The sequence below is a fragment of the Myotis nattereri genome (genome assembly GCF_964212035.1).
Source record: "Myotis nattereri genome assembly, chromosome: 1".
Taxonomy (NCBI): Eukaryota; Metazoa; Chordata; class Mammalia; order Chiroptera; family Vespertilionidae; genus Myotis; species Myotis nattereri.
Window position 1 is genome coordinate 1,610,132 of NC_138075.1, and position 64,317 is coordinate 1,674,448.

General features: G+C 64.4%; 2 protein-coding genes across 3 annotated transcripts; one reads left to right on the forward strand and one right to left on the reverse strand.

Annotated features, from left to right (window-relative positions):
* Nucleotides 1-6,262: 6,262 nt before the first annotated feature.
* AHNAK2 (AHNAK nucleoprotein 2) lies at nt 6,263-48,657 on the forward strand (the record flags this gene model as incomplete). The annotated part of the gene is made up of 19 exons (XM_081106976.1): nt 6,263-6,317; nt 22,781-22,839; nt 22,948-23,046; nt 23,485-23,595; nt 24,691-24,832; nt 25,851-26,035; nt 26,148-29,213; nt 29,397-30,377; nt 30,561-31,541; nt 31,725-32,705; nt 32,889-33,869; nt 34,053-35,033; nt 35,217-36,197; nt 36,381-37,361; nt 37,545-38,525; nt 38,709-39,638; nt 39,822-40,874; nt 41,058-42,038; nt 42,222-48,657. 19 exons carry the CDS (start codon nt 6,263-6,265, stop codon nt 48,078-48,080), a joined length of 20,388 nt encoding a protein of 6,795 aa, XP_080963102.1. The 3' UTR covers nt 48,081-48,657.
* A 2,342-nt stretch (nt 48,658-50,999) lies between these two features.
* PLD4 (phospholipase D family member 4) lies at nt 51,000-59,420 on the reverse strand. Of its 2 annotated transcripts, none has more exons than XM_081097613.1 (10): nt 59,306-59,420; nt 56,611-56,801; nt 54,882-55,065; nt 54,612-54,732; nt 53,993-54,120; nt 52,979-53,179; nt 52,247-52,386; nt 51,980-52,145; nt 51,724-51,820; nt 51,000-51,485 (listed from the first exon to the last, which is right to left on the reverse strand). In XM_081097613.1, the coding sequence occupies exons 1-10, from the start codon at nt 59,330-59,332 to the stop codon at nt 51,283-51,285; spliced, it is 1,458 nt and encodes a 485-aa protein (XP_080953739.1). In that variant the 5' UTR covers nt 59,333-59,420; the 3' UTR covers nt 51,000-51,282. The 2 variants fall into 2 exon arrangements, with proteins under 2 accessions (XP_080953739.1, XP_080953738.1); XM_081097612.1 differs by having other exon boundaries at nt 52,327-52,386; nt 59,306-59,358.
* Nucleotides 59,421-64,317: the final 4,897 nt, after the last annotated feature.

Below are 64,317 nucleotides of genomic sequence, written 5' to 3' on the forward strand. Positions count from 1 at the left end.
CGGGTGGTCCCCGGCGGGGCGGGGCGGACGGGAGGGCAGCCGGAGTTCGGGGTTGGCCACTAACCGCCCTCGGGGACCGGGTCTGCGGCTCCCGAGGGGCGAGCGGGACGCGCTCAGGCCGGGAGTCCGGCTCCGGCCCGCACCCACCTGGGCCGCGTCGCCCCTGGGACCTCGATCGCTGCCTGCGGCTCCAAGTCCCCGCGTCCCGCTCCCGCCGGTTGCCCGGCAACGATGCGCACCAGCCCCACTTCCGGCATCGCCACCGTGACGTCACGCTCTGGCGCAGAGAGGGGCGTGGCCGAGACCGGCCACGCCCCTGCGGAGCTCCGCCCCGCGGCGCCGCCCAGACGCGGTGGGAAGAGGGGCGCGGATCTCCCTGCGCGAGGCCTGCTGCACGCGCCCCACGCGGACTGTCCGGCGGCTGCGTGACGCCTTCCCCGCGGGCTCCCGGCCTCGTCCTTCCTAACGCGAGGCGGGAGGAGCGCCCGCTGCCTCTGAGCCGCCGGCAGTGCGTGATTCCACCGGGTCCCCAGCCCTCCTGCAGCTGCCACCCAGGGCGAGGGGCGCCGATGGGCATCGATGGGCACCGGTGGGCCAGCCGTGCCCTCTGCCGGCGCCCCTCCCAGGCGGTGCAGGCGTTTCCATCAGCCCCACCCCGGGCTCCTGCAGTCAGACTCCCGGCGCAGCCATCAAGCCCCGCGAGGCCCGGATCCTCACCCGCCGGCCAGGCTCACCTCTCCCCACCCTGGACGTCCTTGGGCTCCTCCGGGCCCTGTCCTGTTTGCACGAATCACCCTCCCTCCCCCTGGTCCTTCTCAGCCAAGCTACTGGAAACATCAATTTAAAAAGTCACCAGATGAGATCATTCTCTGAGCCCTGGACCGCAGCCTCCTGCCTCCTGCCTCCTGCCTCCTGCCCGGCTGCCCGCACAACAGCGGGCTCTGCAGTGTGTGAGCAGTCACCCTGTCCCGTCAGACTGCCCAGCCTGGACAGACACGGTGGCCCTGCAGGAGGTGGCCAGGCGCTGGCTCTCTCCAGCAGCCCCTGGCCCACTGTCGCTGCTGTCTTCACAGCCCAGGGCCTGACCTTGTGTGCAGGTGGGGAAGCTCAGGTCCAGGCCCGAGGTCCAGGCCCGAGGTCCAGGCCCGAGGCCCGAGCGGGGTGTTGCCCGGGCTGGAGCCAGCTCTTCTGAAGCTCCCCCTGCCCCGTGTCGACCTGATGGGGAGTGAGGGCAGCACTGTGGTCCTCAGGGTGCAGCAGGGCAGCGCCCAGGCACACAGCAGTACCTGGTGCCCAGACCTGTGAACATGGGAACTTACAGGTAAAAGGAACGTCACGGACATGTTAGACTCCTGAGATGGGCAGGCGGCCCTGGGGGATGGTTATGCTGTGGAGCCCAGTAATCACAGGGTCCTGACAGAGGGAGGCGGGGGGAGGGGGAGGGGGAGTGGGGAGGGGAGAGGGGAGAGGGGCTCAATGTGACGGAAGGAGACCCGACAGGGTGGTGACACACAGTACAACATGCAGATGACGTGTTGTAAGACTGTACACCTGAAGCCCATACAGTTTCATTAACCAATGTCACCCCAATCAATGCAATAAAAATAAGTTGTTTTAAAAGAGGGAGGCAGCCCTGGCTAGAGTGGTTAGAGCATCAGCCCGCAGACCGAAAGGTCGCGGGTTTGATTCCCAGTCAAGGGCTCCTACCTGGGTTCACACACCTGGGTTGCAGGTGCAGGGGCAACCAATCAACATCTCTCTCTCTCTCTCTCTCTCTCTCTCTCTCTCTCTCTCTCTCTCTCTCTCCTCCCTCCCTTCCACTCTCTCTAAAACAGCGTTTCTCAACCTGTGGGTCACGACCCCTTTGGGGGTCGAATGACCCTTTCCCAGGGGTCGCCTAAGACCATCCTGTATATCAGATATTTACATGATGATTCATAACAGTAGCCACATGACAGTTATGAAGTAGCAACGAAAATGATTTTATGGTTGGGTCACAACATGGACTGTATTTAAAGGGCCAGAAGGTTGAGAACCACTGCTCTAAAAGATCAATGGAAAACAATATCCTGGGAGTTAGGAGGCTCAGAGGCTGAGAGAGGATGGAAGATGGGAGCAGGGCTCGGAGTCATGTGGGGCCCGGCCTGAGGGATGCAGGCAGCCGTGAGAGGCTGAAGAGGCAAGGCAATGGTCTTCCCTGAACCCCCAGAGGAACACAACCCCCCCCAACTGTGAAAGAATGAACGGACGATAACTCTGTGCAGTTACTTGTCACAGTGGCCACAGGACACTCATACACCTGGTGACCCCACTCAGGAGGTGCTCCGAGGGTGAGTCAAGACTCAGAGGAGGCGGCAGAGGGGTCCCCGACATTGGGTGCTCGGCCCTGGCGGAAGGAGGGGGTGAGGGCAGCCCAGGTTGCTGATAGGTGACCCCTGCTCCTCAGGTCAGCATCTGGACGGACAGACGGGGCATGACATGGGTACCAGCCAAAGCTCAGGCCTCCACGTGGGTGGGCAGGGCAGGCAGCTGCTCAAGGTGAACACGCTTCACCAGCTGGGAAGACTGGCCAGCGGGGCCGGTCCCCATTAAAGTGGGGGTACAGGGGCCGTGAAGTGGGGTGCAGTGTGGTCAGGAGAAAGAGCCCTCCCAGGCCCCTCAGGAAGGACACCTCGGCCTATCCCTGAGCCCCAGCCCTGCTGCATAGGGTGGGGGTAGCTGTGGAGGTCCAGATCCCCCCCCCCCCACTGTGCCCCTCGGGATGGGCAGGGCCAGGGCAGGGACAACGGCAAGAGCTATTTTTGCTTATGCTGCTGCGGCTGCTGCAAAGAAGCATCAATCATTGATGCTCTCGCGTCCCTGCTGCCTGGAGAGGCGGAGAGCCCGGTCCAGAGTGGGGGCTCTGCCCGGAGCCAGGCCTGCAGAGATGTGGCTGGAGCCCCAGCTCCTCGCCCTGCCTCCAACAGTGCCCTGCACCCCAGCCCCAGCACCCAGGTGCCCAACCTGGGAGGCTGCAGGCAAGCCTGGACCCCGACCCAAGGGCCAAGGCCAGGGCTGGGTGTGGTCCGGGGTCCCGGGCTGGGGGTCTTGGGGGGAGGTGGGCCTGTTTGTCAGTGGGGAGCACTGCAGGACCCACCCGGCCCCCACCCAGGGGGTGGTACCCAGAGGTGGCGTGTATGCCGGGGGGCTGTGAGGTGGGCTCTCATCTCCAGCCTCTGGGGGACAGTGATTCCTGAGCCACGCCCAGATGCTGTGGCCGTCTGAAGTCAGGCATCTGTCCCCAGAGGGGGACACTGGGACAGGCTGCAGCTGAGAATGATGATCCAGCTCCTGGCAGCACAGGGCTCTGCGGCAGGCAGGTGGCCAGGCCTCGGCTGGGGGTCGGGCCCTGGGATCCTGAGGCCAGGCTGGGCTTCCAGGGCCCTGCACGCGGGAGGAGGGGTGCGAGGGGCAGGGAGGGGTCCACAGGAGGAGGCAGGGCCTGTCTGTCTGGCCTGGGGGCAATAGCCAACGTCTGGGCAGTCTCCCTCTGCAAACTGTGGGGTGCACTGCCCGTGGAGCCAGCGGCTCCCAGGGATAAAATGGGGCCCACATGGCCCTAGGGCAGCGGTTCTCAACTTGTGGGTCGCGACCCCTGACCCTTTCCCAGGGGTCGCCTAAGACCCTCCTGCATATCAGATATTTACATGACGATTCATAACAGTAGCAACATGGCAGTGATGAAGTAGCAACGAAAATAATGTTATGGTCGGGTCACAACATGAGGAACTGCATGTAGAGGGCCAGGAGGCTGAGAACCCAGTAGTGGGTACTGGGGGTGAGCACAGCAGGTGATGGATGCCTCTGCTTCAGAGCAGGGAGGAGAGGAGAAGGGGCAGCCCTGGAGTGGGGTCCCTGCCCCCAATCCTGAATCTGGGGCCCCAGGGACCCAGCTGCACAGGGGCCAGCAGTGCGTGGCTCAGCCCCTTCCTCAGTGCTCAGGCCAGGCAGCCCCAGCCTCTCACCAGCCCCCCCCCCCCCCCCCCGGAGCTGCTGGGTGTGCATCCTGCTTGGCAATCAGGATGTGCCACTTGGTCACCTGGAGTGAGGCTGCTTCATTTGGGGGGGAGGCCCAGGGTCCCCACAACTTCACCAAGGTCACATGCCAATGGGGACAGAGCTGTGCCCCAAGGACTCCTAAGACTGCCCGTGTCCCCCGGCACCCACAGCCAGATGGGTGGGCTGAGACCCCCGACAGACCTGCACAGACGCCGGACTTGACTCACTGCGGTCAGAGGAAGGCAGGGCTCCGGGGAGGGGGGGCAGGGTCTCTGGCCCAGGGCTGCTGCCCAGCCTGAGAGAAGACACCAGGGCAGGAGGGGTGAGACCGTGGCCGTGTCCCCTCCTGAAGGACAGGGCTGCTGTGCCCATCACGCCATGGGCTGGAGACGCAGGAGGCTGCCAGGGCCTCTTCCCGGCAGTGAAGCCGTGTCTGTCGGACCCGCTGCTGGAAGGCTGCCCGGCTGCGGCCGGCTGCCGGGAACTGGAGTCTGAGTCATGCAGCAGCGGCTCACCTGGGCCCTGTGCATCCAGGGAGCCAGCACACTGTGCACCTACGTGTGCGTGCGAGCCATGCGTGTGCGTGTGTGTGTGTGTGCACGCGTGTCCCATCCCAGCAGGTGGGCTGGGGTGGGTGCACGTGTGAGTGCGTGTGCCTGTCTCTGAGTGCAGGGGACCTGTCCAAGCAGATCTGTACCTGGGTATGGGGCCGGGTGTGCGTGTGCGTGTGTGTGTGTGCACGCGTGTCCCATCCCAGCAGGTGGGCTGGGGCGGGTGCACGTGTGAGTGCGTGTGCCTGTCTCTGAGTGCAGGGGACCTGTCCAAGCAGATCTGTACCTGGGTATGGGGCCGGGTGTGTGTGTGTGTGTGTGTGTGTGTGTGTGTGTGTGTCTGTGTTTCAAGGCTGTGTGTCTGAGTGGCCCTCGGTTGCAGCCTGGCCTGCAAGTAAAGGGGGCTGTGTGTCCATCTGTCCGTCCCGGCACCAGCCGGCAGCCCCGCCAATGCCCTTCTTGGTGCTGTGCTCTCCTGGGTCTGTTCTGCCCCCGGCCCCCACCCCCAGCAGGACCTGACCTCCAAGGTGCCCCGGCACAGCCTGAGCCTCCTCACCCCCGACTCCCATGGAAACAACTCTCCGGGGCTCCCCACTCGTTGGCCACTTCCCCGGGGGGGCCTCCCTCTGCATAGCACCCCTGGCCCCCAACTGTCCTGCCGCCCTCACCAGCTCCCCTCCCCCCGACACCCCTCCTCCCATCGCCCACCAGCTCCTCCCACCCCCAGGTGGTCCACCCCCACCCCCCGGAGGTCTCCGACTTCCAGCAGTTGCCCCAGGCACCCCCCCACCCACCCAACGGGGTGGTCTTTCCTCAGCCCCCACTGCCCCCGCCCACGGGCCTGCCGGCGGGTGAACCAGCCTCGGGTCACCGTCCTCCGCACACACTGCTCTGCTGCCTCTGTTCCCGCTCTCCTGAGGGCGTGGCCTAGACTGTCCGCCCTGAGACGACGGCCCAGGGCCTTCCAGGACCCTCTCCCCACCCACGGCCCCGAGGGGGGTCAGACCCCGAGTCACAGCCCCCTCCCTGCAGCCCCCCAGGGCGCCCACACCCAGCCGGTGACGACAATGCCCGTCCCTGGACGAGGCGCTAAGACTGCGGCTCACGGTCGACCCCACCCTGGCAGGGTCCAAAGTCACCTCTCCGGACCGGAAAGTGGGGCTGGGGGCGCCAGGGGCGGGCGGGGTCCAGCGGGAGGTCCGACGTGGGCGGGGCGGAGGGCGAGCATGGGGGCGGGGCCTCGAGGCGGGGCCTGCAGGGCCCTCCCCTGCCAGGGGCGGCTCGTGGGCGTGGTCTGCGCAACAGGGGCGGATAATGGGCGTGGTCTGGGCGCAAGGGGCGGGGCCTGTGCCCCCGCAGCCAATGGGCTGAATGAGGCCGGCGGCACGGCCCCCACCCGCTCGCAGTGGCTGGACGCGGGCTGGGCGGGGGCTGGGGGCGGGCTGGGCGCGGGCTGGGCGGGCCGGGCGGGCCGGGCGGGCCGGGGCGGGGTCCGGGTGGTGGCGGGGTCGCGGGCGCCGGCTCGGTCCGCAGTCCGAGGCCGGCCGTCACGGGCAGCGCAGAGCAGCGGAGCCTGAGCGCGCCGCCCGCCCCGCCCCGGGCCGCCGGCGCCCGGATCCGGACCAGCGACTGAACGCGAGGGCCGCCGCCGGCCCGCCCGCCCGGCCGCCGCGATGTGCGACTGCTTCCACATGGTGCTGCCCACCTGGCCCGGAGCCCCCGGCAGCGGTGCGCCTCCTCCCGCCTGCAGCCCGCTCCCCGGGGCGGGTGGGTCCGCGCGGGGTGCGGTGCCGGCCGGGGTGAGGGGCCTCGGGCACCGGCCCGCGGTGCCGCGCGCGTCCGTGCGTCTCGGGAGCCTCTCGGTCTCTGCCTGCCTCCTCCCGGGCCTCTCTCCCCGCCTCCCATCGCGCACCTGCCTCTCCAGGTCGCCACTCCTCTAACCACTGTGGCCCCTGCCCCTGCCCCTGTCTCACTGTCCGCCGCTCTCCCGGCCGCGGTCCCCCTGCTGTGACCCTCTGGGAGGTGGGCCTGTCCCTAGAGATGCCGCACGTGTGAGTGGGGCGTGAGGGCCGCGGGCCACCAGGCCTGCCGTCGAACACGTTTTGGGGGCGAGCAAGATTTGGGGCTGTTGGTCTCGGTCCAGGACTGCCCGGCCGGCGGGGCTGGGTCCGTGGTGTGGCTCCTATGCGGCCGGGCCCCTGGGCGGGTGGTGGCTGTGGCAGGAATGGACCTGAAGTCTGGGGTTGGGTGAGGGACCCGAGGGGTCAGAGGTCAGGCCACAGTGCTAGGCGAGGGGAGGGGGGTATAGTGCCTTCGGCCTGGGGATCACCGCCAGGTGCTCTCCGTCCCCGTCTGCTGGGCACTAGGCCTGGCCCTGGACCTCAGCGTCTTGCAGGGAGGGTGGGGCGGAGGCTGTCCTCCCGGCCGCGGGTCAGGGATGCGGGTCAGAGATGCGGGTCAGGGATGCGGCAGCCTGGCCACGCCCGGACACCTGGCCTGCTGCCGGCGGGGGCTGGGCTCAGTGGCTTCGGTGCAGGCTGGACCCCCCTCCTTGGGGAGAGCAGATCAATGAGGGTGATGGCGCTGCTGGTGCCGGGGACGGGGTGCTCCCGCCTGGGCACACCCTCCAGCCACAGCGGGACCTGCCTGGCCCCCCTGCTCCCCATTTGTCTGATGGCACCGAGGCCCAGCTGACCTCCTGTGTGGGCCTCCCTCACCCAGATGGGAGCGGGCGGGAGATTGATGGCCACTGTGGGCCCCCAGCCCCCAGCCCCCCCCTCCTCCCCCAGGGCTGGCCCTGGCTCACCTCCCTGGGACCCAGCACATCCCAGGGAGAGCAGAGGGGGCCTGGAGGACACGGGGCGTCGCTCTGCCTCCGCCCAGGGGCCGCCCCAGGCTGCAGGCTCGAGGGTCCATCTCGCCAGCCTCCTGCCTCTCAGAGGCCTGGGCCCCTCCCCATTCGAGGCCCTCATTCTCTGCTTGATTTTGGTGGTTCCCTGGCCTCCTGGCGTCCAGCTAGGCGTCCGCTCTCAGGGATGGAGGTCAGTGCCTCCCGTGGGCAGTTGTGGGAGACCTGCTGCATCAGAGCGGGGGTGGGGGTGGGGCCTGCGTCCCTGATAAGGCCCCAGGGGGTTGGTCCAGGCCTTTTCCAGCTGATTCCTCCCTGGCAGGCTCGGAGGGACCACACGCCCTGGTCTCTCCACCCACCCAAGCCTGCCCCCTGCACCAGCCAGGCAGGGCGGGTCTGCACCCCTATCCAATCTAGGGGGAGAGAGCCATGTCCCGTCCAGCCTTCGTGTAAAGGCTGCCCCCTGGTGGCTGTGCAGGGAACACACCCAGCCTCCCCCCACCAGACCAGGTCCAGCTCCCTCTCCACACCCCCAACCGCCCTCCCAGGTGACCCTTCCCTCTTCCAGAATGTCCCGTGCCACCCCCACCCCCACGCAGGACCCCGAGTCCTTCACCTGCGATGGCTCCAGTGGTCACATCCCTTCCTATCCCGGGGCCACGGGTTCCTTCCAGAGGCACAGCAGGGTGTGGGCAGCTGGGCTGACGGGGAGCCCCTGACCTCCGGCCGGGGGACCCGCCTTACACCTGAGAGCCCCTGGCTTGGCTGAGACCCCCCCGGAGAAGCTCCCACCAGGGCCAGGGAGGCCCAGGGCCAGTGCTGACCATGCGGGGGGCTGGGGGGCTCTGGGAATGCCAAGGCCTCCCCAAGGGCAGGGCAGTGCTGGGCCCCCCGTAGCCCCGCCCTCCTGCACAGCCCAGGGCTGGAGGGGCTGGAGGGGCTGGAGGGGCTGGAGGGGCTGGAGGGGCTGGAGGGGCTGGAGGGGCTGGATCTCGCATCTGTGAACAGGAGTGACCACAGCTGCCACGTCCAAGGTCAGGCAGAGCTGGGCAGCCGGGCAGGCAGTCTTTGCGCCGTCCACACTAGCGCGGGGCTGTGTCCCCATTTTGCGGATGGGAACAGAGTCTAGGAGCAGCGTGGAGGCTCTCTGGCCTCTGCAGGGCCCAGAGCGGCCATGTCGCATGCTTTACGCCGTGACGAGTGACCGGTGCCGGCTCGGCCCCACCCCACCGGGCAGGGGTGGGCACGGAGGAGGAGGCAGGCGAGGTCATCTTGGCCCAGGTGCCAACCCTCCCGACCCCTTAATGAGACGGATGCTCAAAGCCTCTGCTGGGGATGGCTGTGCCCCTGACAGCACCCCTGGGTCTGGGACAGCTCGGCGCGCGCCCCAAGTCCTGGGAAAGGGGCTCCACAGGTCCAGTGCCCAGAGGCCCCGCCTCCCCTGGGCACTGAAGCAGTGTGTGCCCACCCGCCTGGGCCCATGGTGTGTGGACCTGCGGCAGGAAGGCCCTTGTGGCCTTGTCTCCCTCGGTCCAAGCTCTTCTGTCCTGGACCAGCCAGGAGCCGCCTCTTCCAGGAAGACCCCCTGACTGCTGGGCCCACCCGCTCTCCTTCAGGCTCTGACCCTCTCTGCCTCCTTCTAGGGTGGCCCTTTGTTGAAGGCTCTTGTGTTTTAGGTTCGGCCTGGGGGTGAGCCCCGGGCAGGTGGGGTGAGGCACTGGCCATCTGGGGGCCCTGCCACCTACTTCAGGGCTGAAAACCCAGACCTTCCCAGCTTGGTCCTCTGCCTGGGAGGAGGCAGACCCTGTGCTCAGAGCTCATGTGAGGGGGTCTGTCTGCCTTCCGAGGGCCGGGGACTTGGAGGTCATGGGCAGAGGTGAGTCAGGCAGCCACAGGGGCAGGAGCAGTCAGGGAGGGCTCCCTGGAGGAAGCTGTCAGACGGGAACAGCGCATGTGCAGGAGGCCTGGAGAGTGGTGGCTGGGGGAGCAGCAAGTGGCCAACAGGGTGGGGGTTCAGGGGAGCGGGCGGGCACCAAGCTGTCAGGAGGGAGGGCTCTTTTGAGGGCACCAGGACACTCCAAAGGGTTTCAGGGCAGGTCCTGAGAGGAGGGGAGAGGCTGGATGAGAAGATGGGGGGCTGAGGGCTGAGAGGGGAGCTGGGGTGAGCCCAGAGCGGTCTGGGTGTCCACCCGGGGAGAACAGCTGCCTCCATGACCCCCACCCCCATCTCCACTCCAAGGCAGCTGCCACCTGTGGGGGGTCAGAGCCTTGGGGGCGTCTCTGCCAGCCCCCCCTCCCCCGCCCCGGCACCTCCAGGCTTCCCGTGTTTTTCTTTTTTTGGAAGCCCAGGGGCCGGGAGCCAAAGGCCCGCCTCGCTGGGATGAATATTTAATGGCAGAAGCACTTTCTAAAACGGAAAAATGGACCTGGGCCCACAGCTGGGAGGTGGGGTGGGGCGGAGGCAGCCCCCCTGTGTCCCCCTCCACGGCTGGTCCCTGCCCCTCAGGAGCCGCGGGAGACCCTGCTGGCCCGGGGCCCACGGGAGGGCGGCCTCGCGGGCTCATGGGCGGGGGGCTGGGGTGGACCCGCGCTCGAGCTGCTGAGTCCTGGGGAGGGTCCTCCAGCCGCATCCGGCCTGGCCCGGGGGTGGGGGGTGGGGGGTGGGGGGGTCCACGGCCAAGAGCACAGCGAGGCTTGGAATCGAGGCTGGCGGGGCCTCGCCTTCCCGCGGGCACAGTGGGTGGAGGGGCGGCTCAGGCCCACTGGCCGCTGGGCAGCTGCACGCAGTGGGTCCACCACGTCCCCTGGACTCTGCCCTCCGGCCGCCCGCGCCCCGCCGGACCCTCCTTGCCCAAGAGCTGCCGGCCTTGCTGGACCCTCGGGGGCGGGACGAGGGCGGCCTCGCGGGCCGGGCTGTAGGACCCTCCAGGGCGGCCCCTTCCCAGCAGGCCTTGCTCCTGGGTGGCGCCCGCACCCGAGGGCGCCTCGTGACACATCCCCGGAGAATGGCACGCTCAGTCCCGGCCGTCATGCCAGCTGATTCACTATCAGCTGCCCTGGCCCTGCCCTCCCGCCTGCAGCGCCTCCCAGGGGACTCTGCAGGGCCGGGCCGACCGCCTGTGCAGGGGCCACCGCGGGCACAGGCTGGGCAGGGGGCTCCGGCCCACGCGCTGCAGCTCCGAGCCTGCCTGCCAGGCGGGCCGCGGGGAGCCAGGGGTCGGGCAGGGCCTGCTCAGCGCCCTTCCCTGCTGGGGGCCAGGCGCGGCCCTGCAGGACTGGAACCAGCTGGGGCAGCTGTGAGGGCCGCCCCCTGGCTTGAGCCTCACGGTGGTCTTGACGCTGAGCCCCGTGCTCCCAGCCCGACCCTCCCTCCCTGCCCAGGGCTCCCGGCCTGTGCGGCCCGCGTCCTGCTACCACCCACCTCCTGTTGGTCCATCTGGGAGCCACAGTGCACAGCCCGGGCCGCCTGGCTGCTGGTGCTGCCCCCGGCGGGTGGGGTCCGGGGTGGGGGTGCGGGGGAGTCCCGTCTGAGCTGGGAGGGCGCTTCAGGCCCAGCCAGCGGCATGAGCACAGTCCTGGGTCAGGAGGGGCCTGTCTGTAGTGGGGGGACCGAGCCTGGGGGGTCAGGGAGGGCCCAGCTCGCAGGCCCCAGAGCAGAAGGACTGGAGGTGCCACCCTCGGCTTCCCAGGTGGGGGCCCGACCCAGGCGACCCCACGGTGCAGGGCCTGAGGTCAAGGAGGCCGTGGGGTTCAGGAGACGGGGCCCCCAGGCTGAGGAGGGGGTGCGGCGACCCTGCCCCCTGCCAGCCCCCTCCTGCTCCTAGCTAGGCTCCGCCTCCGCCGCGGAGACAGCCAGCGCCCCGACGGACCCTGGGAGGCAGTGAGGGTTTGTGGGGCATCGGGCTGTAAACAAGGAGCTCCCAGGTGAGAGCGTGCGGCCGTGGGAGGGGTGATCTCACCCGCCGGCAGGCCTGGCTGCTGTCCTCTCCCCGGCAGTGAAGTTGTTTATGGCTGTTAAGGTTTTAGGGTGGAGGCGGCCAGGAGGGGCCGAGGTGGCACACCCCAGGGCCTCGCACCCGTCTGCCCACCGGGCTCCCTGCGCCGGGGTTGGAGCTTTCTCAGGGAGCCCTCGGAGGAGCCAGGGCCCTTCTCTGCCGTTGCCCCCCCTCCCACTGCTCCGGCTCCTTGCATCCGGGTGTGTGGGGGGGTGTCCTCTCCAGCAGCCGCTTTTGTGCCTGGGTACCCCAGCTGCCCAGGGCCCCGGCCTGCAGCCACCACTGCCCTCCCTGACCACTCGCTGCCCCCAGCCCGCTGCGCGCCTGCTGCGACCTGCGCGGGATGCAGCGCCCCGGCCAGCGGCCCACCTGCAGGCCTGGGGCGAGGGCGGGCGGCCCTGGTGCCGCAGATGCTGGAGAGCACGGCGTGTGCCGTCCTGCCCGGGCCTGCACCTGCCGGCCTGCCAGGGCTCCCGGAGCTGGGAGGAGCCCTCACCCGGTGTGGGCTGGTCCTGGAGGACGGCCGGGGGAGGTGACAGAGGTGGCAGGCCAGGCAGTTGGATCTCTGGGGAGCTGGGGGCCTGGGGTCTTCAGCCGGGGGGGGGGGGCGGGGTGCATGCCCAGCCACCTCTTCTCGGCAGATGGCTGGGTGGGGGTGTGGAGATGCTGGCCCCCTCATGCCTGAGCTCTGAGTGGCAGGGCCTGCTGAGCGTGGGCTGAGAGGGCCGGAGGGTCCGGCTGCCCTCCGGGGCACAGGCAGGCCACGGCCACTCCCCCCAGGTCCCGCGGGTGGGCTGGCCCAGCCCTGTCTGGCCTCGGTGGCCCGGCTGCTGCAGGGCTGGCCGTGCCGGGCAGGGGTCTCCGCCGCCTGAGGCCCCAGATGGAGCAGGATCGCGCCCGTCTCGGTCCCTCCAGGAAGGGCACCAACCGGGAGGCTGAGGCCGGGGGCTGCGTGCGGCCTGTCCGCCTGTCCGAGGGTCCCATCTGACATCCGATCTGTCTGAGGCAGGAGTGGGCCGGCCGGGCCGGGCAGAACTGGCCTGGCTTGGGCGGGGCCGTGGGGGCCGTGACTCAGACATCCCCACGCCCGGCGGTGTTTCCTTCCCCAGTCAGCTGCTCGGGCTGGGGGGCTGGGGGAGGGGCGGCCCCCTCCCTCTGGTGGGGCTCTGGGCCAGCCTGGGCGGAGGCCTGGGGGAGGGGCATCGGAGGGAGGGGCCCAGGAGGGCAGCTGGGCGAGCCACGGGCTGGGGATCTCACTCCTGGGCGAGCTGAGAGGACGGGCTGGGTAAGTGGCTGCAGCTGTGCCCCGTCCCCACCCTGCCCCTGCCCCTTCCAGGTCCTGCATGGCACCTGCAGGTCTGTGGGGCCTGGCGGGGGGCAGAGCTGGGCTGTGCACCTCCCGCGCCCTGCCCTGCCCCCGCTGCTGTTGGAGGGCTTCCCCCAAGTTGGACCATGTGACCTGGGGGGGGTCCTGAACTTGTTTGGCATCTGGGGCCCCTGGAGTTTGTGGAGGGCGTTCAGGCAGCCGCCCGCTTACCTAAAGGTGACAGGTGGGCCTGGGGCCGAGGGGTCAGCCACCGTCAGGGCCACACTGTGCTGGGCACCTGGGGGCTGGCCCCTCAGCCCCGAGAGAGAAGCAGGCTCTGCCCCTGGGCCCATCTGGGGTGGCCACGCCTTTGGCTGTTGGGCCCGTGGAGTTGGGGGCTGCCTGTCTCCCCAGTTACTGCAGGAGGCGCGCGGAGCCCACCTGCTGCCACTCTCAGTCCCCGAAACTTGGCTGCGCCCTTGGGCTGGGCAGGGCCCCGCTCGTTCCAGGAGATCTGCCCGCTCCTCCCCTTCTTCGTGCATCGCTCCCTGCTCCAGCACTTATTATGCACCTACTGTGTGCCTGGCTCTGGTGCTGGGTGAGCAAAGTGGGGGACCAGGGAGCTGGCAGTGGCCGGAAGGGATGGAGGTGGCCGGGTGGGTCTGTGAGTTGGCGGAGGAAGCAGTGTGAGAAGCTCGGGGGTGAGGGGCGAGCCCGGAAGGTTGGGGCGCAGGCACAGCAGGGCGGGCGGCCGTATGGCTTGGGGGGCCCTGAGCCTCGCTGACCGCTGACCGGGAGGTAGCAGGGAGCTTTGAGGGGTGCTGTGGAAAGGGTGCCCTGTGACCCCTGATGGGGTGGCTGACCATAGGGGCTGCTGAGAGGGCTGGTGGGGAGGCGCGAGCCCCCCCAGATCTCGGGGACCCAGGCTGGTCCCGGCCCCCCTGGAGCCCGGGGTACAGCAGGAGCCGGCCTTCTGGCCACAGTTATCTCGAGAGACAGCGGGAGGGGTGGCTGCCTCGGGTCCGGAGGTCTCATGACCAGTCAGCCGAGCCCAGCGCTGTCCTCGTGCAGCTCCAGGGCGAGGGGGGCTGTGTCCCTGGGGTGAGCCTCCGGGGGGGCGTGGGGGTCACTCCCACCTCTGCCCGGCACGGTGCACTGGAGCTTGAAGCGGGGTCCTAGGCCCAAACACACTTGTCCACCCCTCTTCCCCCTGCCCTCCCCCCTTCCCGTGACCTCTCAGGCCACCATCTGGGGGCCCCGCGGCAGCTCTCCCCCCAGCAGGTCCAGGCCCCACCGTTGCCGGGGAACATGCAAACGTGCCCCCCACACCTGGCCCCCGCTGGAGGCCTGTGCCGGGCCAGTGGCTGTTTGGATGCAAACTGGGGTTTTGTTTAAGCACCATTGCCGTCCACGGGCTCCTACTGGGCATGGCCCCTCCAGGTCCCCTCTCCTGTGCTCTGCCCCCTCCAGCCACTTCCTGGCATGCCCCCCCCAGAGATTCCAATTCCTGGGACTGCAGCTTTTGGGATAAAGGGGTGCCCCTCCATGCACCCCAAGTCCAGGGCCTCCTCCCTGGAGTGTTTAAGGCCTGTTTGAGGCCGCAGAGGATTGGGGCGGGGTCCTGAGCCGGGGGATGGGGGGGGCATGTCACCTGCAGGTCCCCCTGTGAAGTGGGGCTGAGGTGCCCTTATAATCGTCATCATTATCCGAGGGGACTGCGGGCCGGGCCTCTCCTGTCTTTGAGCTGCGGGGGCCCTGTGCGGGCGGGGGGCCTGGCCCGGTCAGGCAGCTCATGGGACACCCGCACTGGGGGCAGGGGGTCGGTGCCCTCGGGGCAGGACGGCAGCGAGATGCTCAGGGCCTGGGCGCCCTCCTGGTCCCTCTGTGGGGCCTGGCATGTGGCCTTGCCGGGCAGCCAGCATTTCCTCCTTCTGGTGGTGCCCCTGGGCGGCCAGGCTCTCCCTCGGGGGCGCAGGGGACCCAGAGCTTGAAACTGCAGCCTGGCAACCCCCACCTGCCCCCAGCCTGCTCCTGGCCCCTGGCGAGGGCTCGGGGGAGGGCTCGCTGCCAGCGAGGGGTGGCTGGGCGGGTGGACGGGGCCTGCGTGGGGAGGGGCCTCCACCTCAGCCTCCCAGCCCGGTGTGCCCGCCTCCAGCTGTCAGCACCGTCCTCCCAGCCCTGGCGCCCACGGTGCTCCCTGGAGCCGGTTTGGGGCGCAGCTTCTCAGGGGCCTGGGTCCCTGCCCGGCTCAGGGGCCCTCCCTCCGCGGTGCCCCCTGCACAGGGCACCCCCGCACGGCGTCCAGCCCGAGCCCCGCTCTCCGGGGCACCCCCTGCCTGGGTCCCAGGGCCTTTCCCAGATCCGTGCCAGCGCCGCCCCCTTGGGCACGGACCCGCCTGCCGGCTGCCTGCCCAGGAGGGCGTCACGGCCTTGTTTTGTGTTTTGTTGTGACTCAGAGTCAGGCCGTGGAGGCTGTGCTGGGGAGGGAGGCGGGTTTCTGGGCTGCGAGTGCACCCTGCCCACCCTCCGCTGGGGCCCTGGGCCCTGGCCCCCGGCAGGACCTGCCACTGCCCAGCCCAGCGGCCCCCCTGCTGGCCGGCCCTGGGCAGGCAGCTTCCCCTCTCGGCCTCAGTTTCCCCACCGCCTGCCCACACTCACTCCCTGTGGGGGTGGGTGAGGGTCTGGAAGGGAACCCCCCCCCCAGAGAGTGGGATCAGTGGTGGGGGAGGGCGGGCTCCGCAGGATGGGTCCAGTTCCCACCCCTCCCCCCACAAGGCCAGAATCGGGGTCCAGGACGCCCTCTGCTCCCCGAGCTCCCCCTCCCCATTGCTCCCCCATGACCCCCCATCACCCCCATCACCCCCCCATCCCCTCTCCCCCCCAGTGGTTCTGGGTGGCCGGGGTGGCCCTGGGACATTTCCAGGGAAATCAAGGCTCAGAGAGGGGACGGGCTCCTCAGGGTCACACAGCAAATTGGCCAGAGAGCAGCTGCCAAACTCGCCCTCCCCCAGCTCCGGCTTCCCATCTGCTCTGGAGGGGCCCCCCCCACACCGCTGCCCCCCCCCCCGCCCCCCAGTCTCCAGCGGCGGGTGCTCAGGGCGGTGGGAGCTTCGCTATTTCTATTTCTCCGTACTTAGCGCCTTCAGGGCGGGCTGGGCCCGGGGTGGAGGGATGCGGGTCGGGTTTGGGGCGGAGTCAGCACAGACCATTGTCTTCGGCCGGTGGCCAGCGTCCCCCTAGGGCTGCGTCCAGTTCCTCTGAACGTTCAGTTTTATTGGCATCGCGTCTCCGGTTTCCGCATTTCACTCGCAGGGAGCGGGGAATGTGTTTTTCTGGGAACGGCAGCCCCTTTGGCTGGGCGCCCTGTTGCCAAACCTCATCCACACGCCCGGGCACCATTCGTCTGTGTGCCTTGCCCAGGACATTCCACGGGACAAAACCCACCGCTGTTCTCTTTCTTATTTTTTTTGTGTGGGCAATGTTTAAAATCTTTATTGTTCAGATTATTACAGTTGTTCCTCTTTTTCCCCCCATAGCTCTCCTCCACCCAGTTCCCGCCCCACCCTCCGCCCTTACCCCCACTCTCCTCATCCATAGGTGCATGATTTTTGTCTAGTCTCTTCCCGCACCCCCCACACCCCTTACCCCCCCAAGAATAGTCAGTCCATTCCCTTTCTATGTCCCTGATTCTATTATAATCACCAGTTCATTCTGTTCACCAGATTATTTATTCACTTGATTCTTAGATTCACTTGTTGATAGATGAGTATTTGTTGTTCATAATTTGTATCTTTACCTTTTTCTTCCTCTTCCTCTTCTTAAAGGATACCTTTCAGCATTTCATATAATGCTGGTTTGGTGGTGATGAACTCCTTTAGCTTTTTCTTGTCTGTGAAGCTCTTTATCTGACCTTCAATTCTGAATGATAGCTTTGCTGGGTAAAGTAATCTTGGCTGTCGGTTCTTGGCATTCATCACTTTGAATATTTCTTGCCACTCCCTTCTGGCCTGCAAAGTTTCTGTTGAGAAATCAGCTGACAGTCGTATGGGTATTCCCTTGTATGTAACTAACTGCTTTTCTCTTGCTGCTTTTAAGATTCTCTCTTTGTCTTTTGCTCTTGGCATTTTAATTATGATGTGTCTTGGTGTGGTCCTCTTTGGATTCCTTTTGTTTGGGGTTCTCTGTGCTTCCTGGACTTGTAAGTCCATTTCTTTCACCAGGTGGGGGAAGTTTTCTGTCATTATTTCTTCAAATAGGTTTTCAATATCTTGCTCGCTCTCTTCTTCTGGCACCCCTATAATTCTGATGTTGGTACGCTTGAAGCTATCCCAGAGGCTCCTTACACTATCTTCATATTTTTGGATTCTTTTTTCTTTTCCGGTTGGGTGTTTTTTGCTTCTTCGTATTTCAAATCTTTGACTTGGTTCTTGGGATCCTCTTGTCTGCTGTTGGATCTCTGTATATTATTCTTTATTTCAGTCAGTGTATGCTTAATTTCTAGTTGGTCTGTTTTCATATCCTCCAGGGTCTCACTAAATTTATCGGCAGTTTCTAGAAAGTTCTTGAAAAACCTTAAAAGTGTGGTTTTGAACTCTATATCTAGTAGTTTGCTTTCCTCCATTTCTTCATTTGTGATCTGTTTCTTTGTCTCCGCATTTTTATGCTTCCCTGTGTTGATAGAGTGGCTTTGTGTGCTAGGTGTCCTGTAGGGCCCAGTGGCTCAGCCTCCCCAATTACCTGAGGAGGACACTCTTGGTGCACCCCCTTGTGGGCTGTGTGCACAGTCTTGTTGTAGTTAAGCCTTGATTGTTGTTGGTATCACTGGGAGGAATTGACCTCCAGGCCAATTGGCTGTGAGAATCAGCTGTGTATACAATGGGAGAACTTCTGTGCTGGAGACACCCTTATGGGGCAAGAATTGCTTCAGTGGGGATTTGGTGCTCCCTGAGTCTGCCCCCTGAGTGTGTCCCTTATGGATCTGAGGAGTTGTAATCTGGATGGTCCCACTCTGACCTCTGGGTATACGGGCTCTTGGATCTCTAAGGAGGTGCTAATTTAGCCTCTGCCTGAGGCTACCCAGCAGGAGCTACAGAGAGATCTGCAGATTCCTCTCCCTTGTTTGGGGTTTGGAGGTGCCCAGATGAGGCCCAGCTGTGAAGCAATGCAAGCTGCTGTGGGGCCTTGGGCCTTCTTTTGGAAGTTCTGGGTCTCTCTGACCCAGCTGCAGTTTGTTAGGTAATTTTAGATTGCAAAGGGCCAGGGCATTCATATGCAAAAGCCTCTGCTTACAGCTTGGGTGGGGCAGGGTCTCAGGGAATCAACAGGGAGGAGCAAACAGCTATGGCTGATTCTCAGCCCTGCCCTATGGGGCCCTGTGTCTCAGTGTGTGTCCCGGTAATCGCTGCAAGCACCTCTGAGAGAAAGCCGCCCTCGAGTTCTGCCCAAGGCCAGACAGTCCAGTTTCTCCCCGTATGAGTCTGGGTCCCCAGAGACTCGCCTGGAACTGGAGTTCAGAGCTGTCGGGAGCTTGTGTCTCCCTCCCGATTGAAAAAGACAACCGTGTCCCCAGTTGCCAGCCCGTCCGCGTGCGCCTCCGTACCTCTGCACTTTACTGCCGCACCTCCTCTGAGTCTCAGTGTGCTTTTCTCTTTCCTTCTAGTTGTAGAATTTCCACTCAGCCAGCCTTCCTGTGGTTCTGGATGATGTCCGTTTTGTCTTTTAGTTGTATTTTTGAAGTGGTTGTGCGAGGCAGTAATCTCCGGTGTTCACCTTGCCGCCATCTTGGTTTCTCCTCTCTTTCTTATTTTTTTAAAAGATTTTTAAAAATTGCTTTTTAGAGAGAGAATAGGGGGGAGGGGGGAGACTGGTCACTGTCTCTGTGGGCCTGTGTCCTGACTGGGAATCGAACCGTGACCTCCTGGCTCCTAGGTCTGAGCCACCTGGCTGGACTCGCTCTCCTGTTGGTGGACGTGGAGCCCCTGGTGCCTGGCACTGACCGGGTGCCAGGGGCCGCGTTGGTAGCCGTCTGTTAGAGGCCACCGGCTCCTCCAGCGCGGGGGGGGGGAGGGGGTCCCCTGGCCTGCAGCAGCGGATGGGTGTGTCCTGAGGACTGAGGGTGCTGGGCCCCTCTTGGGTCAGCTGCCCCCTCCCGACCCCCCCCCACCCCATTGCTGCCTCCTGGACGTCCCTGTGAGTCGCTAGCCGTGTTTTCCTGCCCGTTTTTCAGTTGTGCCTGCGTCTCTCTTTTTGGGGTGCAGCTCCCTGTGTACTGGGGTGGGGGGCTGCCTGGAAAACTGTTGTGTCTCTTCGCCCAGGGACGGCTTGACCTTTACCCCCCTCCCCCCAGGTGCCCTTTGACTAACAGAAGCTCTTTACGGCGTCAGGTGGCTTCTTCCGGCCACTCGGGTCCTGGTTAAGGACTGTTTCCCTCTCCCCAGGCCATTTCCATTCGTCTTGGGAAGTTTGATTTTTTTGCGTTTGTTGTTGTTAATCCTCACCCGAGGGTATTTCCCGTTGATATTAGAGAAAGTGGAAGGGAGGGGAGAGGGAGAGACGGAGGCATCGATGTGAGAGAAACATGGATGGGTTGCCTCCTGCACGCGCCCCGACCAGGGCCTGGGCTGGGGAGGAGCCTGCAACCGAGGTCCGTGCCCTTGACTGGAATGGGACCCGGGGTCCTGTGTCCGAGGGCCGGGCTCTACCCACTGAGCCACTGGCTGGGGCCTGGATTGTTAAACCTCCCCCTCAGGTCTGCCTCTCCCAGGAAGCGCACACTTCCTGCGGCCGATGCGGGTCGCCAGGAGCATGTTTCCATTTGGGTGCCAGGGGGCACCGGCTACGGAAGGGCCTGCTGTCTGTCTGTCTGTCTGAGTCTGTTCCTGGGAGTTTGGTCCGTTCTCTTGGTCTGAATTCGCAGTTGCCTGGTGACTGCCGATCCCGACTGTGTCTGGCCTTGTGCTATTGGTGCATATTTGGGATGTGTCTGCTCAAACCTTTGCCCATCCCCCGCCCCAATATATTTGTATTGATTTCAGAGAGGAAGGGAGAGGGAGAGAGAGTTGGAAACATCAATGATGAGAGAGAATTATGGATCAGCTGCCTCCTGCACACCCCTCCTCCCCCCCAGGGATGGAGCCCACAACCAGGGCCTGTGCCCTGACGGGGAATCTCACCGTGACCACCTGGTTCCTAGGTTGAGTCTTAACCACTGGGCCACACAGGCCGGGCTCTTTTGCCCATGCTTAATGGTGTGTCTTGTCTTTTTCTATCCTGCTGTGGTTCCGGGTGCCAGTCCTTTGTCAGATACATGCGTTGCTTTTTCATTTCCTGAAAAATTTCCACCCTGGTCAGGTAGCTCAGTGGTTAGAGTGTCATCCCCCAAAGCCAAGGGTGCGGGTTCGATCCCTGATCAGGGCACGTGGAAGCATCAGCCAATGAATGCACGGATGGGTGGAGTAACAAACTGATGTCTCTCTCTCCCCCCTTCCTCCCTTCTCTCGAAAATCAATCAACAAAAAAACCAAAACTTTAAACAACGGATGCCTCTCCAGACCAGAGGTGCTTCATGAAGCCGGAACGGGCTTAACCCACTTTCTCTTGCGGGTCACGCCTTCCGTGTCCCCGGCGGCCTCGCGCCCCTCCCGGCCTCCTGCCTGGTGGTAGCTTCGGCCGCACGCTTGGCTCTGTGGCTCCTTTAGATCCATTTTCACGTGTGATGTGAGGTAAAGACCCGGGTCCCCCCAATACATATCCCGTCGCCCCGGCACCGCTGGGGGGAAGCGGTTGTTTTTCTTTTGCCATAACTTGCCTGCCTGGCCAAAGCCGCTGAGCACCTGAGGGTGGGTCTACGCAGGACTTTCTCTGTCTACACCGCACGGCCCCAGCCCCCTGGGAGCCAGAGAAACTCCTCAGTGGCTTAAATCATTTTACACTGATTGAGACTTTCTAAAAAATATGTCTTTATTGAGGAGAGAGAGGAGAGAGAGAGGAGAGAGAGAGAGAGAGAGAGAGAGAGAGAGAGAGAGAGAGAGAGAGAGAGACATCAGTTGGCTGCCTCCAGCAGGCCTGGCTAGGATTCCAACCCGCGACCTTTTGGCTTGTGGGACGATGCTCAACCAACCGACAGGCCGGCCAGGGCCGGGACATGGTGAATGAGCCGCATGCAGTTGTCTTGGCGACGGTCCCAGGTCCCAGGTGCCCTTAGCGAGCGCGGTGTCAGGCAGCGTGGTCCCCGGCGCCCCGAGGCTGAGGGCGGGCACCTGCGCGGGGTTACAGGCTGCCGTCCCTGAGTGAGGGCGCCCCCCCCGCCCCGGGGGACAGTGGGTCTGCCTGTTTGTCCTCCCGGTTTTCCCATCCATGTTCTAGACTCTGGGGGCAGGTGTCCACGGATCAGGTGCAGGTCGGAGGTGTGACCGCCGCCGCCCACGCTGGGCACGGCCATGGGCCGCCCTCTCCTGCCCCATCCTTAGACGCCTGCTGTCCCCCCAGCCCTGCCCCTCGAGGGGCCGCTCGCCCGTGGCCTCTGCTTGTCCCCCCACACGGGCCATTCGCCCCCAAGGCTGCAGACTCTCAGTTCATTATGTTTTCTGGTGAATTATCCACGATTTTCATTATGAAGGACAATTCTCCATTGCACTACGCACATATATATTTCTTTGGTTTTACTTTTTTATTTTTTATTCTTGTTTTTCCTTTGGTTTCACTTTAAAACTGCACACACACATATATACATATGTTCAGTTCTAGCATATAGCTAGGTCTCGATTCTTCATCTCATCTGACAATCTCTACCTTTTGTCTCAAATTGTAAATCCCCTTATGTTTAAGGGAACTGTTGATATGGTTGGTTTAAATCCTACTGTCCTGCTAATTGCTCTCTATTTCATCCCACCCATTCTCCGCTCCTCTTTCCGTACCTGGTTTTTAGGATCAAGTAAACATATTTATGTACATAATCACACAATACTACACATAATATGCATACGTTGTGTACATTTATATGTAACATGCTATTAGTATTCCATGTTATTTCCACTATTAGCCTCTTTTCCAATGGGCTTATGGTTTGCATGATGCATTTATTACATTTTTTTGTTAATCCTCACCCAAGGATATTTTTCCATTACTTTTTAGAGAGAGAGGGAGGGAGGGAGGGAGAGAGTGAGAGAAACATCGCTGAGAGAGAGACACATCGATGGGCTGCCTCCCACACGCACCCCGCCTGGGCCGGGGATCGAGCCTGCAACCCAGGAAGGTGCCCTTGACCGGAATCGAGCCCGAGGCCCTTGGGTTCGAGGGCTGGCGCTCGAACCAAGGAGGCCCCGGCCAGGGCTCCCGGCACCGCGCTCTGCTGTTCAGTCTCCGCAGGGAATTTCCGACCCCGGGCTGTCGGCCGGTGTTCTGTTTTTTATAATTTGTTTCTTTATGGCCGTCTTCCTTCACAGATGCCATCTATTTCCCAGTCATCCTTTAAACGTGCTTTCCTTTAGCTTTTTGGACAGTTTATTCATTTTTTCCAGGTTTCCAGTTTGTTCGCGATCATTTTATTTTATTTTAAATCTTTACCGTTGGAAGCATTACACAGGCATCCTCTTCCCCCTTAACCTCTGCCAGCCGTGCCCGGCCCCGTCCCCCCTCCCCGGACAGGTGTGTACAGTTGCTCTGAAGCCTGTGCCCCTGGGAGTCAGGCCCGCCCTGCCCTGCTCCCGGCCGAGGCCTCTGCCCGCCTGGAGTTTCTGTCCGACGCTGGCCTCGCTGGCGACACCCCGTGCCGCTCGCTTCCGCCGGGGCTGGGATTGGTTGTTCAGTCACTTTCTTGGAGAAACCTGTGAACTCTGTCACTTTGTCTGAGCTCCCCCGCTCCTGGCTCCCTGCCCGCCGTGGCCGTGGGCCCGCCCCCGCCCGCCTGCGATCTCGGACTCAGCGTCCAGGACGGGGCGACACCAGCTGGATGTGCACCTGCTCCCGGCCCCACCGCCAGGTGCCCGCCTGCCCCCCCCCCCCCCCCCCCGGCTCCACTGACCCAGCCTCTCTCCATCCGCAGTGTCCGGACGGCAGCTGCAGCCCGAGGACCCGGACGCAGACACCGAGGAGGACCGCTCTGTACGTGAGGCCCGGGGGACGCCCTCCGCACCCCTTCCCCGGGCCTGGGCAGGGCCCGCGGCTGAGGGTAACCTGACTCCCCCCCCTCCCCCTCCCCCCGCCGCCCAGGTGACTGAAGGGCCCGTGGAGGAGATCATCCGGCCCCGGCCACAGGGGTCCTCGCCCGTCTACGAGTGTGTGACCGAAGGTACCGGCTTCGGACTCCAGGTGAGCCGGCCGGACAGACCCCCGGGCTGAGGGAAGGCGCCAGCGGGGCCCTGTGGCCGCCTCCTCTCCCGCATCGCCCCCATGGGCAGCTCACAGGCGTGTCTGCGCAGCCCCGCCGCCCCGCCCGCCGCCCACGGTCACGGCTGTGCCTGATCGGCTGCCCTCTCTGCCCCCACCCCTCCCTTCAGCTAGTCAAGCAGGTCTGCGCACACGTGTGTGCACACACATATATGTATGCATGTGCGCACAGGTGTGCATGTATGTGCGCGTGTGTGAGGAGCAGATCTGCTCCTGTGGATGGCAGGGGAGGAGACAGGTGGTGTCCCACTGCCGAGGCCCTCAGCCCCCTCTGCACGCAGCCCCGCCCGGGGTCCCTGCCTCCCCAGGCCACTCGGTCCCCGGGCCGGGCAGGGGGGTGACCCGTATCTGTGGCCGCAGGAAGACACGCAAAGCCGGCCAGGCTCCTCCGGGCGACGGAGGTCCTGGTGGAAGCGGGATTCCGGGGACTCGCGGACCTTCTCCAGGATGAGCCGTTCGGAGGTGGGTCTGGTGGGAACAGGGGTCAGGGGGGTGGGTCCCCCACAGGGCTCCAGCCAGAGGCCCAGGCAGAGCAGGGGGAGCGGTGCCGGAGCCGAAAGCTGCCCGTGGCAGGGCGTGCACCCCGTCAGGCCGGGGTCAGGGCTCCAGGGGCCGGGCCAGGCTCCCCCCTGCCTGGGCCCCTATGAAGAGCCAGGCTGCTGGCTGGGGACCTGGGTGCACACACCTCCCCGCTCAGCCGCATGTGGTTGAGGTGGCTGCCTGCTGCACAGGCTGCGGAAGGTGCTGGATTCTGTGGGCTCCCAGCGGGGAGGGGGCACTGCCCCTGCGGCCACCTGTCATCGGGGTCCCTGGCAGTCCTCAAGCCCTGCCAGCCCCGCCCCGGCCACGCCCAGGCCAGGCAGGCCGCGCCCTTGGCTGCATTTGCCTCCGCATTTGTGACCCGGGCAGCTTGGCCTCCTTGGCGACCAGAGCTCACAGCGAGTGAAGAATGAACAACATGGAGGAGGGAGGTGGGGGAGGGGGGGCATGGAGGCCCTGACAGCTGGGAGCAGAAGCCCCTCCCCTTTGCTCCCCAAGTCCCCTGGGGTGGAGGGCTGTGGACGGGCTGCCCCTGAGTCCTGGCAGGTAGGAGCGGGGACAGGAGGAGGCCAGTCCCCCCAGGCGGCTGCAGCTGGCTTCCTGCAAAACTGGGCCACAGCGACCCAGGCCCACCTGGCTGCGCCCCCCCCCCGTGCCCTCTGCCAGGCCCACCTGGCTGTGCCCCCCCCCGTGCCCTCTGCCAGGCCCACCTGGCTGCGCCCCCCCCACCCCCCGTGCCCTCTGCCAGGCCCACCTGGCTGTGCCCCCCCCCGTGCCCTCTGCCAGGCCCACCTGGCTGCGCCCCCCCCACCCCCCGTGCCCTCTGCCAGGCCCACCTGGCTGTGCCCCCCCCGTGCCCTCTGCCAGGCCCACCTGGCTGTGCCCCCCCCACCCCCCGTGCCCTCTGCGGGCGAAGTTGGGCAGGACCTGGACTCTGTCCTGGAGGAGGCAGCCCCAGCCCTGGGCCCATGGCAGGACGCACAGGCGCTCACCCAGGCCCCGGTGTGCCCCGCTCCGTCCACGCAGGAGGCGAGCGAGGTGACACTGAAGACCGAGGTGGAGGCCGGCGCCAGCGGCTACAGCGTCACGGGCGGCGGGGCCCAGGGCATCTTTGTCAGGCAGGTGCTGAAGGACTCCTCGGCCGCCAAGCTCTTCAGCCTGAGAGAAGGTGCCCTGGCCGCCCGCCCCGCTCCCCGGTCCCATCAGCGTGGGAGGGTCTGCAGGGGCCAGGCCAGCCCGGAGCTCAGGATGTTGTCCCCATGCCGGGCTCTCTCCCCTGTGACGGGGGGCACCCGCCCGCGCAGAGCTCCGTGGAGGGAAGGGCTGGGCACATGGCGACTCCCTCTTGTGCACACACCCCTGCAGGCCCTCCACACCCCTGCAGGCCCCTCTGCACCCCTGCAGGCCCTCCACACCCCTGCAGGCCCCTCCACACCCATCCAGGCCCTCCACACCCATCCAGGCCCCTCTGCACCCCTGCAGGCCCTCCACACCCCTGCAGGCCCCTCTGCACCCCTGAAGGCCCTCCACACCCCTGCAGGCCCTCCACACCCCTGCAGGCCCCTCCGCACCCCTGCAGGCCCTCCATACCCATCCAGGCCCCTCCATACCCCTGCAGGCCCTCCACACCCCTGCAGGCCCCTCTGCACCCCTGAAGGCCCTCCACACCCCTGCAGGCCCTCCACACCCCTGCAGGCCCCTCTGCACCCCTGCAGGCCCCTGTATACCCCTCCGCACCCCTGCAGGCCCTCCATACCCATCCAGGCCCCTGTACACCCCTCCGCACCCCTGCAGGCCCTCCACACCCCTGCAGGCCCCTCTGCACCCCTGCAGGCCCCTGTACACCCCTCCGCACCCCTGCAGGCCCTCCATACCCATCCAGGCCCCTGTACACCCCTCCACACCCCTGTACACCCCTCCGCACCCCTGCAGGCCCCTCTGCACCCCTGCAAGCCCCTGTACACCCCTCCGCACCCCTGCAGGCCCTCCATACCCATCCAGGCCCCTGTACACCCCTCCACACCCCTGTACACCCCTCCGCACCCCCGCAGGCCCCTCCACACCCCTGCAGGCCCTCCACACCCCTGCAGGCCCCTCCACACCCCTCTGCACCCCTGCAGGCCCCTCCGTCCCAGCAAGGACAAACCTGGGGGAGCTAAGGCCACGGCCCCGCTGTCTCTGTCTAGGGGATCAGCTGCTCAGCGCGACCGTCTTCTTTGACCACATTAACTATGAGGATGCTCTCAAAATACTTCAGTACTCAGAACCGTACAAGGTCCAGTTCAAGATCAAACGGAAGCTCCAGGCCGCAGGGCCCGAGGACTGGGCCTCCAGCACTGCTCAGCGCGCCCCAAAGCACACGGGTACCCAGGTGAGCCCGCCGTGGCCCCCGGGGGGGGGGGGTGGCGGCCCTGAGCCCAGGGCGCAGACGGACTGCGGACTGCTTGTACCGGCTCCAACCGGCTCCTCTCCCTGCGTTTCAGGACGAAGATGTCGCCGAGGGGAGCACAGACACACCTGTGAAGACGCTGGAGAGAGACGGGGACCAAGAGAGGCTCATCTCCAAGTCCAGGGCAGGCAGAGGCCGGCGGGCCCAGAGGGAGAGGCTGTCCTGGCCCAAATTCCAAGCCACGAAGAGCAAGCGTGGGCCCCGGAGGTCGCACAGCTCCTCCGAGGCCTACGAGAGGGGCCAGGCCCCCAGCGGGTCCCCCACGAGCTCGGACACGGAGGCCCAGTTCCTGGCAGAGGAGCGGGAGCGGACGGCCGGGGCCGGCAGCCAGCGGAGGAGGCGGTTCCTAAACCTGAGGTTCAAGGTGGGCTCCGGGAAGGGACCGTCGCCGGTGGGGCGCCGAGGCAGAGTGGCCCGAGGCGGGACTATCCAGACCCCCCACCCGGCGGAGGCGGGGTCCTGGGGTGACAGCCGACAGGACACGAGGGAGGGCAGGGCGGCAGAGACCCCGGAGGGGACACCTGTTCGGAGCATGGATGGTGGAACGGGCATGGCACCCAGACGCCGAAAGAAGACAAAGGCAGGGCAGGGCCAGGGGGAGAGGGTGCCACGGGGGACAGCCGGGGCGGGCCCAGCCCTCGGACGAAGCCGGGCGGGCCACGGGGAGGGAGGCAGAGGCTGGGCACGGGCATTGCCAGGTGATCCCTGCAAGACCCTGCCGGTGAGGCCGCCCCCGGGGCCACCAGCCGAGTGCCAGACCCGAGCACCAAACCTACAGACGCCCACCTTCAGCTTTTCCAAAGGAAAAGAGCTGGGCACCGAAGGAGGAATGCAGGCCCGCGAGCCGGGGCCCCAGCAGGAGCAGCCGGCCGCTGCGGCCATGGAGGAGGGGGACCAGGGCCCAGACACTGCGTGGGACAGAGTCCCCACAGCGCACGGGCCGCACGGGGAGGATGCCAGAGCAGAGAGGGGCGCGGCAGGACTGAGAGAGGGCAGCAAAAGGGGGGACAGTGACGTGGGGGGCGGGGAGGAGAAGAGGAAAAGGCTGGGGTTGAAAATGCCGTCCTTCGGATGGTCGCCTGAGGAGGCAAAGCCCAGGGCAGGAACACGGGGACAGGAAACAGACAGACACTTCACGGCTGTCCATTTGCAGATGGACCCAGAGGACGCCGATGGGAAGGAGAGAGGAGGCCAGAAACACCCAGCAAGGAGGACAGCAGAGAGGGACCGGGGCGCCAAGCTGGAGGGCAGCCTCGGCCTCGGGGACAAGGAGGTGGTCGCCCACGACAGCAAGTTCAAGATGCCCAAGTTCAGGATGCCTTCCTTCTGCACGTCAGGGGCAGCCATGGAGGCCTCAGGGGACGTGTCCCTGCCAAAGGCTGAGGCAGACGTGTCCCTGCCCTCCATCCAGACTGACGTCAAGGCCAGTGACCTCAGTATCGAGCTGCCGTCTGCCGACGTGGACATCAAGACAGGGGAGCTGGGAGTGAAGCTCCCGGAGGGCCACCTGCCTGAGGGAGAGCTCGAGGGACCCTCCTCCGGAATGGGGTTCAAAGGGCACCTGCCCAAGGTGCACATGCCCAGCATGAAGATGCCCAAAGTAGACTTCAAGGGCCCCCAGGTGGACATCAAGGGGCCCAAACGGGACCTGAAGGGCGCCAAAGGGGAGGTGTCGGCCCCTGACATGGAGGTGTCGCTGCCCAGCATGGAGGCGAACATCCAGGCACCAGGCCCAATGGTGGAGGGAGATGTTGTCCTGAGGGACAGAGAGATGGACGCCTGGGAGGGGAAGGTCAAGATACCCAAGTTCAAGATGCCTTCCTTCGGAGTATTGAGGCCAGAGATAAACTGGGGGACATCTGTGGACATGCCCGAGACCGAGTCGAGAGGGGAGGCGAGACTTCCTTCCCTGGAAGGTGAGATGCAAGTCCCAGAGGGTAGCATCCACCTGCCATCTGCTGACCTCGAGATCCCTGGGGGAGAGTGGGCGGTGGCCGTCCCCGAGGGAGAGGTGACCCAGGGAGAGCTGAAAGGCAAAGCAGGAGCCAGATTCAAAGGCCACATGGCCAAGGTGCAGATGCCCAGCATCCAGGTACCCAAAGTGGATCTAAAGGGTCCCCTGGGGGACATCAAGGGGCCCAAACTGGACTTGAAGGACGCCAAAGGGGAGGTGAATGTACCCAATGTGGAGGTGTCACTGCCCAGCGTAGACAACATTCCGGCACCAGGGCTCAGACTTGAGGGTGAACTCATCCAGGGGGATAAGAAAGTGGCCGCCAAGGAAAGCAAATTCAAGATGCCCAAGTTCAAGATGCCTTCGTTCGGCACATCGGTACCGAGCAAGGATTGGGGAAGTTCCGTGGACATGCCAGGGCCCATGGACGAAGGGATGATGACGCTGCCTTACTTCCAAGGTGAGATGGGAGTCGCAGAGGGCAGCGTCAGAATGCCATCGGCTGATCACGAGCTCCCTGGGGGAAAGATGGAGGTGGCCCTGCCTGAGGGACAGGTGAGCCTGGGAGAGATGAAGGGCAAAACAGAAGGAGCCAGCTTCAAGGGCCAGATGCCCAAGATGCAAATGCCAGGCATGAAGATGCCCAAATTAGACTTCCATGGTCCCCAGATGGACTTCAAGGGGCCTAAACTGGACTCGAAGGGCACCAAAGCGGATATGACAGCCGCTGAAATGGAAGTGACACTTCCCAGTGTGGAGGTGAGCATGCAGAAAAAAGGGGTCCAGATGCAAGGTGACATTGTCCTAGGGGGAAAGCAGGTGGCCACCAAAGACAGCAAGTTCAAGATGCCCAAGTTCAAGATGCCTTCCTTCGGGACGTCTGGGCCCGGCAAGTCCATGGAGGCCTCAGTGGACGTGTCCCTGCCCTCCATCCAGACTGACATCAAGACCAGTGACCTCAGCATCGAGCTGCCCTCTGCCGACGTGGTCGTGAAGACAGGAGAGCTGGGAGTGAAGCTCCCGGAGGGCCACCTGCCCGAGGGAGAGCTCCAGGAGCCCTCCTCCGGAGTTGGACTCAAAGGGCACCTGCCCAAGGTGCACATGCCCAGCATGAAGATGCCCAAAGTAGACTTCAAGGGCCCCCAGGTGGACATCAAGGGGCCCAAAGTGGACCTGAAGGGCGCCAAAGGGGAGGTGACCGTCCCCGAGGGAGAAGTGAAGCTTGGAGAACTGAAGGGCAAAGCAGAAGGGGCCACGTTCAAGGGCCACATGCCCAAGGTGCAGATGCCCAGCGTGAAGATGCCCAAAGTAGACGTCAAGGCCCCCCAGGTGGACATCAAGGGGCCCAAGCTGGACCTGAAGGGCGCCAAAGGGGAGGTGACCGTCCCCGACATGGAGGTTTCGCTGCCCAGTGTGGAGGTGGACATTCAGGCTCCGGGCGCCAAGCTGGAGGGAGACATCGTTCTGGGGGACACAGAGGTGGCCACCAAAGACAGCAAGTTCAAGATGCCCAAGTTCAAGATGCCTTCCTTCGGGATGTCTGGGCCAGGCAAGTCCATGGAGGCCTCAGTGGACGTGTCCCTGCCAAAGGCTGAGGCAGACGTGTCCCTGCCCTCCATCCAGGCTGACGTCAAGGCCAGTGACCTCAGTATCGAGCTGCCGTCTGCCGACGTGGACATCAAGACAGGCGAGCTGGGAGTGAAGCTCCCGGAGGGCCACCTGCCTGAGGGAGAGCTCGAGGGACCCTCCTCCGGAATGGGGTTCAAAGGGCACCTGCCCAAGGTGCACATGCCCAGCATGAAGATGCCCAAAGTAGACTTCAAGGGCCCCCAGGTGGACATCAAGGGGCCCAAACTGGACCTGAAGGGCGCCAAAGGGGAGGTGTCGGCCCCTGACATGGAAGTGTCGCTGCCCAGTGTGGAGATCGACGTCCGGGCTCCGGGCGCCAAGCTGGAGGGCGACATTGTCTTGGGTTCCAAGGAGGTGGCAGCCCACGACAGCAAGTTCAAGATGCCCAAGTTCAAGATGCCTTCCTTCGGGACGTCTGGGCCCGGCAAGTCCATGGAGGCCTCAGTGGACGTGTCCCTGCCCTCCATCCAGACTGACATCAAGACCAGTGACCTCAGCATCGAGCTGCCCTCTGCCGACGTGGACGTGAAGACAGGAGAGCTGGGAGTGAAGCTCCCGGAGGGCCACCTGCCCGAGGGAGAGCTCCAGGAACCCTCCTCCGGAGTTGGACTCAAAGGGCACCTGCCCAAGGTGCACATGCCCAGCATGAAGATGCCCAAAGTAGACTTCAAGGGCCCCCAGGTGGACATCAAGGGGCCCAAAGTGGACCTGAAGGGCGCCAAAGGGGAGGTGACCGTCCCCGAGGGAGAAGTGAAGCTTGGAGAACTGAAGGGCAAAGCAGAAGGGGCCACGTTCAAGGGCCACATGCCCAAGGTGCAGATGCCCAGCGTGAAGATGCCCAAAGTAGACGTCAAGGCCCCCCAGGTGGACATCAAGGGGCCCAAGCTGGACCTGAAGGGCGCCAAAGGGGAGGTGACCGTCCCCGACATGGAGGTTTCGCTGCCCAGTGTGGAGGTGGACATTCAGGCTCCGGGCGCCAAGCTGGAGGGAGACATCGTTCTGGGGGACACAGAGGTGGCCACCAAAGACAGCAAGTTCAAGATGCCCAAGTTCAAGATGCCTTCCTTTGGGATGTCTGGGCCAGGCAAGTCCATGGAGGCCTCAGTGGACGTGTCCCTGCCAGAGGCTGAGGCAGACGTGTCCCTGCCCTCCATCCAGGCTGACGTCAAGGCCAGTGACCTCAGTATCGAGCTGCCGTCTGCCGACGTGGACATCAAGACAGGCGAGCTGGGAGTGAAGCTCCCGGAGGGCCACCTGCCTGAGGGAGAGCTCGAGGGACCCTCCTCCGGAATGGGGTTCAAAGGGCACCTGCCCAAGGTGCACATGCCCAGCATGAAGATGCCCAAAGTAGACTTCAAGGGCCCCCAGGTGGACATCAAGGGGCCCAAACTGGACCTGAAGGGCGCCAAAGGGGAGGTGTCGGCCCCTGACATGGAAGTGTCGCTGCCCAGTGTGGAGATCGACGTCCGGGCTCCGGGCGCCAAGCTGGAGGGCGACATTGTCTTGGGTTCCAAGGAGGTGGCAGCCCACGACAGCAAGTTCAAGATGCCCAAGTTCAAGATGCCTTCCTTCGGGACGTCTGGGCCCGGCAAGTCCATGGAGGCCTCAGTGGACGTGTCCCTGCCCTCCATCCAGACTGACATCAAGACCAGTGACCTCAGCATCGAGCTGCCCTCTGCCGACGTGGACGTGAAGACAGGAGAGCTGGGAGTGAAGCTCCCGGAGGGCCACCTGCCCGAGGGAGAGCTCCAGGAACCCTCCTCCGGAGTTGGACTCAAAGGGCACCTGCCCAAGGTGCACATGCCCAGCATGAAGATGCCCAAAGTAGACTTCAAGGGCCCCCAGGTGGACATCAAGGGGCCCAAAGTGGACCTGAAGGGCGCCAAAGGGGAGGTGACCGTCCCCGAGGGAGAAGTGAAGCTTGGAGAACTGAAGGGCAAAGCAGAAGGGGCCACGTTCAAGGGCCACATGCCCAAGGTGCAGATGCCCAGCGTGAAGATGCCCAAAGTAGACGTCAAGGCCCCCCAGGTGGACATCAAGGGGCCCAAGCTGGACCTGAAGGGCGCCAAAGGGGAGGTGACCGTCCCCGACATGGAGGTTTCGCTGCCCAGTGTGGAGGTGGACATTCAGGCTCCGGGCGCCAAGCTGGAGGGAGACATCGTTCTGGGGGACACAGAGGTGGCCACCAAAGACAGCAAGTTCAAGATGCCCAAGTTCAAGATGCCTTCCTTCGGGATGTCTGGGCCAGGCAAGTCCATGGAGGCCTCAGTGGACGTGTCCCTGCCAGAGGCTGAGGCAGACGTGTCCCTGCCCTCCATCCAGGCTGACGTCAAGGCCAGTGACCTCAGTATCGAGCTGCCGTCTGCCGACGTGGACATCAAGACAGGCGAGCTGGGAGTGAAGCTCCCGGAGGGCCACCTGCCAGAGGGAGAGCTCGAGGGACCCTCCTCCGGAATGGGGTTCAAAGGGCACCTGCCCAAGGTGCACATGCCCAGCATGAAGATGCCCAAAGTAGACTTCAAGGGCCCCCAGGTGGACATCAAGGGGCCCAAACTGGACCTGAAGGGCGCCAAAGGGGAGGTGTCGGCCCCTGACATGGAAGTGTCGCTGCCCAGTGTGGAGATCGACGTCCGGGCTCCGGGCGCCAAGCTGGAGGGCGACATTGTCTTGGGTTCCAAGGAGGTGGCAGCCCACGACAGCAAGTTCAAGATGCCCAAGTTCAAGATGCCTTCCTTCGGGACGTCTGGGCCCGGCAAGTCCATGGAGGCCTCAGTGGACGTGTCCCTGCCCTCCATCCAGACTGACATCAAGACCAGTGACCTCAGCATCGAGCTGCCCTCTGCCGACGTGGACGTGAAGACAGGAGAGCTGGGAGTGAAGCTCCCGGAGGGCCACCTGCCCGAGGGAGAGCTCCAGGAACCCTCCTCCGGAGTTGGACTCAAAGGGCACCTGCCCAAGGTGCACATGCCCAGCATGAAGATGCCCAAAGTAGACTTCAAGGGCCCCCAGGTGGACATCAAGGGGCCCAAAGTGGACCTGAAGGGCGCCAAAGGGGAGGTGACCGTCCCCGAGGGAGAAGTGAAGCTTGGAGAACTGAAGGGCAAAGCAGAAGGGGCCACGTTCAAGGGCCACATGCCCAAGGTGCAGATGCCCAGCGTGAAGATGCCCAAAGTAGACGTCAAGGCCCCCCAGGTGGACATCAAGGGGCCCAAGCTGGACCTGAAGGGCGCCAAAGGGGAGGTGACCGTCCCCGACATGGAGGTTTCGCTGCCCAGTGTGGAGGTGGACATTCAGGCTCCGGGCGCCAAGCTGGAGGGAGACATCGTTCTGGGGGACACAGAGGTGGCCACCAAAGACAGCAAGTTCAAGATGCCCAAGTTCAAGATGCCTTCCTTCGGGATGTCTGGGCCAGGCAAGTCCATGGAGGCCTCAGTGGACGTGTCCCTGCCAGAGGCTGAGGCAGACGTGTCCCTGCCCTCCATCCAGGCTGACGTCAAGGCCAGTGACCTCAGTATCGAGCTGCCGTCTGCCAACGTGGACATCAAGACAGGCGAGCTGGGAGTGAAGCTCCCGGAGGGCCACCTGCTTGAGGGAGAGCTCGAGGGACCCTCCTCCGGAATGGGGTTCAAAGGGCACCTGCCCAAGGTGCACATGCCCAGCATGAAGATGCCCAAAGTAGACTTCAAGGGCCCCCAGGTGGACATCAAGGGGCCCAAACTGGACCTGAAGGGCGCCAAAGGGGAGGTGTCGGCCCCTGACATGGAAGTGTCGCTGCCCAGTGTGGAGATCGACGTCCAGGCTCCGGGCGCCAAGCTGGAGGGCGACATTGTCTTGGGTTCCAAGGAGGTGGCAGCCCACGACAGCAAGTTCAAGATGCCCAAGTTCAAGATGCCTTCCTTCGGGACGTCTGGGCCCGGCAAGTCCATGGAGGCCTCAGTGGACGTGTCCCTGCCCTCCATCCAGACTGACATCAAGACCAGTGACCTCAGCATCGAGCTGCCCTCTGCCGACGTGGACGTGAAGACAGGAGAGCTGGGAGTGAAGCTCCCGGAGGGCCACCTGCCCGAGGGAGAGCTCCAGGAACCCTCCTCCGGAGTTGGACTCAAAGGGCACCTGCCCAAGGTGCACATGCCCAGCATGAAGATGCCCAAAGTAGACTTCAAGGGCCCCCAGGTGGACATCAAGGGGCCCAAACTGGACCTGAAGGGCCCCAAAGGGGAGGTGACCGTCCCCGAGGGAGAAGTGAAGCTTGGAGAACTGAAGGGCAAAGCAGAAGGGGCCACGTTCAAGGGCCACATGCCCAAGGTGCAGATGCCCAGTGTGAAGATGCCCAAAGTAGACGTCAAGGCCCCCCAGGTGGACATCAAGGGGCCCAAGCTGGACCTGAAGGGCGCCAAAGGGGAGGTGACCGTCCCCGACATGGAGGTTTCGCTGCCCAGTGTGGAGGTAGACATTCAGGCTCCGGGCGCCAAGCTGGAGGGAGACATCGTTATGGGGGACACAGAGGTGGCCACCAAAGACAGCAAGTTCAAGATGCCCAAGTTCAAGATGCCTTCCTTCGGGATGTCTGGGCCAGGCAAGTCCATGGAGGCCTCAGTGGACGTGTCCCTGCCAGAGGCTGAGGCAGACGTGTCCCTGCCCTCCATCCAGGCTGACGTCAAGGCCAGTGACCTCAGTATCGAGCTGCCGTCTGCCGACGTGGACATCAAGACAGGCGAGCTGGGAGTGAAGCTCCCGGAGGGCCACCTGCCTGAGGGAGAGCTCGAGGGACCCTCCTCCGGAATGGGGTTCAAAGGGCACCTGCCCAAGGTGCACATGCCCAGCATGAAGATGCCCAAAGTAGACTTCAAGGGCCCCCAGGTGGACATCAAGGGGCCCAAACTGGACCTGAAGGGCGCCAAAGGGGAGGTGTCGGCCCCTGACATGGAAGTGTCGCTGCCCAGTGTGGAGATCGACGTCCAGGCTCCGGGCGCCAAGCTGGAGGGCGACATTGTCTTGGGTTCCAAGGAGGTGGCAGCCCACGACAGCAAGTTCAAGATGCCCAAGTTCAAGATGCCTTCCTTCGGGACGTCTGGGCCCGGCAAGTCCATGGAGGCCTCAGTGGACGTGTCCCTGCCCTCCATCCAGACTGACATCAAGACCAGTGACCTCAGCATCGAGCTGCCCTCTGCCGACGTGGACGTGAAGACAGGAGAGCTGGGAGTGAAGCTCCCGGAGGGCCACCTGCCCGAGGGAGAGCTCCAGGAACCCTCCTCCGGAGTTGGACTCAAAGGGCACCTGCCCAAGGTGCACATGCCCAGCATGAAGATGCCCAAAGTAGACTTCAAGGGCCCCCAGGTGGACATCAAGGGGCCCAAAGTGGACCTGAAGGGCGCCAAAGGGGAGGTGACCGTCCCCGAGGGAGAAGTGAAGCTTGGAGAACTGAAGGGCAAAGCAGAAGGGGCCACGTTCAAGGGACACATGCCCAAGGTGCAGATGCCCAGCGTGAAGATGCCCAAAGTAGACGTCAAGGCCCCCCAGGTGGACATCAAGGGGCCCAAGCTGGACCTGAAGGGCGCCAAAGGGGAGGTGACCGTCCCCGACATGGAGGTTTCGCTGCCCAGTGTGGAGGTGGACATTCAGGCTCCGGGCGCCAAGCTGGAGGGAGACATCGTTCTGGGGGACACAGAGGTGGCCACCAAAGACAGCAAGTTCAAGATGCCCAAGTTCAAGATGCCTTCCTTCGGGATGTCTGGGCCAGGCAAGTCCATGGAGGCCTCAGTGGACGTGTCCCTGCCAGAGGCTGAGGCAGACGTGTCCCTGCCCTCCATCCAGGCTGACGTCAAGGCCAGTGACCTCAGTATCGAGCTGCCGTCTGCCGACGTGGACATCAAGACAGGCGAGCTGGGAGTGAAGCTCCCGGAGGGCCACCTGCCTGAGGGAGAGCTCGAGGGACCCTCCTCCGGAATGGGGTTCAAAGGGCACCTGCCCAAGGTGCACATGCCCAGCATGAAGATGCCCAAAGTAGACTTCAAGGGCCCCCAGGTGGACATCAAGGGGCCCAAACTGGACCTGAAGGGCGCCAAAGGGGAGGTGTCGGCCCCTGACATGGAAGTGTCGCTGCCCAGTGTGGAGATCGACGTCCAGGCTCCGGGCGCCAAGCTGGAGGGCGACATTGTCTTGGGTTCCAAGGAGGTGGCAGCCCACGACAGCAAGTTCAAGATGCCCAAGTTCAAGATGCCTTCCTTCGGGACGTCTGGGCCCGGCAAGTCCATGGAGGCCTCAGTGGACGTGTCCCTGCCCTCCATCCAGACTGACATCAAGACCAGTGACCTCAGCATCGAGCTGCCCTCTGCCGACGTGGACGTGAAGACAGGAGTGCTGGGAGTGAAGCTCCCGGAAGGCCACCTGCCCGAGGGAGAGCTCCAGGAACCCTCCTCCGGAGTTGGACTCAAAGGGCACCTGCCCAAGGTGCACATGCCCAGCATGAAGATGCCCAAAGTAGACTTCAAGGGCCCCCAGGTGGACATCAAGGGGCCCAAACTGGACCTGAAGGGCCCCAAAGGGGAGGTGACCGTCCCCGAGGGAGAAGTGAAGCTTGGAGAACTGAAGGGCAAAGCAGAAGGGGCCACGTTCAAGGGCCACATGCCCAAGGTGCAGATGCCCAGCGTGAAGATGCCCAAAGTAGACGTCAAGGCCCCCCAGGTGGACATCAAGGGGCCCAAGCTGGACCTGAAGGGCGCCAAAGGGGAGGTGACCGTCCCCGACATGGAGGTTTCGCTGCCCAGTGTGGAGGTGGACATTCAGGCTCCGGGCGCCAAGCTGGAGGGAGACATCGTTCTGGGGGACACAGAGGTGGCCACCAAAGACAGCAAGTTCAAGATGCCCAAGTTCAAGATGCCTTCCTTCGGGATGTCTGGGCCAGGCAAGTCCATGGAGGCCTCAGTGGACGTGTCCCTGCCAGAGGCTGAGGCAGACGTGTCCCTGCCCTCCATCCAGGCTGACGTCAAGGCCAGTGACCTCAGTATCGAGCTGCCGTCTGCCGACGTGGACATCAAGACAGGCGAGCTGGGAGTGAAGCTCCCGGAGGGCCACCTGCCTGAGGGAGAGCTCGAGGGACCCTCCTCCGGAATGGGGTTCAAAGGGCACCTGCCCAAGGTGCACATGCCCAGCATGAAGATGCCCAAAGTAGACTTCAAGGGCCCCCAGGTGGACATCAAGGGGCCCAAACTGGACCTGAAGGGCGCCAAAGGGGAGGTGTCGGCCCCTGACATGGAAGTGTCGCTGCCCAGTGTGGAGATCGACGTCCAGGCTCCGGGCGCCAAGCTGGAGGGCGACATTGTCTTGGGTTCCAAGGAGGTGGCAGCCCACGACAGCAAGTTCAAGATGCCCAAGTTCAAGATGCCTTCCTTCGGGACGTCTGGGCCCGGCAAGTCCATGGAGGCCTCAGTGGACGTGTCCCTGCCCTCCATCCAGACTGACATCAAGACCAGTGACCTCAGCATCGAGCTGCCCTCTGCCGACGTGGACGTGAAGACAGGAGAGCTGGGAGTGAAGCTCCCGGAGGGCCACCTGCCCGAGGGAGAGCTCCAGGAACCCTCCTCCGGAGTTGGACTCAAAGGGCACCTGCCCAAGGTGCACATGCCCAGCATGAAGATGCCCAAAGTAGACTTCAAGGGCCCCCAGGTGGACATCAAGGGGCCCAAAGTGGACCTGAAGGGCGCCAAAGGGGAGGTGACCGTCCCCGAGGGAGAAGTGAAGCTTGGAGAACTGAAGGGCAAAGCAGAAGGGGCCACGTTCAAGGGACACATGCCCAAGGTGCAGATGCCCAGCGTGAAGATGCCCAAAGTAGACGTCAAGGCCCCCCAGGTGGACATCAAGGGGCCCAAGCTGGACCTGAAGGGCGCCAAAGGGGAGGTGACCGTCCCCGACATGGAGGTTTCGCTGCCCAGTGTGGAGGTGGACATTCAGGCTCCGGGCGCTAAGCTGGAGGGAGACATCGTTCTGGGGGACACAGAGGTGGCCACCAAAGACAGCAAGTTCAAGATGCCCAAGTTCAAGATGCCTTCCTTCGGGATGTCTGGGCCAGGCAAGTCCATGGAGGCCTCAGTGGACGTGTCCCTGCCAGAGGCTGAGGCAGACGTGTCCCTGCCCTCCATCCAGGCTGACGTCAAGGCCAGTGACCTCAGTATCGAGCTGCCGTCTGCCGACGTGGACATCAAGACAGGCGAGCTGGGAGTGAAGCTCCCGGAGGGCCACCTGCCTGAGGGAGAGCTCGAGGGACCCTCCTCCGGAATGGGGTTCAAAGGGCACCTGCCCAAGGTGCACATGCCCAGCATGAAGATGCCCAAAGTAGACTTCAAGGGCCCCCAGGTGGACATCAAGGGGCCCAAACTGGACCTGAAGGGCGCCAAAGGGGAGGTGTCGGCCCCTGACATGGAAGTGTCGCTGCCCAGTGTGGAGATCGACGTCCAGGCTCCGGGCGCCAAGCTGGAGGGCGACATTGTCTTGGGTTCCAAGGAGGTGGCAGCCCACGACAGCAAGTTCAAGATGCCCAAGTTCAAGATGCCTTCCTTCGGGACGTCTGGGCCCGGCAAGTCCATGGAGGCCTCAGTGGACGTGTCCCTGCCCTCCATCCAGACTGACATCAAGACCAGTGACCTCAGCATCGAGCTGCCCTCTGCCGACGTGGACGTGAAGACAGGAGAGCTGGGAGTGAAGCTCCCGGAGGGCCACCTGCCCGAGGGAGAGCTCCAGGAACCCTCCTCCGGAGTTGGACTCAAAGGGCACCTGCCCAAGGTGCACATGCCCAGCATGAAGATGCCCAAAGTAGACTTCAAGGGCCCCCAGGTGGACATCAAGGGGCCCAAAGTGGACCTGAAGGGCGCCAAAGGGGAGGTGACCGTCCCCGAGGGAGAAGTGAAGCTTGGAGAACTGAAGGGCAAAGCAGAAGGGGCCACGTTCAAGGGACACATGCCCAAGGTGCAGATGCCCAGCGTGAAGATGCCCAAAGTAGACGTCAAGGCCCCCCAGGTGGACATCAAGGGGCCCAAGCTGGACCTGAAGGGCGCCAAAGGGGAGGTGACCGTCCCCGACATGGAGGTTTCGCTGCCCAGTGTGGAGGTGGACATTCAGGCTCCGGGCGCCAAGCTGGAGGGAGACATCGTTCTGGGGGACACAGAGGTGGCCACCAAAGACAGCAAGTTCAAGATGCCCAAGTTCAAGATGCCTTCCTTCGGGATGTCTGGGCCAGGCAAGTCCATGGAGGCCTCAGTGGACGTGTCCCTGCCAGAGGCTGAGGCAGACGTGTCCCTGCCCTCCATCCAGGCTGACGTCAAGGCCAGTGACCTCAGTATCGAGCTGCCGTCTGCCGACGTGGACATCAAGACAGGCGAGCTGGGAGTGAAGCTCCCGGAGGGCCACCTGCCTGAGGGAGAGCTCGAGGGACCCTCCTCCGGAATGGGGTTCAAAGGGCACCTGCCCAAGGTGCACATGCCCAGCATGAAGATGCCCAAAGTAGACTTCAAGGGCCCCCAGGTGGACATCAAGGGGCCCAAACTGGACCTGAAGGGCGCCAAAGGGGAGGTGTCGGCCCCTGACATGGAAGTGTCGCTGCCCAGTGTGGAGATCGACGTCCAGGCTCCGGGCGCCAAGCTGGAGGGCGACATTGTCTTGGGTTCCAAGGAGGTGGCAGCCCACGACAGCAAGTTCAAGATGCCCAAGTTCAAGATGCCTTCCTTCGGGACGTCTGGGCCCGGCAAGTCCATGGAGGCCTCAGTGGACGTGTCCCTGCCCTCCATCCAGACTGACATCAAGACCAGTGACCTCAGCATCGAGCTGCCCTCTGCCGACGTGGACGTGAAGACAGGAGAGCTGGGAGTGAAGCTCCCGGAGGGCCACCTGCCCGAGGGAGAGCTCCAGGAACCCTCCTCCGGAGTTGGACTCAAAGGGCACCTGCCCAAGGTGCACATGCCCAGCATGAAGATGCCCAAAGTAGACTTCAAGGGCCCCCAGGTGGACATCAAGGGGCCCAAAGTGGACCTGAAGGGCGCCAAAGGGGAGGTGACCGTCCCCGAGGGAGAAGTGAAGCTTGGAGAACTGAAGGGCAAAGCAGAAGGGGCCACGTTCAAGGGACACATGCCCAAGGTGCAGATGCCCAGCGTGAAGATGCCCAAAGTAGACGTCAAGGCCCCCCAGGTGGACATCAAGGGGCCCAAGCTGGACCTGAAGGGCGCCAAAGGGGAGGTGACCGTCCCCGACATGGAGGTTTCGCTGCCCAGTGTGGAGGTGGACATTCAGGCTCCGGGCGCCAAGCTGGAGGGAGACATCGTTCTGGGGGACACAGAGGTGGCCACCAAAGACAGCAAGTTCAAGATGCCCAAGTTCAAGATGCCTTCCTTCGGGATGTCTGGGCCAGGCAAGTCCATGGAGGCCTCAGTGGACGTGTCCCTGCCAGAGGCTGAGGCAGACGTGTCCCTGCCCTCCATCCAGGCTGACGTCAAGGCCAGTGACCTCAGTATCGAGCTGCCGTCTGCCGACGTGGACATCAAGACAGGCGAGCTGGGAGTGAAGCTCCCGGAGGGCCACCTGCCTGAGGGAGAGCTCGAGGGACCCTCCTCCGGAATGGGGTTCAAAGGGCACCTGCCCAAGGTGCACATGCCCAGCATGAAGATGCCCAAAGTAGACTTCAAGGGCCCCCAGGTGGACATCAAGGGGCCCAAACTGGACCTGAAGGGCGCCAAAGGGGAGGTGTCGGCCCCTGACATGGAAGTGTCGCTGCCCAGTGTGGAGATCGACGTCCAGGCTCCGGGCGCCAAGCTGGAGGGCGACATTGTCTTGGGTTCCAAGGAGGTGGCAGCCCACGACAGCAAGTTCAAGATGCCCAAGTTCAAGATGCCTTCCTTCGGGACGTCTGGGCCCGGCAAGTCCATGGAGGCCTCAGTGGACGTGTCCCTGCCCTCCATCCAGACTGACATCAAGACCAGTGACCTCAGCATCGAGCTGCCCTCTGCCGACGTGGACGTGAAGACAGGAGAGCTGGGAGTGAAGCTCCCGGAGGGCCACCTGCCCGAGGGAGAGCTCCAGGAACCCTCCTCCGGAGTTGGACTCAAAGGGCACCTGCCCAAGGTGCACATGCCCAGCATGAAGATGCCCAAAGTAGACTTCAAGGGCCCCCAGGTGGACATCAAGGGGCCCAAAGTGGACCTGAAGGGCGCCAAAGGGGAGGTGACCGTCCCCGAGGGAGAAGTGAAGCTTGGAGAACTGAAGGGCAAAGCAGAAGGGGCCACGTTCAAGGGACACATGCCCAAGGTGCAGATGCCCAGCGTGAAGATGCCCAAAGTAGACATCAAGGCCCCCCAGGTGGACATCAAGGGGCCCAAGCTGGACCTGAAGGGCGCCAAAGGGGAGGTGACCGTCCCCGACATGGAGGTTTCGCTGCCCAGTGTGGAGGTGGACATTCAGGCTCCGGGCGCCAAGCTGGAGGGAGACATCGTTATGGGGGACACAGAGGTGGCCACCAAAGACAGCAAGTTCAAGATGCCCAAGTTCAAGATGCCTTCCTTCGGGATGTCTGGGCCAGGCAAGTCCATGGAGGCCTCAGTGGACGTGTCCCTGCCAGAGGCTGAGGCAGACGTGTCCCTGCCCTCCATCCAGGCTGACGTCAAGGCCAGTGACCTCAGTATCGAGCTGCCGTCTGCCGACGTGGACATCAAGACAGGCGAGCTGGGAGTGAAGCTCCCGGAGGGCCACCTGCCTGAGGGAGAGCTCGAGGGACCCTCCTCCGGAATGGGGTTCAAAGGGCACCTGCCCAAGGTGCACATGCCCAGCATGAAGATGCCCAAAGTAGACTTCAAGGGCCCCCAGGTGGACATCAAGGGGCCCAAACTGGACCTGAAGGGCGCCAAAGGGGAGGTGTCGGCCCCTGACATGGAAGTGTCGCTGCCCAGTGTGGAGATCGACGTCCAGGCTCCGGGCGCCAAGCTGGAGGGCGACATTGTCTTGGGTTCCAAGGAGGTGGCAGCCCACGACAGCAAGTTCAAGATGCCCAAGTTCAAGATGCCTTCCTTCGGGACGTCTGGGCCCGGCAAGTCCATGGAGGCCTCAGTGGACGTGTCCCTGCCCTCCATCCAGACTGACATCAAGACCAGTGACCTCAGCATCGAGCTGCCCTCTGCCGACGTGGACGTGAAGACAGGAGAGCTGGGAGTGAAGCTCCCGGAGGGCCACCTGCCCGAGGGAGAGCTCCAGGAACCCTCCTCCGGAGTTGGACTCAAAGGGCACCTGCCCAAGGTGCACATGCCCAGCATGAAGATGCCCAAAGTAGACTTCAAGGGCCCCCAGGTGGACATCAAGGGGCCCAAAGTGGACCTGAAGGGCGCCAAAGGGGAGGTGACCGTCCCCGAGGGAGAAGTGAAGCTTGGAGAACTGAAGGGCAAAGCAGAAGGGGCCACGTTCAAGGGACACATGCCCAAGGTGCAGATGCCCAGCGTGAAGATGCCCAAAGTAGACGTCAAGGCCCCCCAGGTGGACATCAAGGGGCCCAAGCTGGACCTGAAGGGCGCCAAAGGGGAGGTGACCGTCCCCGACATGGAGGTTTCGCTGCCCAGTGTGGAGGTGGACATTCAGGCTCCGGGCGCCAAGCTGGAGGGAGACATCGTTCTGGGGGACACAGAGGTGGCCACCAAAGACAGCAAGTTCAAGATGCCCAAGTTCAAGATGCCTTCCTTCGGGATGTCTGGGCCAGGCAAGTCCATGGAGGCCTCAGTGGACGTGTCCCTGCCAAAGGCTGAGGCAGACGTGTCCCTGCCCTCCATCCAGGCTGACGTCAAGGCCAGTGACCTCAGTATCGAGCTGCCGTCTGCCGACGTGGACATCAAGACAGGCGAGCTGGGAGTGAAGCTCCCGGAGGGCCACCTGCCAGAGGGAGAGCTCGAGGGACCCTCCTCCGGAATGGGGTTCAAAGGGCACCTGCCCAAGGTGCACATGCCCAGCATGAAGATGCCCAAAGTAGACTTCAAGGGCCCCCAGGTGGACATCAAGGGGCCCAAACTGGACCTGAAGGGCGCCAAAGGGGAGGTGTCGGCCCCTGACATGGAAGTGTCGCTGCCCAGTGTGGAGATCGACGTCCAGGCTCCGGGCGCCAAGCTGGAGGGCGACATTGTCTTGGGTTCCAAGGAGGTGGCAGCCCACGACAGCAAGTTCAAGATGCCCAAGTTCAAGATGCCTTCCTTCGGGACGTCTGGGCCCGGCAAGTCCATGGAGGCCTCAGTGGACGTGTCCCTGCCCTCCATCCAGACTGACATCAAGACCAGTGACCTCAGCATCGAGCTGCCCTCTGCCGACGTGGACGTGAAGACAGGAGAGCTGGGAGTGAAGCTCCCGGAGGGCCACCTGCCCGAGGGAGAGCTCCAGGAACCCTCCTCCGGAGTTGGACTCAAAGGGCACCTGCCCAAGGTGCACATGCCCAGCATGAAGATGCCCAAAGTAGACTTCAAGGGCCCCCAGGTGGACATCAAGGGGCCCAAAGTGGACCTGAAGGGCGCCAAAGGGGAGGTGACCGTCCCCGAGGGAGAAGTGAAGCTTGGAGAACTGAAGGGCAAAGCAGAAGGGGCCACGTTCAAGGGCCACATGCCCAAGGTGCAGATGCCCAGCGTGAAGATGCCCAAAGTAGACGTCAAGGCCCCCCAGGTGGACATCAAGGGGCCCAAGCTGGACCTGAAGGGCGCCAAAGGGGAGGTGACCGTCCCCGACATGGAGGTTTCGCTGCCCAGTGTGGAGGTGGACATTCAGGCTCCGGGCGCCAAGCTGGAGGGAGACATCGTTCTGGGGGACACAGAGGTGGCCACCAAAGACAGCAAGTTCAAGATGCCCAAGTTCAAGATGCCTTCCTTCGGGATGTCTGGGCCAGGCAAGTCCATGGAGGCCTCAGTGGACGTGTCCCTGCCAAAGGCTGAGGCAGACGTGTCCCTGCCCTCCATCCAGGCTGACGTCAAGGCCAGTGCCCTCAGTATCGAGCTGCCGTCTGCCGACGTGGACATCAAGACAGGCGAGCTGGGAGTGAAGCTCCCGGAGGGCCACCTGCCTGAGGGAGAGCTCGAGGGACCCTCCTCCGGAATGGGGTTCAAAGGGCACCTGCCCAAGGTGCACATGCCCAGCATGAAGATGCCCAAAGTAGACTTCAAGGGCCTCCAGGTGGACATCAAGGGGCCCAAACTGGACCTGAAGGGCGCCAAAGGGGAGGTGTCGGCCCCTGACATGGAAGTGTCGCTGCCCAGTGTGGAGATCGACGTCCAGGCTCCGGGCGCCAAGCTGGAGGGCGACATTGTCTTGGGTTCCAAGGAGGTGGCAGCCCACGACAGCAAGTTCAAGATGCCCAAGTTCAAGATGCCTTCCTTTGGGACGTCTGGGCCCGGCAAGTCCATGGAGGCCTCAGTGGACGTGTCCCTGCCCTCCATCCAGACTGACATCAAGACCAGTGACCTCAGCATCGAGCTGCCTTCTGCCGACGTGGACGTGAAGACAGGAGAGCTGGGAGTGAAGCTCCCGGAGGGCCACCTGCCCGAGGGAGAGCTCCAGGAACCCTCCTCCGGAGTTGGACTCAAAGGGCACCTGCCCAAGGTGCACATGCCCAGCATGAAGATGCCCAAAGTAGACGTCAAGGCCCCCCAGGTGGACATCAAGGGGCCCAAAGTGGACCTGAAGGGCGCCAAAGGGGAGGTGACCATCCCCGAGGGAGAAGTGAAGCTTGGAGAACTGAAGGGCAAAGCAGAAGGGGCCACGTTCAAGGGCCACATGCCCAAGGTGCAGATGCCCAGCGTGAAGATGCCCAAAGTAGACGTCAAGGCCCCCCAGGTGGACATCAAGGGGCCCAAGCTGGACCTGAAGGGCGCCAAAGGGGAGGTGACCGTCCCCGACATGGAGGTTTCGCTGCCCAGTGTGGAGGTGGACATTCAGGCTCCGGGCGCCAAGCTGGAGGGAGACATCGTTCTGGGGGACACAGAGGTGGCCACCAAAGACAGCAAGTTCAAGATGCCCAAGTTCAAGATGCCTTCCTTCGGGATGTCTGGGCCAGGCAAATCCATGGAGGCCTCAGTGGACGTGTCCCTGCCAAAGGCTGAGGCAGACGTGTCCCTGCCCTCCATCCAGACTGACGTCAAAGCCAGTGACCTCAGTATTGAGCTGCCGTCTCCCGACGTGGACATCAAGACAGGCGAGCTGGGAGTGAAGCTCCCGGAGGCTCACCTGCCTACTGTAGAGCTCCATGGATCGGCCTCCGCAGGTGGCAGCAAATGGCACCTGCCCAAGGTGCACATGCCCAGCATGAAGATGCCCAAAGTAGACTTTAAGGGCCCCCAAGTGGACATCCAGGACAACCTGAAAGGCTCCAAAGGGGTGGTGACTGCCCCTGACTTGGAGGTGTCCGTGCCCAGTGTGGAAGTTGAAATCCAGGCAGATGGCTCGAAGCTGGAGGGAGACATTGTCCTGGGGGATAAGGCAGTGGCTACCAAAGACAGCAAGTTCAAGATGCCCAAGTTCAAGATGCCTTCCTTCGGTGCATCTCCACCAAGCAAGGATTGGGGAACTTCAGTGGACGTGTCCATGTACAACACCACGGGGACGGCCACTCTGCCGTCCATGGTAGGTGAGATTCACGGCCCAGAAGGTAGCATCCACCTGCCATCTGCTGATCTCGAGATCCCTGGGGGAGAGGTGGAGGTCCCCCTGCAGGAAGGAGAGGTGACGCTGGGGGAGCTGAAGGGCAAAGTAGAAGGGGCCAAGATCAAAGGCCACCTGCCCAAGATGCAGATGCCCAGCATTAAGGTGCCCAAGGTGGACATCAAGGGGCCAAAACTGGACCTTAAATGCGCCAAAGGGGAGGTGACCCCTCCTGACACAGAGGTGTCGCCGTCCCGTGTGGAGGTGGCTATCCAGGAGCCACACACCAGGGTGGTGGGTGCCATTGGCCCGGAGGACAAGGAGGTAGCCACCCGAGAGAGCAAGTTCAAGATGCCCAAGGTCAGCATGCCGTTCTTCCGACCATCATCCAGTAAGACGTACTCGGTGTCGGCGCACGCCCGCGGAGGTGCCACCGTTGCAGAAGTGACTTCCTCTCCTGACAAAGTGCATACAACTGTTGACTCAGCTGATCATTCTGTTTCCACGGGCGACGCGGGTTGGGAGGACGCCACACGTACGAAGTGCCAGGTGCCTCTCCCCAGAGCGAGCGTCTCTCCAGAGGTGCCTTGGGAAACCCTCTCTGAGTCCAAGGGGGGTGCGCCCCAGTTCAGCGCCCCACGTGCTGCCGACCTCCCATCCTGGGAGCCCGTTCCTTCGTCCCAACCTGACAGCCGCCCTGGCCCTGCGGACCCCCCGGTTCACATGTCTTATGGCCGCGTGACTTTTCCTAAATTCCATCGACCGAAGTTCCGGTTTTCAGTCGCAGTGGCAGCCGAGGCCGAGGGAGAGCCCCGCGCCCGGGAGGGTGCCCCCTCCCCTCGCAGCCCCACACAGGTCCTGGACTCTGAGGAAGCCACAGTGTTCCTGGGCTCAGCCACTCCGCTGCCACCTGCAGGCGTCTCCATGTCCAGGGGCACGGAGGAGCCCGCGGGCAGTGCTGGGACATCCGCCATGGCTGCAGGGGGGGTGCCCGTGGGGGACGTGGCAGCCGGAGCCGAGCGGGCCAGCTCGCAGGACAGCTGGTTCAGGATGCCCTCGCTCCGCCTGCCCAGCTTCTGGCGCTCCTCGAAGGAGCAGGGGGGGGCGGGGGCACCGAGGGAAGGGGAGGCCCCCGCTGCAGCCAAGAGTCCAGGGGTCTGTGCTCCTGGGTCAGAGGCGGAGGCAGCCGTGGCCCCATCGCCCCCAGAGGCAGAGGCAGAGGCAGAGGCGGATGCGGCGGAAGCTCTCAGGGGAGGTCTGCACAGCCCAGCCCCAGGCTCGGGGCTGCACCTGCCTCCTGCCAGCATGTCCCCCGATGAGCCTCCCACTTCCCAGGCCTGGGTGGGTCCCAGCAAAGGCCCCCTTTCCCTTCAGATGCCTGGAGGGAGACTTTCAGAAACCCAAGCTCCTGCCAGAGGGGCAGGGAGTGCTGAGCACCCGTCTACCTCACCGGAAGGCCCTCTCAGACTGAAGGCTTCGAGGACAGACGTGCCAGCCCAAATCTCCATCGTGGGTCGGGTCTGGGAGGATTCTGTGGTCACTGTCAAGTTCCCCAAGTTAAAGGTGCCCAGGTTCACCTTCCCCGCCCCCAGCTGCGAGGCCGACATCTTCATCCCCCCGGCTGTGCGAGAGGTGTGGTGCCCGGACAGCAGACTGGATCTGGCCCTGAGCAAGGAGCACCCTGGGGTGTGGGGCGTGAGCCTCCTGCAGGCCGGTGCTGTGGGCCCTGGGCAGCAGCCGGTGGCCGTGGACCTCCCCGCCGAGGCCAGCCCCATTTCCAAGGTCAGAGTCCACATTCAAGGTGCCCGGGTGGAGAGCCGGGAGGTCACCATACACAGCAGGGTCCTGGCAGAGCCTGCTGACTGGCCGGGACCCCAGGCTGGCTCCACTCAGATCGTCCGGGAGTCAGAGATCCCAGCCTCCGAGGTCCAGACGCCTTCCTATGGGTTCTCCTTGCTCAAGGGGAAGGTCCCCGAGAGCCCCTTGCGGGCCCAGGTGCAGGTGGTCACTCAGGGCAGCCAAGCCGCTTCCCAAGGTGACCCGGCGGCCCTGGGAGCTGACCGGCGGCCTGGAGCCCTGCAGCCGGACACAGAGACGTTTGAAATCATCTTCTCTGGCACCGACGAGGGACCGCAGACGGCCACGTCGGAAGGGAGCTCGGGCCTCCAGCCTGCAGACAGCGGTTTCGACGACGAGGAGCCCGCGGAAATCCTCGAATTGCCCCCTGAAGAAGGCCGAGCGGGAGACGGGGCTGCCAGGGAGAAGCCGGAAAGCAAACGGTCCTCCGGGCGGTTCCGGTTTTGGCTTCCGAGCATCGGGTTCTCCTCCGCGGCGGCCGAGGACACCAGCACCGCAGCCACAGAAGAGGAACCCGCACCGGCTCCGGTCCAAACGCAGCCCGAGGCCCGCCCGGCGGCCGAGCTGCCCAAGAAGCCGGAGAAGGCGGGCTGGTTCCGATTCCCCAGATTAGGGTTCTCCTCGGCCCCCAGCGGGAAGAGCGAGAGCGCTGGGGACGAGCCGGGCCCGGCGGAGGCCAAGCCCCAGGAAGAGGCGCTCACGTTTTTCGATGCCCGAGAAAGCTTCTCCGCCGAGGACAAGGCGGGGGAGCCCGGGGAGCCCGCGGGGGCTGCAGGCGCCCGGCCGGCCCCCAGCGCCGCGGCGACGCCCAAGGCCGGAACGGAGGCAGCCAGGCCGGAGCCGAGCGGGAAGGCCGGTGCCCAGCCCGCGCCCGCGCCCCAGACCCAGTGAGGCCGCAGGGCCACTTTCCAGGGGGCAGAGGCGCCCGTGTCCAGCCGCGCGCGCCATCGGGACCGACTCTGCAAGCGAAGGGCCACGCGGGGCGGGGGCTCCCGAAGGCGTGGCTGGAGGGCTCATCGGATGGGGACCTGCGCTCACGCCCTGCCGGGCTCTGCTGGCTGCGCACGTGGCCGTGGCCTTGGCGGTGGCGCGCGGCTGTGGTGTGGTGTGGGCGTGGTCACGGTGTGCGCATGGGCGTGGCTGCAGGTGTGCGCGGCCGAGGTGTGGGCGGGGCCTCCCCTGCTCTGCACCCTGGCTCCTCCAGCTCCCTCCTTGCAGACAGAGTCCCCCATATCCCTGGGAACCCCGCTGCCCGCTCGCAGATACGTGTAACCAGCTCACTCCGTTGTTGACCGCCCCCCGCAGCCTGGGTCGCTCCCTGGGCCCCGCGCAGACCCCGGCAGGAGGGCGGTGCCAGGTGCTGGCTGTGGGTGTGAGCCAGCGGGGGTGCCCCCGCGCGCCCCAGCCTCTCGCCGTGCCCTGCCGACTCCACCCGCTGTTCCCCGCCAGGCAATAAAGGAGGTGATGCGCCCACGGTGCGGCTGCGAGGGCTTTTGTTCTGGAAGCGCGTCCCAAGGTCCCCCCCCCCCCCCCAACACACACTGCTGGTCCCGGGTTGTCCATGGATCCCTCTGGCCGCGCAGCCCCTCCTGGGAGACCGAGAGGTGGTGGCCTGGGGCTCCATGTCCCACCGACGGGCACAGCAGACAGTGCGGAGGGGCCTAGGCCTGGAGGGGCAGCAGGGTCCCAGGCCGCGAGGGGGAGGGGGACCATCTCGGAAACTTGCCTGCCCTAGCGCCTTCCCCCGCACAGCAAGCCCACGCTGTGTGTGTGTTGGGGGGGGGGGCGGGGGGGGTAGGGGTTCCCACAGTGGCCCCGGTTCCGGGCTCCGGGCTCCCGGGCCTGCTGTGTTCGGAGGAGCCTGGCCCCCATGCCGGCCCTGGTGTTGGAGGGGATGCTGCTGCCCTGGCTGTGGGTGCGGGGGCAGGAGCTGGGCTCTATGCCCCCGGGGACTGCTGCTCCCGAGACTGCCCCCCCCGCCCCAGGCCCTGGGACGGCAGGAGGCAGCGTCCACAGGGACATGAGGTCAGGTCGGGAGGAGGCCAGGTCTCTGCCCCGTGGTGGGTGGGAAGGGTCATCCAGGTTCGGGGACTGGGACCCCCTGGAGGGGAGCTGACAGCAGGTCCCTGAGCGCCTCCTGAGTGGGGGGCATGAAGGAGAGCTCGGTGGGCCTTCCTCCTGCAGGCAAGCGAGGATGGACCCGCAGGCTCCGGCCCCCCGCCCCAGCCCCCGCCCGGCCAGGGCAGGCCTCTGGGAACACGGGTGGGGCTGCCTGGCTCAGGGATTCACCCCCCCACCCGCCCGGACCCCGGGATCAAGGCCTGCGATGCTGACCAGCGTGGCCGCCTCCCTCGTGCGTGTTATGTGCACTGTGTGAGAAACCACCACAGCTCGCGGGGTGGACATCACACGGTACCGTCTCCCAGTGTCTGGCGGGGAGGCCAGCCCACGCCCCTCCGCAGGTCCCGGGGGCTGGGACCCAGGTGGCCGGGGGGGCTGGACGGCGAAGAAGCTGCTTCCGAACTGACAAGCGGCTGGCAGCTTCAGGTCCTCGCCCGCCGGCACAGGGGCCTGGTTCCTGCTGGCAGCGTTCACTGCCCCTGGGCAAGGGGGGGGCCCTCCTGGCTGCCCCCCTCAGTCCCGCCCCCCTGTGTGCACTGTATTGGTTACAAGGAAGGACAGGCTCCCCTTGGGGCTCCGCAGGAGGGGGTTCCAGGAGGTGGCACCCCCAGAAGGGGCCACGTTAGGGAGCTCCCTTCCGCCCTCATCCCCCCACCCCCCGCATCTCTCAATCCTCATCCATCTGGGCTCTGGGGAGGGGCTCTGCCATCCAGGCAGCCACTGAGGTGGGGCCCCCAGACCAGAGGGCAAGGCCTGGGCTCGCTGAGGCACCCGGGACGGGGTGGACAGGCCTGGGCAGCAGGTGGGGTGGGTGGTGTCCGCTCCCGGCCCCGCTCGGTCAGTGCAGCTCACACACCGACCAGCCCCAGCCGCCCGCTGCCCTGCAGGCTGTGTGGGTCCGGCACCCCCGCAGGTCCGTGCCTGTGGTGGGCGTCAGGTGGGCTCTGGGAGCACCTCCTCACAGGCAGGATGCTGGTATCCGAGGCGTCCCACCCGACCCCCGCAGCTCCCCAGGGGCAGCGTGGACTTGGGGGGCAGGAAGGGCCAACCCCGGGTGTGGGGGAGCGGGACCCCGGTGTCTCCTCGCTTCGCTTCCTCAGCGTCCGCTGCCCCTGGGCCCCTGAGCCAGCCCCAAGCGCCACCAGCCTCGGTGACCGGGGCCTCCGCCGGGCGGTGGGTCGCAGCCCAAGTCAGAAGCCAGCAGGCGGGACAGGCGCCCGATCCGAAGGGCTGGAACCGAACGCAGACCCTGCCTTTGCAGCCCAGGTGCAGGCGGTTCCGGTTCCGGGGTAGGGTGCGTCCAGGCCGTCCCAGCGGGGCCACCCTCCCCCAGCTCAGCCAGGTCCTCCTCACTCTACCCCCTCCCCCCCCCACCACACACACACACAGTCCTGGGCCACCTCCCCCTCCAGCCCCGCCCACAGGTCTGGGTCCCGCTGCCACACCAGGCACTGCCCAGGACACACCTGGGTCATTGGGGGCCAGTCCATCTGCTCCTGCTCCCCCACCCCCAGCCAACGGCTCTGGCAAATACCAATGCCCAGGTTCCTGGGGGCTGGGCATTGAGGGGAGTCAGTGGCTCCATGCAGACACGCGGGGCCCGGCTGCCATGGGGACTGGGGCTCCTCACAGGGTCGGGATTTGGACTCCGGCCACGGGCTAGACCCACACAGACCAGGAGACGCACATACTCCGAAGGCCCCACTTCTGGGCCAGGATTGCAGTTCTGTGGGAATTAAGAGGCATCCTGGAGGGCTCCCTGGAGGAGGTGGGGGTTAGGGGGCCTGTATTTGGACAACAGGAGAACAAACAGTTCACAACACTGGGCATTGGGCAGTCTCGACCCTGACCAGGGCTTGTGGGAAAGGAGCTGCTTGGAGCCCAGATGGGGGACAGACCGGGAGGACTGGGGTGGGGGGGGGACAGTGGCCACCAGAAGCTGTGCCGGCCGGGAGCCAGGCAGGGCTGGGCCTCAGCCCTGCCACACGCAGTCCTGGCCCTGGGCCTGTCCGTCCAGGCCCACGGCGTAGCGGGAGCTCCAATCTCGCTCGAACAGCTGCCGCAGCTGCTCCTGTACCGAGCTCAGCCGGGGCCGGGGCCCAGAGGCCCGCTGGCTGACCACCAGGCCCACGCCCGACGTGCTGCTGAAGTAATCTTCCGACCAGTTGGAGGTGCCTGGAGGGCGTGCAGGAGAGATGCTGGCGCCTGGCCTTGCGTAGGACCGTGGGGATGGGGATCACGGGGCTGGTTTTGTGCCCTCGGAGCCGCACGGAGACCCTCTGGTCTGAGAGCCACGCCCCCCGTCCCCCTCCGCGGGTCTGTGGCCTCTGTGTGTCCCCCCACTCACAGGGGCCCTCACAGACGGGTCTGCGGGCCCAGCCTGGCCCTGCCCACAGACCTGCCCCGGGCTCACCTATGTAAGCCGTCTTCTCCGTGACCATGAACTTGCCGTGACTCATTCTGCTGAACGGGATGTTGGAGTGATTCCCCACAGGCACGATGAAGACTTTCTTTGGGGACAGAGAGCGAGCGTATGGAGGAGGGAGAGGGGGAGGGGGAGGAGGGGGGAGGGGGAGGGGGAGGAGGAGGGGGAGGAGGAGGAAGGGGGCGGGGGAGGGGGGGCGGGGAGGGGGAGGGCAGAGGCCGTCCGCTGGGGACTGGGTCCTCACCACGTCCACGGACACGTTGGCCGCGGGGTTGCTGAAGGCCTGCAGGGACCGCAGGTAGGGGAACATTCTGGGGTCCGTGTGCAGCGAGCAGCTGACCAGCAGGCGCACCTGCACGTGCCTGCCGAAGGCCGCCTCCCGCAGCGCGTTGTCCAGCACCGGCCAGTACCTGGGGGCGCGGAAGGTCAAGGCCCTGGCCGGAGGGGGACGTGCCAGGAGCTGCTGTGGGCAGAGCGGGTCTCCCCTCCGGGGCCACGGGCTCCCACCCACCTGGGCGGGCGGCTGAAGCGTGTGGTGGGAAAGTAGTCCATCACTGAGACATAGAGGAACCGCCGGGCCGCCCCCATCACCTCCAGCAGCGCGTCCAGGTCCCGCGTGCGGCCATGGGGGCAGAGCGCAGGCGGCGAGGCCTGTTGGGGGGCGGGGGGGGGGGGAGAGAGGTCCCTGAGGGCGCTGCCCGCTGCTCAGAACCACTCGGCTCCTGGACCTGGGAGCCCTCCCTGCAGCCACCCTCCAGGATTTGGGGTCCAGGAGGAAGATGGGGCGCTGCCTAGAGAGACGGGAGGGGCTGAGGGGCCCTGTCCAGGCCAGCCTTCCCACCTGCCCAGGGCGACCCCTTGTCCAGGGTCACGTCCCCGCCCTGACGCCAGGTCTCTGCTCTGGACCAGCCCGGGGGCTGAGGGCATCTGCTGGGGGCATGGCCGGCCGCGGGGCTTCCTTCCGACCCACAGAGCAACAGGACGTGGGATGAGCTGGCCCGGCAACCTCCCGGGCGAGCTGGAGCCCCTCCCCCCTCCCCTGTTTGGAGTCCCCCCAGACACCTCTCAGGCCGCCTGTCTCCTGTGGGTGCTCGTAGCTGCCTCCCCTGGCACTGCCTGGGCCTGCCCTCCTCCAGACACAGCCCACCGGCGCCCCCACTCCCCCCAGGACCTCGCAGGCTGGTGGGGGCCGCAGAGCAGGCCAGGGCAGGGCCGTCCCTGTGGGTCCGGGCAGCGCTCTTACCGAGAAGTAGGCTGTGGTGGGCACCCCATCGAAGCGGGCCCGCAGGGGCTGGAAGTGGTTGATGTGGGACGAGAAGTTGTGAGGCCAGTGCTTGGGGAGCACAGCCCGGGGCGCCCCCAGCACCCAGTAGGTCTGGAAGGTCTTCTCCAGGTCCCGGGCCAGGCGGCTGCAATTGTGCACCACCGCCCCCAGCTCCTTCACCTGCGGGGCGAGCGGCTGTGGGAGGAGGCCCGAGGGCAGGGGTGCGGCCCCCACCAGCAGCTGCCCCCCCCGCCCCCCCCCCCCCCCCCCCGCGCATCGCCAGGAGGAATCCCTAACGGACAGGGTGCTGGGAGGGTGGAGTGGGGTGCCCGGCGGGTCCCTGTGTGCCTTGAACGTTGCTTCCAAGGATGGAGGCCACACAGGTTTCCTTCCGAAACGCCCGGAAACGCGTAAAGCGGGAAGGAGGAGAGCCCGCTCCTCCTCAGGGTCAAGGCCAAGCACGGTGACCGTCCAGCCGCGCTTGACGGCGTTAATGCGTCGATTTTCCTACAAGGGATCAGGCTGTGCCGTCTGTGTGTTTGCCTGGATGGAGGCACCAGTTAAGTGAGGTTCCACAGCCCTGGCCGGCAGGGCCCAGTGGTTGGAGCGTCGCCCTGCGCACCAAAGGGCCATGGGTTCGCTTCCTGCCCCCGGTTGGGCGCTCTGTCTCTCTCTCTCTCTCTCTCTCTCTCTCTCTCTCTCTCTCCCCCTCCTCCCTCCCTTCCACTCTCCCTGAAAAGCAATGAAAACATATCCTTGGGTGAGGATTAACAACAACAACAAACCCCACTCAAGAAAGAGATTGCGCAGTGAGAGCTGGGGGCTGCGTGGCGTCTGTAACTTTGGGGTCAGCCTCAGGGGGCCCACGGGGGTGAGGTTATGGGCGTGGCCGCTCACCCACTTCCCTCCGGTGATGGTGACGGTGACAGTGACGAGCCGCGGGGACACCGGGCAGAGCCCCCGGAGGGCGGGGAGGGCCACCCCGGGACTCACCTGCGTCAGGGACCGCCAGTCCATGTTGGCGCTGCCCAAGTAGACGTGCCGCCCGTCCACGATCCAGAACTTGGAGTGCAGGACGCCGCCGGTGAGGCGCCCCATGGGCACGGAGCGCACCTGGGCGCCTGGCCGAGCCGGGGCAGCGGGTCAGCCTCCGTCTGCCAGCTGGCTCCACGCTTTCCCTCCCAACAGTCCCGCTCGGCCGATGCCTCTGTCACCCCCCTTTTACAGGCGGGGAAACTGAGGCATTGGCTGTCCCGGGACCTCCGCAGGGCAGCCTGGCTCCTGAGCCTCCTTGTACCAATTCTGCGGCCCGCCTCCTGCCGCCCGCGGAGCCCACCGCCCCCCCCCCCCCCCCCCCCCCGTCAGAGCGGCTGGGTTTGGCGGGACCTGGGACCCGGGCCACCCGTGCTGCGCCCGCGGCGATGACCCTCTGGCTCTGTCAGAGCCGGGTCCCAGGAAGCTCTGCGCTCCCACCTCCCGGCGCCGGGGAAGCTCTGGGTGTCTTCCCGCCGCCCCCCGGCCCCCCGCAGCTCCGGTTCTGTCTCTGTCCATGGCCCAGCCAGTCAGCTCGGCCCCTCCCCGCCCCGGGCGGAAGGTGCGGGCAGGCCCCTACCTCGGTCTGCCAGGACCCGCAGGTCGGAGGAGTTCCTGGCCAGCGTGGGGTGGCTGGTGGCCACGGCCAGGGACACGTTCCTGCCCAGCACCTGCAGCAGCTTCTGCAAAAGGGCCTCTCCCTGCAACCGGGCGGGGAGCGGTCACCAGCTGGCCCTCTGCCGCCCCCGAGGGAGGACCCAGGCCTTCCCCAGGGCCTCCCTGACCCCCACAGCAGTCACACTGCTGGGCCCCGGCTCGCTGTGGGGGAGGGGGGCGGGGGGGGGCGCACCAGCTGGGAAGAGGAGTCGTTGACCCCGATGTCCTGGCCCGTGAGCGACCAGTAGTAGGAGGCTATGTGGACGCTCTCCTGAGCGGCGTCCAGCAGCTGCAGCCAGGCCTGCGCCAGGGGCTGGGCGGACGGGCTGCCGGCTGCGAAGGGCAGGTCCTGGGGGTGGCTCTCCACGAGCACCAGCCTGGGGGCGGGGGGAGGGGGGCCATGAGCTCAGGAGCCCCCAGCCGCCTCCCATCTCTGCCTCATCCCTGCCCACCAAGCCTAGTGGCTGCTGCCCACAGGGCTCAAGGCAGAACCAGGCCAAGGGTGCAGGGAGGGGCTGAGCCAGCAAGCCTGCAGGGGTGGTGACACCCAGGAGCCTGCCAGGGAGGCGGCCAGGGCTGGCCCATGGGGAAGGGTCCACGGGGAAGGGCTGGCCCATGGGGAAGGGCTGGTTCACGGGGAAGGGCTGGTCCACGGGGAAGGGCTGGCCCACGGGGAAGGGCTGGCCCACGGGGAAGGGCTGGTCCACGGGGAAGGGCTGGCCCACGGGGAAGGGTCCACGGGGAAGGGCTGGTTCACGGGGAAGGGCTGGTCCACGGGGAAGGGCTGGTTCACGGGGAAGGGCTGGTCCACAGGGAAGGGCTGGTTCACGGGGAAGGGCTGGTCCACGGGGAAGGGCTGGTTCACGGGGAAGGGTCCATGGGGAAGGGCTGGTCCACGGGGAAGGGCTGGTCCACGGGGAAGGGCCCACGGGGAAGGGTCCACGGGGAAGGGCTGGTTCACAGGGAAGGGCTGGTCCACGGGGAAGGGCTGGTCCACGGGGAAGGGCCCACAGGAAAGGGTCCATGGGGAAGGGCTGGTCCACGGGGAAGGGCCCACAGGGAAGGGTCCACGGGGAAGGGCTGGTCCACAGGGAAGGGCTGGCCCACAGGGAAGGGTCGGTCCACGGGGAAGGGCCCACGGGGAAGGGCCCACGGGAAAGGGTCCACGGGGAAGGGCTGGTCCACGGGGAAGGGCTGGCCCACGGGGAAGGGCTGGTCCATGGGGAAGGGTCCACGGGGAAGGGCTGGTCCACGGGGAAGGGTCCACAGGGAAGGGCTGGCCCACGGGGAAGGGCCCACGGGGAAGGGCCCACGGGAAAGGGTCCACGGGGAAGGGCTGGTCCACGGGGAAGGGCTGGCCCACGGGGAAGGGCTGGTCCATGGGGAAGGGTCCACGGGGAAGGGCTGGTCCACGGGGAAGGGTCCACAGGGAAGGGCTGGCCCACGGGGAAGGGCCCACGGGGAAGGGCCCACGGGAAAGGGTCCACGGGGAAGGGCTGGTCCACGGGGAAGGGCTGGCCCACGGGGAAGGGCTGGTCCATGGGGAAGGGTCCACAGGGAAGGGCTGGCCCACGGGGAAGGGCTGGTTCACGGGGAAGGGCTGGTCCACAGGGAAGGGCTGGTCCACGGGGAAGGGTCCACGGGGAAGGGCTGGCCCACAGGGCAGACACCACTCCCAGGCGGGGCCTCGAGGTGCCACAAGCCCAGGTGGGACCTGCCTGGTCAGAGCCCTGGTGGCCCCTGTGTTTGCCGCAAAGAGCACCCAGGCCACGCGTTCCCGCCCACTCCAGCCCGTCCAGCCGGGCCTTCCCCACCCCTGCCCCTGCCCCTGCCCCACCGCCACCCCCTCGGGACCCAGGAGGTGCTGGGAGCCTGGGAGGCGGGATGGCCCGGGGCTGAGACCGGCCCCACGGCTCACTCACCGGCAGGAGTTTCGCCCCAGCCACTGGGCCTCCCCTCCCAGGGGCTCCCAGGCTGGGCTGGAGCCACAACCTGGGGACCCGGCCGGCCCTTCCTGGGGGTGTCGCTGGCCCCAGGGGGTCAGCCAGGGCGCTTCCCACAGGAGGCAGAGGAGAGCAGCCCCGAGCCCCAGCACAGCCAGCGCTCCCAGCACCTGCAAGCGGAGAAGGCATCACTGAGGGTCCCCAGGCCAGGAGCCCCAGCCTGCAGCTGGGGGGTCGGGAGGGAGTGAAGCCAGTTGCTGAGGGGGCCCAACCCCAGTGTTGGAGGGATCAGGCGGCCACATGGTCACTGGGGGTCCTTCCAGGCCCCCCAGGGGGTGGGGCAGGTGCCCCGCTGCTCTTGGGTTGGGGTGCCCTGAGGCTCCCCAGGGCTGGCTCTGTCCTCACCCTTCTGCCCACAGGCCTATGAGGCGGGTGGACCCCCTCCCTAAGCCCCATCCTTCCACGCCCGCCTGTCTGCCCCGGGGCAGCGTGGCTGTGGGTGCCTGCCTGGCCCCTGGCGCTCTCTGTGTCCCAGCCCCTGCAGGGCAGTCTGGGCCACCCCATCCTGGCCACATACCCGGCCGCTGGGCACTGGGGATCCCCACCATGGGGACGCTGCAGACACCTGCTCACCCCCGAGCCTCCAACTCCTGCCTGGGGCCCCTGGGTGTGAGGCTGCGCTCCTGCCCACCAGGGCAGTCTGCCTGCGGGACGGGCCCAGCACTGGAGGAGCCCTGGCCTTCCACTGGGGCGTGTGTGTGTGTGTGTGTGTGTGTGCAATTGCTCTGTGTATAACGGGCTGTGTGTGTGTGTGTGTGTGTGTGCAATTGCTCTGTGTATAACTAGCTGTGTGTGTGTGTGTGTGTGTAATTGCTCTGTGTATAACGGGCTGTGTGTGTGTGTGTGTGTGTGTGTAATTGCTCTGTGTATAACTAGCTGTGTGTGTGCACACGCACACACGTGCACGTCCCTCTCAGTGGGTGTCTGGGTGTCAGAATCTCGGTTCCTGTTTCAGCCACAGTCGCACTGAGTGAGAGTCCCTTCTGCCTGGGAGTGTAGCCTCCTCTCAGGCCTATAAATAGCTGCTTCCGGCCTGGCCTGGGCCCCCTCCGCCCCCACCCTGACCCCCACCCAGAGCTGCAGGCCCTGGTCCTGCCGGGGAGATGCCGCATGGAGAGGCAGAGAGGCCCAGTGTGGGCTGAGCTGGGACCCCACATGCTGTCAGGGGGCTGGGGGCTGAGTCAGGGGCCTCTAGACGCTGTGTGGGGCCTGGGGGCTGACAGGGGCCTCTAGACGCTGTGTGGGGCCTGGGGGCTGACAGGGGCTGTCCCTCTGCAGCATCTGGGAGTAGACGTGGCCTCAGAGTGGTCACTTCCCCAGGGAGCCGAAGCCAGGCCAGCAGAGCCCCCACTGGAGCCGGGCCCCTCCCCACAGCGGCCTCCGAGGCCGCCCTAAACAGGATGCCCCCTGGGTCAGTGAGCCCCCCTGGGTCAGCGACGGGCTGTGTGTGATGACTGGGTCACCCTGTACCGCCAGACTGACACCTTCATGGGGGGCACAGCCTCCCTCCCTCCCAGACGTGGCGGGAAAGGGGCTCTGCTGCCTGGGGCCTGGGCTGCACAGCACCCAGCACCCAGCACCCAGCTCACAGCACCCGGCACCCAGCACCTAGCACCCGGCACCCAGCTCACAGCACCCGGCAGCCTGCTCCGCTCTGAGGCCTCTGAGGTCAACCCTGGCCTGAGCAGGGGGAGGGGCAGCCACGGGAGCTGCACCTGGGTCTGTCTGCCCGGGGCCAGAGCATTCAGGGTGGTGGGGACCCTGAAAACCAGAACGAGGCAGGGGCTCTGCCAGAGTCCCCTGGGCTGGCACCCTCCCTGCCGGGAAGGCCCTACAGAGGAGAGTCAGGCTGCCTCCCCCCCCAGAGGGGAGCTCAGGGCCTTAGGGGTGCTCACTGCAACCCCCTCCCAGTGAGGATTTGGGGCCCAGCTTCGGGCCTTCACTAACTCTCAGGAGAGGTCATCGGTGTCCGGGGCGGGGGGACAGGTGAAGGGGGCCCAGGGGTGTCCTTGTACAGGATCCCTGAGCCCACACCATGTGGTGAAGGGGCCTCCCCCACAGCCCGCGGGCAGGGGCGGGTGAGCCCCGTCTGAACATGGGGCCACCGAGGCACCGCCCAGGCCACCGATCCCCAGAGCACACTACCCCACCTCTTGGCCACTGGGAGCTACAGGAACGGGGGGGAGGGGGAGAGGTGGGGGCTGGCCGCCAGGGTGCTAGGCAGGTGCTGACCTAGTCCCTCGCTGCAGCCCTGGGGACCCGGGGGCGTCCCTGGGTGGGGCCTGCTGCTGCGAGAGAATGACCCACTGGCTCCCCCCTGGGCAGCTGAGCCCTCAGCCCGTGTGGGCAGCCGTGGGCCCTGCAGGCACCAGAGGTCCTGGCTGAAGCTGCAGGGCTCCTGGCCTGCAGGGCGTGGGCGGCTGCGGGCCCAGATGGACACAGACGCTGGTGGTCAGCTCACGGGGACCCTGGCCCCGGTGGTTCCGGCAGAAGCTGGGAGGAACGGGTGGTCGCAGGCCCAGCGGCTGGCTCTGTGACCCTCTGGGCCGGGGTGGCTGGCAGCATGGGGCCAGGAGAGGACCACAGCCTCTGGCCCGGCCCCGTGGGCACTTACCTCCGGGGGTCCTGCCTTGGCACCCATCTTGGCTCCAGCTGCCGACCGCAGCCCTCAGCTCTCGGGGCGGGCTCCCCGCCGCCTCCGCCCCGCCCCTGCCGCCTCCCCCCTTGCCTGCAGCTTCCCCTTCGGCTACTTCCTCTTAGTCCTGAGCATCTCGCTCGGCACCGGGGAGGCCGAGAACTTTCACCTCCAGAGAGAGGTCACGCTCCGTCCACCTCCCAAGGTGGAGGCGCCCAGGCCCGCCTGCGGGTCAGGTGGACTTCGCGCCAGCCACAGGGACCCAAGGGACCAGCTCGAGCGAGATGGCTTATTCCCTCTGACTCTGGCCAAGCTCAGGGCTCGGGGCTCGACCCCGTGCTGGCTCCACGGCCTCGGGGGCCAGGCCCCTCAGCTCTCACTCGTGCCTAGGGGTCGACCAGCAGCCTCATGGCCCCACAATGGCTGCCTGAGCTCAGCCGTCACCTCCGCGTCCCAGCAGAGCGTCCAGGGCACCCCCAGGACTCCCCGGAAGTCCCACCGGGCACTTCTACTGGGGTTTCCTGATCTAGAACTGAGTCACATGACTGCATCTAGCTGCAAGGGAGGCTGGGAAATGGAGGCAGCCAGGACCTGGAGAGGGCACGGAGGGTGGCTCCTTGGCCGTCGGACAAGGCAGGCCCGCCCGGCCGTCTGGCTCAGGGGCTGAGCGTCAACCTAGGAACCAGGAGGTCACAGTTCAGTTCCCGGTCGGGCCACATGCCCGGGTTGTGGGCTCCACCCCAGGTGCGGGGCAGCCGATCGATATTCTCGCTCATCATTGATGTTTCTCTCTCTCTCTCCCTCTTCCTTCCTCTCTGACATCAATAAAAATATTTTAAAAATAAATAAAATAGAATAGAAACGGTGCCCACGTGAGGCCGATTGTGAAGGAGGCTGAGCCTGTCCCGTGTCCTGTGTTCTGTGTTCCGTGTTCCCGTGTTTGCCAGCTGGCAGGCCTCCTCTCCCGTGAGGCCTGGTTTTGTCTCGGGCCCATTTTTAAATTGAGTTGTTGACTTTTCCTTAAAGCGGACAACTGCATTAGAGGATCCACTCACTGTTCCGAGTTGCCTGTTTTAAGGGTGGCAATACCGTCTCTTAATTTACTTCCTCTTTTTCCCTTTTTTTTTTCTTCTAATTCTCAGACATGTGGAAATTGGCGAGGATGGTGCAATGACTCCCACAAGCTCACCACTTAGAATCCACAACTGTAGACATTGTCACGCCTGCTTCATTGACATTTTTGCTAAGGAACCTTCATATATATATTGATTTCAGAGAGGGAGGGAGAGGGAGAGAGAGACAGGAACATCAATGATGAGACAGCATCATTGATCGGCTGCCTCCTGCACGCCCCCTACTGGGGATCGAGCCCACAACCTGGTCATGTGCCCTTGACCGGAATCGAACCCGGGACCCTTCAGTCCACAGTCCGATGCTCTAGCCACTGAGCTAAACCAGCCAGGCATTGCTAAGGAATCTTGAAGCAAAGGAGGCGCCAATGACATTTCACTCTAACTACTTTCGTACACATTTCTAAATAAATAAATGTCCTACAAAATCATAGCCCAGTGATCACCCCGACCACGTCCGTAATTCCTTCATTTTATCAAATCCTTGCAAGGCTGTTATTATTACTAGAGGCCTGATGCACAAAAAATCTGTGCACTCGGGGGGGGGGGGAAGGGGGAGTCCCTCAGCCCGGCCTGTGCCCTCTCGCAGTCTGGGACCCCTCGAAGATAACGAACTGGTGGCTTAGGCCGGCTCCCAGGTGGCAGAGGGCAGGCCCAATCCCTAGGTGCAGCCCCTGGTCAGGCTCAGAGCAGGGCCGATTGGGGAGTTGGGGCACCGCTCCCCGTCATGCACAGAGTAAGGCGGATCGGGAGGTTGTGATGCCACCCTCAGTCACGCTCAGGGTAGGGCCGATTGGGGGGTTGGGGCACCGCCCTCTGTCACACTCAAGGCAGGGTCGATGGGGAGGTTGCAGTGCCACCCCCTGTCACGCACAGAGAAAGGTCGATCAGGGGGTTGGGGAGCTCCCCCCTGTCACGCACAGAGCAGGGCGGATCAGGGGGTTGGGGCGCCGCCCTCTATTACCCACAGAGCAGGGCCGATCAGGGGGTTGGGGAGCTCCCCCCTGTCACGCAGAGAGCAGGGCCAATAGGGGAGTTGGGGCACCACCCCCTGTCACACACAGAGCAGGGCGGATAGGGAGGTTGTGGCCCTGCCCCCTGTCACACACAGAGCCGCAGGGCGATCGGGGGTTTGGGCGCTGCCCCCTGTCACGCTGATCCCGGCGCTGGGAGGCATATTACCCTTTTACTATATAGGATAGAGGCCTGGTGCATGGGTGGGGCTGGCTGGTTTGCCCTGAAGGGTGTCCTGGATCAGGTTGGGGGTCCCCACTCAGGTGCCTGGCCAGCCTGGGTGAGGGGCTGAGGGCTGCTTTCAGGCTGGCGGGTGACTGAAGCTCCTAACTGATCCTTTTTTTCTTTTCTTTTTTTATTCTGGGCCAGCTTTAGCTCTGAGGCTTGGCTCCAGCTCTTAGGCCTCCACTGCTGAAAGCAGGTATCTGGTTTGTTTGGGTTCTATAATCGAAACAATGTATAACTCCAGCTCTGACTCCAGCTCTGAGATCCCGGCTGGCTGAAAGCAGGTTTCTGGGGTTTTGTTTAGCTTCTATATTTGTTACAATGTTTCAAACTGCAGGCTCAGAGGCCGGCAAGGCAGGCAGGGAACGTTGGTTTCCTCCGTCACTGAAGCAAGCAAGCCTCATGTTAGTTTCAAGCTGCCTGGCTGCCGGCCACCATCTTGGCTGGCAGTTAATTTGCATATCGCCCTGATTAGCCAATGGGAAGGGTAGTGGTCGTACGCTAATTACCATGTTTCTCTTTTATTAGATAGGATTATTTTAAGCCCCATGAGTTATACACCTCATAATTCTTCATCGGTCAGGGTAGGTTTAGAATGACCCACTTTTGCCAATTTGTCTACTCACTTTCCTTGTTTTGTTTGTTTCTTTGAGACCCTCCCTCTGTGACCACGGGCCTCCTTCCTGGAAGGCCTCCTTTAGCACCGACTGGACATACTTCAGCTGGACATAGAAGTCCTGGTTGCCCATGGAGGTGCCTTGCGTGGGGATCCGTGCTGTTCTCGGGAGCGTGGAAACGCTTCTACCTTTCCTCCATGGCTGAGGGGCGTTTTCTATAGACGGAGCTCCCGATTGGCGGTTTTCCTCTGGAACCCGGTCCTCAGGTTCTGTGATTGTTGTCGGGAAATCCGCGTCCTCGCTTAGCGGGGACTCTCTCCTCCCTCTGTGGATGTTCTCTTGGTCTCTGGGGTCCTTCATCGTGACAACGACGAAATGAAGTGTTGTTTCCTTTTACAAATCCTGTTTGGACCAGCCGGCGTGGCTCAGTGGCTGAGCATCGACCTATGAACCAGGAGGTCACGGTTGGATTCCCTGTCAGGGCACAGGCCTGGGTTGTGGGCTCCATCCCCAGTAAAGGGTGTGCAGGAGGCAGCCAGTCCATGATTCTCTGTTATCCTTGATGTTTCTATCTCTCTCTCCCTCTCCCTTCCTCTCTGAAATCAGTAAAAATATATATTTTAAAAATATAAAAGTCCTGTTTGGATTTTTTATTGTCCCTGAAGCGTCCTGTACCATGGGTACATATACTAGTTTGCTAGGGCTGTTGTCACAGAGCCATACAGCCTGGGCGACTTAAACACAGAAATGGTCCCAGTTCCAGAGGCCAGAAGACCCAAGTCCAGGTGCCAGCAGGGCTGGTTCCCGCTGCAGGCCGGAGGGGGGGTCTGCTCCCAGCCTCCCTCCTCATTTCTGGTGCCCTCAGGCATCCCGGGCTTGCAGATGGCATTCTCCCTGTGTCCACGCATCATGTTCCCTCTGTGCAACCTCTGTCTCGGTGTCCAAATGCCCCCGTCCTGTAAGGACACCAATCACAGTGGATTAGGGTCGGACCTGATGACCTCGTCTTAACTAGATCATCTGTAAGGACCTTATCTATACTAATAAAAGAGTAATGTGCACGCGTGCGTGCTCTCTCTCTCTCTCCCTTCTCTCTCTCTTTTTTAAAAAAAAGTAATATGCTAATTAGACCAGGTGACTGGACATCTTCCGGACATCCGACTTCCTTCCGGACGGTTAGGGAGCGACCAAGCTGGCAGGGGGGCAGTTGGGGGGGGGGCGACCAGGCAGGCCAGCAGGGGGGCATTTGGGGGTCAGCCAGGCAGGAGAGCAGTTAGGAGCCAGTGGTTCTGGATTGCGAGAGGGTTGTCTGCCGGTTTAGGCCCGATCCCTGCGGGCCTAAACTGGCCATCAGACATCCCCTGAGGGGTCCCTGGTTGGAGAGGGTGCCGGCCGGGCTGAGGGGTGCCCCACCATGCACGAAAGCCCACGGCCACAGGAACTGTTCTTCAGCATCTTTTGGGGAGGAGGGGTGACATAACTCAGCCCATCGCACGTCTTTCCCAACTCTGAGCGTTTCTTCTCCCCACCCCCTCCTCGGGAACTAACGCACAGGTACGTTATGTTTTGTCACAGGATCCTCCGTGCCCACTAACCTCTGCTTCCCATTTTGTCTCCACATTCCTGTGCTGTGCACTCGGGGTCATTTCCGCCGATCTTTCCTGCAGCTGACCAATCCTTGGCTTTGCTGTGTCTCATGTGCTAACGCTCCTATTGAGGTTTCTTAAAAAAGCTTTACTTCCACTCATTATTGTTTTCAATGTGATGCTTTTCCCACTCTAAGCAGCTATGTTTTACTTCCTTTCCCTTTTTTTAAACCCCATTTTCTATTCCATTTTCACTTGTGATGCTGTGCTGGTGTGGGCTATGACTTCTGGTCGTGAGTTCACTGCTGGCCGACTTTACCGAGGGTTTGCTGAGGGTCCTGGGCCCAAGGCCTTTCTCTGGAGATAATTCGCATTTTTCTCCTGCAGGAACAGGGGTCCCTATCCACCTGGAGCCACTC

What these genes read in the sequence shown, in the direction of transcription:
- PLD4 (XM_081097612.1), bottom strand. Translation starts at nt 59,332, where the DNA reads ATGGGTGCCAAGGCAGGACCCCCGGAG. An exon ending in GCGGGTCCTGGCAGACCGAG is followed by an intron (nt 54,121 to 54,611) that starts GTAGGGGCCTGC and finishes CGGCTCGGCCAG; the next exon opens with GCGCCCAGGTGCGCTCCGTG. An exon ending in CCAACGTGTCCGTGGACGTG is followed by an intron (nt 51,821 to 51,979) that starts GTGAGGACCCAG and finishes CTGTCCCCAAAG; the next exon opens with AAAGTCTTCATCGTGCCTGT.